General features: G+C 40.2%; 2 long non-coding RNA genes across 2 annotated transcripts; both read left to right on the top strand.

Moving 5' to 3' along the window:
• The first annotated feature begins 33,490 nt into the window (after positions 1–33,490).
• On the top strand, positions 33,491–35,261 carry LOC131231638 (uncharacterized). Its single transcript, XR_009164481.1, has 2 exons — positions 33,491–34,248; positions 34,384–35,261. It is a non-coding gene; the product is annotated as an uncharacterized LOC131231638 (long non-coding RNA).
• An 891-nt stretch (positions 35,262–36,152) lies between these two features.
• LOC131231281 (uncharacterized) lies at positions 36,153–37,459 on the top strand. The gene is made up of 3 exons (XR_009164273.1): positions 36,153–36,467; positions 36,647–36,845; positions 36,981–37,459. It is a non-coding gene; the product is annotated as an uncharacterized LOC131231281 (long non-coding RNA).
• The last annotated feature ends 34,630 nt before the right edge of the window (positions 37,460–72,089 follow it).

Here is a 72,089-nt window from a genome sequence, read left to right as displayed (position 1 = left end):
ATGATGTATGGGTTTTATCCACACCATTCATCCATTTTTTCAGATCATTTTAAAATTAGGCAGTCCAATGACCACACCACTAGAAGCAGTGGCCATAATGAAACTGACCATTGAAACCTTCCGTGATGCTAATTTCGCATCCGACCTGTTCATAAGGTCTACAGTTGCAAATTTCTTTTGGGGCAGTTCAGAATATGGAAACAAAAGACATTGGGTCAATTGGAACTTGGTTTGCACACCACTTTCTAAGGGGGGCCTCGGTATTAGGCGTTTGGACGATGTCATGCACGCTTTCCGTATCAAAATAGGCTAGCAATTGCTTCAAGGTACGTCCCTATGGGCCACGTTATTCTCAGCCAAATACTTCCATAGGCTGTTACACAACAGAGGATTGGATGGCTACGCCAGTTCGTCTGTTTGGAAGCCCATATTCAGAAATCTCCAATTCACTCTGCAGCACTCCAGATGGCTAGTTGGTGAAGGCTCCATTAACTTCTGGACTTCAAACTGGACAGGGAGAGGCTTACTCCTTGGAGCGTCAGCAACCTCCATTCCCCCGCCTTTGCTGAACCTCGCAGTAAGGGAGTACTTCCTTCCTCCTGACGACAATCTCACCACTGCTATTGTGAACATCCTCACCCTCGCTGCCTTGTGCATTGTCCAATCAGCTAACATTTCCATTACAAACAGGAAGGACAGACTGATTTGGGACCTGTCCACCAACGGGTCATTCTCCCTCAAATCGGCCTAGAATGCCACCCGCTCTCAGCATCCCAACCTCCCTTGGACTAAATGGATTTGGAATGAAGTGCTCCTTCCGAAACTGGGCATTTTCAGCTGGAAGATTATCCATGGTGCAGTCCCAGTCGACGCGACTGTTCGTAATATTGGTATTGCTCTGGCGTCCAAATGTGAATGCTGCGGGCCAGCAACTCCAGCCCCCCCTGATGCCCCTCCTCAAATGCGACACTTTGGTTAGACGCCATCTTCGATTCAGGGCTAGGACCGTTGGACGGTGGAGGACGTAGACCACCTTTCCAGCCGGGGTAGAGTTGCATCTGAAGTGTGGGGCCACTTTCAGTGACTCTTTGATGTTCCTGCAATGATAAATCCTTCTATTTTTCAGCGGTTTCTCTTGTGGTACAACAGAACCAACCGCAACAACAGGGTCCCCTTTCTCACAGGTCTTGCTCCTAGCCTCATTTCTTGGAAAATCTGGAAAAGTAGAAACTCTGCCCGTTTTGACGCCCGTGGAATGTCTGCTACTTAGATTATCTCCATCGTCCACCGGTGGCTAAGAGAGCTTGGCCCCTCTGTTCAAGCTCCTGACAGTCACTTGCTGGCTGATACGATACTTCTCCATTTTCTTTCAATTCCTTCTGTTGATCCCAAGCCCCCAGGTAAGCCCACCTTAGTCAAATGGTCGAGACCTCCCCCATGTTGGTTAAAGCTTAATGTTGATGGCTCTTCCAGAGGCAACTCGGGGGAGAGTGGAGGTGGTGGAATTTGCAGGGACCACCAAGGAAAAATTGTTTTTGCTTTCCATCGATCTTACGGCCGCTTCACCAACATGGCAGCGGAGGCCCAGGCCATGCTCGATGGTTTAACCTTATGCCACAATCTGGGTCTGCCAAATATTATGGTTGAAACTGACTCTGAAATCTTGGCGAAAGCGATTATCGATCCTCAAGCCAACTGCTCCTGGAACGTCTGGTACACCCTTGGTGCGATTCGGCTTCTGAGAGGGAGGCTCAACACCAAATTCAACCACATTCTAAGGGAAGGGAATTTGGCGGCTGATGCCTTGGCAAAACAGGCTAGCAACGGTAGCCCAAACAGAATTTTCGACTCTTGGTTGGCCCTCCCCAGACGGGTGAGGGTGCAACTGTCTTAGACAATACCGGAATCGGATGCATCAGACATCCATGACCTGGGCGCCAGTTTCGCTTTTAGTGTTTCTATTGCTGTCATGCTTTACACGAGGAGTGAGGCCCGGAATCTTTTTGTCGGGGCCCACTTGACATATTGTATAGCCTCCAGTTGACTCAATAAAAAAAAAAGTTCTCATTAAAAAAAAAAAAAAAAAAAAAAAAGGTCTACAAGACCTTGAAGTTGAAACAAAAATATCAAATTGATCCAAAACTTCTGCCGCTCACAAGAAGTTTCTAACGGTGAAAAATTAAGTAGTCCACTTGAGATTTAGATTTATATACTAAAATAATATATAGAAATGGATAGACAGCATAGATAAAACCCATGCATCATGGTGGGCCCCACAGCCATGGCCGTATGGATTATCACATTACTTTCTCTGCTTGTAAGAGTTTTTAATTTGAACTATGAATGATTTTATTAGTTGGTGAATGGCATGTAGACAATTATTGTCAATCAGCATGGTTTTGGTTATTTGAAGGTGGCCACTCGACAGTGCTCAATATGCCCCACCACAATGTATATGTTTTATTATAATGTAATTCGTAAGTGCAGCACACCACAGGAAAACGGTGATAATTGAATGCCCACCATTAAAAACTTGCTAGGGCTATATATTATAATGTTTATTTGCAATCTAACCGATTAATTAGGTTACACAACCAAAGCGGATTGCCTACTGAGTAAACTCTGTCAGGTCCACTGTGATTTATATAATTTATCCATTTTCTTAATCCATTTTACCAGATAATTTTAAGGGCTTAATCCAATAAATTAAGCATATCACCACAAAAAACAGTGTGAATTGAGCATCTACTGTTAAAAAATTTTTAGGGCCCTGAAAGTTTTGGATCAAACTTATATTTGTGTTTTCCCTTCGTTCATGTCTATGTTATCTTATGAACAGGTTAGATGAAAAATAAACAACATTGTGGAGCCTTACAAGGTTTCAACGATGGAAATTATTATCTCCGCTGTTTCCACTGGTATGATTCACTTGAGCTTTGGATACGTTTCAGTTTTGGGCTTATCTCCTAATATGAGGTAGAAAAATGGATGAACGGTGTGGACCACTGGTATGATTCACTTGAGCTTTGGATACGTTTCAGTTTTGGGCTTATCTCCTAATATGAGGTAGAAAAATGGATGAACGGTGTGGATATATCACATACATTCATGGTGGGCTCAACAAAGTTTAATCCGCATGATAATCCAATTTCTCCATTGTGACCCGCACTTTTCTCTTTATAACTTCTTTCTCTAACTTCTCCTTCAAAAATTTTTAATAAAAAAGTGAGAAATTTTGAAGGATTTTTGTTTTTTAAAATGTTATAAACCACCTATATTAGATTGATTAAACTTTTTATTTATCTGAAGATGATAATGGATGCATCTAGGTTGAGTATCTATACTTGGCCCATGATTTTCCACGTAACCACTTTCCAAGACACAGACACGTATCATATTGCATGAGTCGTGTAACCCACGCCAAAGAACTGGACATAGACACATGTCATGTTGCTTGCGTCTGTGTGGACTACAAACATTTCTTGCTCTCTTTCAGCCTTATCTGGTCAGATCGTATTGTGCGGCAAGCAACATGGGATGCTACGTGCTACTAGCTTTGTGGGCCCACCAAGAAGTTTTTAACTATAACGGTCAATTCACACTATTTCTTGTGAGGTGGTTTACTTTCTCTGTAGATAAGCTTTGGAGTAATATTAAAATGAGCTCGTAAAATGAACATAAGCATTATAGTCGGCCCTATGGAGTTTTACATCAATATGATATTTGTTTTTCCTCTTCATCCAGGTCAGGTTGTATGGAAAATAAACATTATGTAGGCCCTACGGCTGTTTTATTACTGAGAATCATTGTCCCCACTGCTATTTGTGGTGTGGTCCGCTTGAACTTTGGATATGACTCATTTTTGGGTTCATGCTCTAAATGATCTCGCCAAATGGAAAAACAGTGTGGATATAATAAATACATTATTTTGGGGCCCATGTAACTTTTATGTCCTTTGAACCGTTCATATAGATCAGAGCTCAAGGAGCTTGTCTTTGTGCACGACACGTACGTACATACACCAGCCAGGTCGGTAGTGTGTGGTATACCGGCCAATCCACTTCCAATAGTGGGAGGACACTACCTATAATGTTAATTCATAAATTTCGAATGGGTTCACCCATCGTGTTAAACCACACACACCATTGGCAAACCATATAGGAAGTAGCAGAGGCAATTCAAAAGGCTGGAGAAAAACACCCTCCAAACATAGACTAGAAGCCCCAACAAAACCTTTTAAAAAATGAAAATCAAGCTGCCTAAAACCAAAGTAAACATAACCACAATGAAGAAAGCCAGCATTGTAGCCTCACATTCCTCTGAATGTGGGATCCACGCAAGATTCACTGCCACACTCTCAGCCAAGCAAGCCCAGCAAACAAACAATCCACAACATATATACCTTCTTGCATGCCAGCAACACCTCCTATATACATCCTCACATAGCTCCCAACTCCAACAAATACCAGCCCAAGATGCACCCAAAGACAGGATAAAATTACCAACACGGGGGCCAAACAACAGGAGCTCCTCCTTTATATAAAAACTGCAATTTAACCAGCAGTTTTTAAACATAATATATTGTAATTTCATTTTATATATGGTTCAGCTACAACCAGCTGTATGCTTAGCATGCAAGTCCCATATTTTCCCTAACGAAACGGTTTTATGGGACCAATCCATGTAAATCATGCACCCCATTCTCAAGATCACCTGAGGTAGGCCACAGTTAAAATCAATGGATGGCCAATGCTTTTAAAGCCCGAGTGAGTCCTACCTAAAGGGGCAATCCCACAAACATGTTGGATTAGATGGGCTGGAAGGATTTTCGCAGCAGGTGCTTTGCATGGTGGGGCCCACTGTTAGGGGATTGGAAGAAAATCTCAAATTAGAATCAAACACGCGAAAGATAAACACAGTAAAGCATGCACAGAAAAACACATGATTTTTACGTAGAAAACATTCACGGAAAAATAAAAATAAATAAATAATGGGATAACACTCGCGGGAAAAAAAAAAGGGATAAAACGACAGAAAAATTTATTATGAATAATAAATTACAAGATATAGAATCACTTACGGGTGCAAAACCTTTTAGAAAACTCTAGCCTCCAATCGAAACTCTCTTAGATTAAATGTTTAAGACCTCTTAATCATATCATAAGCATGCATTATACCTACATTTATAGTGTTACACTTAAAATATGAAATAATTCGTGCAATTACATAAAACTATGTATGCCATCAATTAAACATTAATCGATTGACATTGATCAAGCAACCCTCGATCGATTGACAACCACATGTTCGATCACTCAAACATGTTCAGAAGTATTTAAAGAGTTTAGATGTATTTTTCAAATTTCCTCGATCAATCGACTCAACATGTCAATTGATCAAACAATGCAAAAGTTGTCTAGAGACTAATCAATATAATCTAGGACTCACTTGATTGATCAAACAATGAAGTCAATTGATCAAGACACCCCTGTTTCATGTACATATTAAAGACATCCAAACAACACCCACCGCTTGTGTAGATCTGGCTTCCTACATGCTTGACATCTTGCATGCAAGGTGAGGCAGGGTGCATGTTGAACTTAGTTATGGTGTGGAAATGACCAATTCCCATTCATCTTTCCCTTCTCACTTTTCCCATCTTAGTATATGGTGCTCGGCTCAAATCCACATAACTTATAACTTTCACCTAGTGAGCTTACAGTAGACGTGAACACCTGGGATGCAGATTGCCTACTAAAGCTGCCAATATCAAGTCACTACCGGTCAGTGCTTCATGGACCCCACCATGATGTATGTGTTTTATCCACATTGTCTGCCCATTTTTTCAGACGGTTTAAGGGCATGAGCCCAAAAATTGAGACAGATTGAAATCTCAAGTGTACACTATACGAAAATTTGTGATTATTGCATTCCCACCATTAAAAACTTCTTGGGGCCGCAAAAGTTTTGGATCAAGATGATATTTGTGTTTTCCCTTCATCAAGGTCTTTGTAGCCTAAACAATAGGTTGGATGGAAAATAAACATTACAAGGAGATCTAGGAAGTTTTTAATGGTGGACGTTCAATCACTATTGATTCATACGGTGCAGTTCATTTGATATTTAGATTTGCCTCATTTTCAGACTTATGCACTAAATGAGCTGTTTGAATGCATGCATTTGCTTGTAAATGCTTTACAGGTCGTAAACATATTACAACTTGCAGCTATAATATGAAACTTGTAAAGGGTCATGTTTCAAATTAGAGGTAAAGTTTTTATAGCTAAAAAGGCATTATCATGTTAGAATACAATGGTTAATATACACTCATGATATATGGAGCTCATCAAAGTTATATGGTACATCCAATCTACTCATCATGTGCTTCCCTTGATGCTCTCTCGTTGCCTTTAAAAAAACAGTTCATCCATTATCAAATGGACGACATGAAGAAAGGATGGGACGCCCACCACTAAAAACTTCTGAATTGCATTTTGGGGCCCACTGTGATGGGTGGAAGACATCCAATTCATTTAGTGTGTGCATGCTTTAATGTTCTCCCCAGGCCCTAAAGAAAAATCAAGTCCTTCAATTTAGTCCTACCTTGTACATATTTTACCAAAAAAATCAGTTCCAACTAGCATGTGGGCCCTGATATTGTCTTGGAAACCATAACACATCTAACAGGTGGATCAATGAGTGTTCACTCACATAGTCCGCTAATGTATATACAGTCATTGTAACTCTCTGCAGTGCACCACTTGGACAATCATGATAGTAATGAAACTTGCCAAACGATTCACACTTTATATTCTAGTGCTGCCTTTTGACAAGTGGAAATGCCTTATCTGAATCATGTTGATACTTTATGACTTGGCGTATTAGTACTTTCTTTTTTTCCGAAAAAGGATTATCTTCATGTGTAACTATCAGATGACGGAACTTTACAATTTTCCGAGTTGCCCGGAATGAAAAGAATCTGAGACAACCTACCTTGTTGGAGAAAAAACAAAAAAGGGGGTGGCGCCCTACCCCATGGGGCGGGGCCTCCAAACAAAGGGGACGGCGTATTAGTACTTTCGGTGGTTTTGGATTGCACCTTGACCCTGCCCCGACAACTTGATCCAGACGAAGGATCTGTGGGACCTACCATCTTTTATCCACACCGTCTAACCATTTTTTAAGATTATTTTACAGGATGAGCTCAAAAATGAGTTGGACCCAAAAGCTCAACTGGACCGCACAACAAGAAATAATAAGAATAATGATGCCCATAGTTGAAACTTACTTAGGGCCCACCACAATGTTTATTTTCCATCTAACCTATTGATAGGGCCATTCTAACCTGGATGAAGGGAAAACAAAATATTAGTTTAATCTAAAACTTCTCCAGCACCTAAGAAGATTTTAAAAGTGAAACCCACCATGATGTTTGTGAGAAATACTCCCTGTTCATCCATTTTGTGAACTCATTTCAAGAAGTGCAATAAAAAATGAGGCAGATTCAAAACTCAAATGGCCATACGAATTTTTCAACGACGGTCATCAAATCTCAACTAATTACTCTAATGCGGCCCACTTGAGTATTGGATCCACCTCATTTTTGGTCATATCTCCTAAAATGAGGTCCCAAACGGATGGACAGGGTGGATTTCTTGCAAACATCACGGTTGGCCCCACCTAGCATCCCAAAGGGGGAATTTAGCATGTCAAAAACTAGAGCTGGGCATCGGTCTGGATCGGACCAAATTCGGCCTAACCCGGTTAGATCTGAAATTCTAATAGATTGACCCAAAATCGATCCGATCTGAGACTGAGTCCAGGTCACTTGACTCGGACAGATCCGATGCTTAATTTATTTGACCAGATCTGAGTCTGACTCGGTGAGGGAAACCAAGTCGGATCGGATTGGACACTATTCAGATCATTTCATATGGTGTGGTCCACTTCAATCTTCAATGTATCATAATTTTTTGTTCAACGCCTAAATTGATATATCAAAATGGATGAACAGCTTAGATAACATATATACATCAAGGTGGGCCCCACATGACTATAAAAAATTTGTATCAACCCCTGCTACATGTGTTGTCCCATTGTGCAGGCTACTAAAGTAACGTCACCAAGTTCTGTGGGCCCCACTACGCTGTATGTGTTATATCCACATCATCCATCAATTTTGAGATATTGTTTTAGGGCATGAGCCAAATAATGATATAGATAAAAATCTGTAGTAGACCACATCACAGAAAAAAGTGGGGAGAATGATTCCTACCGTTGAAACTATCCTAAGGCCCACCGTAATGTTTATTTGAAATCCAACCTGTTCAGAAGTTGAAAAATAAAGAAATAAGGGAAAACACAAATACCAGGTTGATCTAAAACTTTTGTAGCCTTTAAAAGTTTTTGATGGTGGGTGTTACTGTCTATATAACTTTCTATGGTGGGGTCCACTGGAGCTTTGGATGTCATTCATTCTTTGGATATTGCCCTGAAATGATCTCTCCAAATGGATGGAAGGTTGGATACAAAACATACATCATGGTGGGGCCCAAGTAACTTGGTTAAGCCACTTTAATACATACTCTCACAATCTACCATGTTGACGTGCAAAGCAAGTAATACACAGAATAGAGCTCAGCTGTTGCTCGCCTGGTGACGTGCCGTGCAAGTAACTCATTCTCATATGTGAGTGAACTCTATTGGGGCCCACCGTGGATGCATGTGGTGTATCCACGCCGTCCATTTGTTTTTTCAGATTATTTTAGCCATTGAACCTAAAATTGATGAATATTCAAAGCTCAAGTGGACCACACCATAAGAAAAAGTAAAAACATTGATTTTTACTTCGGATTTGGCCGGATCGGAACGGTCCGGATTAACCACTATCCGATCTCGATCTGAAAACTAGTCGGATCTAAATGGTCTTACCCGATCCTACCCGATCCTACCCGTCGGTTCGGTTCGGAACGGGTCTGATCGGGTCGGATCCACCGGATCGGGTCAAAAATGCCCACCTCTATCAAAAACCCATAGTCAAACTTAGCAAAGCCTGAGAGCATATTAAGTGAGACCTGGACTCACCCAGGACTGTGGGGCCCAGCTTGATGTATGGATTATGTATCCACATTGTCCATCCATTTTTCCAGATCGATCAATTTAGACAATTATCCTAAAAATAAAACGGATCCAATTATCAGTTAGACACTAACACAAGATATAGGGGTGATTGATATCGTTAATGGGTCATAAAAGATTTGGATGAAGCTGAAATTTGTTTTTTTTTTCCCCTCCAGACAGGCTTATGTGACCTTATACGCAGATTGGATGTTAAATAAAAACTATGGTAATATTAGTGTGCACCCTGAAAATATTTTAATGGTAGGATGGTTAATAAGCACTATTTTCTATGGTGTGGTCCACCTAAATATTGGATCTGATTCATTTTTTGGGATAATGCTCTAAAATGGTATATAAAAATGGATGAACGGCATGGATACAGAATAAATACATCAAGGTGGGCTCCAAGGTAAGGGCCGCACCATCTTGAGTGCTCACCTTATCCGATCCGGTCTTTCTAATTTGAGAAATTTTCCATACTCTTGCATGGCGGGGCTTCGGAGTATGAGATCACTGACTGTTGGGCCCACCCTGATGTATGTTTCTTACATCCACACCGTCCAATCATTTTGACAGCTTATGATTGTAGGGAATGATCCAAAAAACTAAGTAGATCAAATTCTCATATTTCAGTGTGTGGCCTAGTCAAAGGGTTGGACGGTAAATAAATATTACAATGGACCTAAAAAAGTTTTTAATGGTGGGAATTCAATCACTAGTGTTTTCTTGTGGTGTGGTCCAATACAGATTTAAATGTCTTATTTTAGGGTTTATATCGTGAAATAATCTGAAAAAATAGATGGATGGTAAAGATTAAACACATACATTATAGTAGGTCCCACAGAGCATTGTCCCGCAGCTACCTCGATGCTGGCAGCGTTAGCAGGCGATCCGCGCCGAGATTGGGAGATTCACAAAAGCCGCATTCCGCGTGAGGACCAAGCTGGTCATGGACGGTCTGTCAGGGGCTCAGTGGGCCTTCCATGATATAAATGTTGAAATTTGTGGTTTCTGAAAATAATTCAAAATTTTAAAATTTTGGAAATTTGCATTTAAAATAAAATTTAGAAATTTCAAATTAAAAAGTGGTGTGTGCCCTTAGTCCCGCATCGGAAATGGTAGAAAAGATTTTAGGGTTTATATGTGGATATGTGAATAGTATTTTTACTTGATATTTTGGAGATTGTAATGCCCGGGTTGCACTGTTCTAGTGCTACACGGGCGCTCGAGCTCGAGCAATGTGGCTGTAGTGGTGCTAGTTGACACACTTTATGGTTTTTAAAAATGGCTAGCTGTGTTGAAAGCCACAACGGTCTGAAAACGGATGGGCCATGATGATTCGATGACCAGAAACGGCTGGAATTAATGATCAATGGTCAAAAATATTTTTCGAACATTACGAACCTTGTGAACATTTGCACTATCTGATTTTGCCAGAACAAATCTGCTGTGTCCAATTGTTCCTAAGTGGACCCGTCATGATTACTGTACGTCGGATCCAATTCGCCTATCACCCATCAACAATTGATAAGGAGGCAAATCATGCTTAAGGACAGCGTATCATTTTATGTGATTGAGCCTAGTGAAACGGAATTGATATTTATTTTATTTTCGGTATATCCAATACATTTTCTAACAATAAATGTTTTTCTACACCATCCATCCATTTTTCTATACCATTTTAAGTAATAAGATAAAAAATGAGGCAAATTTAAGCTCAAGTGGGCCACATTATAATAATTAGTGGAAATTAGATGCCTACCATTGAAAACTTTTTGGAGTCATAGAAGGCTTTGATCAAGCTAATATTTGTGTCTATGACTGTGGTACCTTATAAAGAGGTTAGATGACAAATAAACCTTGAAGTGAACCTTAGGAATGTTTTAACATCGTTCATCTTCCATTGCTTTATGTGTAGTCCACTTTATTTTTGGATGTTTCTCATTTTGGAGCTCAAGCCCTAAAATAATCTTTAAAAAAAGTTGATGGATGGTGTGGATCTAACACATAAATTATGGTGGAGTCAGAAAGTTCTATAGGTTAAAAATTCAGTTGAATATTACACAATTTATTTGAGATGACAAATCTCACGGGAGCAATTTTGGAAACGAAATCTTTTTATTAGAATTATTTACCATTAAGAAATACCTCCTTTATAAAAAATTAAAAATTAAAATTAAAATAATCATAAAGAACTTTACTCTGACGTGATTTTTATGTTCTACATTCATTGACTTTTTTTTTCTATTAATAAACAGGCGTTAAATATATTAACTTGGCACCACGTTAATTAGGTGTCATGGCTTGTGTAATATTAACGTTGTACACGAGTCGAACCGAGTCGAGCTGGGCTCGGCTCGGTCACCAAGCTGACCCAACTCGAACTCGGCTCGGTCACCGAGCTGAGCCAGCATGTATAGCTCGACTCGGCTCAATTAGGAATCGGATTAGTTTGAGCTCGAGCATTCGAGCCGTGTTCGAGTTCATTATTCGAGCCGAGTTTGAGCCAGATTTGAGCTTGGACAAACACTGGCCTAGCGCATTAAAAGCTTCAAAAAACTCAGCCCCACCTAGCTAACACCATAAGGCCTTAGCCCATTATGAGCCTTACACAACATGGAATGCAAAGTTTCTGCATTCAAATGCTACAAGCCTTCAACAAATATTGCATTCTAATACAGTAGGTCCTTACAGTAAAGAATGATAATACAAACATACAGTAGGGCCATGAGAATACCATGTTTATGAGATCCCTACCATCCAAAAAAAGGAAAAGAAAAAATGAAACAATCCAACCTCCCTTTAGAAACTATAAGTAAATCCACATTCCACATTCCACAAATCAATACACTGAGAGAGAGAGAGAGAGAGAGAGAGATCATACTGGTTGGACAGATGGACAAGCGAGCCTCTGCTGATCGGGCAGCGAGAGGCGGAGGGCCTTTACTAGACGTCGCTAGTCGGATGTGAGAGAGAGAGAGAGTGAGAGAGAGAGAGAGAGAGAGAGATTAGAGAGGTGAGAGCCGAGAGGGGCGTCGGACTGCTGGTCAGACGTCGCTGTTCGCTGGTCGGACGAGAGAGAGAGAGAGGGTTTGGTGGTGTCGGGCAGGGAGAGAGGGAGCAGGGGAGAGGGTTCGGAGGGGTTGGGCGAGTTCTTAAAAGGGAAAAGGGATTGAAAGGGATTGTGAATTTAGGGTTTTAAAAAATTTACACACACACACACACACACACACACACACACCATACGACCGAGTTAGGCTGAGTCGAGCCAAGTTTCGATCCGAGCCGAGTCAAGCTGGGGTCAGCTCGAACTCATTTTCGAGCTGTAAAAAACGGCCCGACTCGAATCAAAATCAGTTTCGAGTCGGGTAGAGTCGAGCGAGCTAACCGAGCTAGCTCAGTTCGTGTACACCCCTAGCAAGAAGTTCTTTCACAGAGATGTGATGTGCATCCCACTTTAATGTCGTTAAGAAATCAAAATTATTCATCTGTTTTATGAGATCATTTTATGACATCCTATGAAAAAAATGAAGCAAATCTAAAACTTAAGTGAGTTAGATATCAAGTAAAATTAAGATTAAAAAATAGGCACCCTTGAAACCCTTTTGAGCTCCAACTTAAGTTTTCGTTCATAGGGTCATTCTTAGTGAAATGAAGTGAAAACACAAAAGATGTATCCTATGATAAAACTTTTATATCCATAAGAATGTTTCGATGATGGTTATTGAAAACCCACTGTTTTCTCTCGTGAGGTCCACTTGAATTTTAAATAAGCATCATTTTTTGTCTCATGTCCTAAAATGAGCTAGCAAAATGGATAAACGGAATGGATTTCTAACAAACATTATGTACAGTGGAACCCACATAACATCCCTATTGAGTGGGGCGTTTGATTTTCCATTATACATGTAAATTTGATAAATAAGTAATTATTATCTTTTCACATTGTTTGAAAATGTGAGAGGAATTCCATCTCGAAAATTGATACAAAAGTTTTGACTTAAATCTGTGGACCCCACTGTAATGTATATGATATATCTTAACCATCCATTTATTTTGTTAGAACCTTTTGGGGCATGAGCCGAAAAATGAGGCAAATCCAACGCTCAAATGGCCCACACGAAAGGAAATAATGGCTTTAATTCGTGCACTATTGAAAGTTATTTCCTTCACTAGCCTCATATTGAGGTTTTTTCATCATCTAACTTGTTCATTGGGTCACACAGGCATGGATAAGAGGAAAGCACAAATATCAACTCAATCCAAAACGTTTAAGGTTCCTAGAAAGTTTTTAATGGTAGGAGTCTGATTCCCGCGGTTTCCTGTGGTGTGGTCTACTTGAGCTTTGGATTTGCCTCATTTTTAGTCTCATGCCCTAAATTCAGCTGACATAACAAATGAGCGGTGTGGATAATCCACATACATCAAGATGGACCCCACATTGATTTCATAAATTTCTTAATTTATATGTTAAAAAAAGTAAGTTGTCACATCTTAATTAGGAAAGATGGAGTAATTACCTAGGTAAATAATTATTACTCATTTATATGACAATTACAATTGAGCCCAAAAATGTCTACGTAATTACATAGGTAAATAATTATTACTCGTTTACATGGTTACCCCGCCTCCGAAAAGCAAGTGGGCGCGGATTTCCTGTGAAAGCCTTTCGCATGAAGTTCCTGCGCTGGGAACCTGGGTGGGGCCCACTGTGATGATTTTGAGAAATCCTCTCTGTCCATATATTTTGTGAGTTCATTTTATAACATGAGGATGAAAATGAACCGTACCCAATTCTCAAGTGGGCTGAAAATGTGAGAATTGAATTGCGACAGTTGAAATATTTGTGAGCCACATAAGTTTTGAATCATTCTAATATTTGTTTTTTAAGTTCATCCCAGTAGGAATGACGTTATTAACGGTATGTATGGCATGTAAACATCACTGTAGAACCTAGGCAGGTTTCAATGGTAAAAATTTCCCTAACCACCTTTTCCTTTAGTAGGCCCACTTGAGCCGTTGTTCCTACTCAATTTTTGTCTCATAGCCTAAAATGAGCTCACAAAAGGGATGGACAGGGTGGATTCCATACAAACATCACGGTGGGCCCCACCTGGTTCCCAGCGCAGGAACTTCCTGCAGAAGGCTTTGCAGGAAATCCGCGTCCAAAGCAATTGACGACTCCCCCAAGAAGTTCCTGCGATGGGAACTTAGGTGGGGCCCGAGGTGATGTTTTTGAGAAATCCACTACATTCATCCGTTTTGTGAGGTCATTTTAGGACATAATACCAAAAATGAACCGTATCAAATACCCAAGTGAGCCAAAAACGTGAGTATTGAACGTCAACAGTTGAAATATCCATGTGGCTACATAAGCTTTGAATCAGGATTATATTTGTGTTTTCATTTCATCCCAATATGAATGACGTTATAAACGGTATAGATGTCATATAAACATCACTGTCGGTGCCAGGAACATTTCAACGGCAATAATTTCCCTACACACATTTTCCTTTAGTGCGGCACACTTGAGTCTTGGGTACTGCTTAATTTTAGTCTTAAGTCCTAAAATAATCTCAAAAAACGGATGGACGGGGTGGATTTCTAACAAACATCTCAGTAGGCCCCACCTAAGTTTCCAGTGCAGGAATTTCCTGCCAAAAAAATCCGCGTGCTTTGCTTGTTGACCACGCTTTCGCAAAGACCGCCATACACGCCGAGCTCCAGCGTCTATAAAAGAAGGTGAAGCAGCAGTTACCTTATTATTATTTTTTCATGGCCAAACCAAGTGCCGGCGCATTCTCAATCCTATCCATAGTAGCCATCTGTTTCCTAACCATTAGCACTGCGAGCTCAGTCGTCCGATCACATGACGATCCATGGACCTTGGCCTTCGTGATCTCCGTCTATGTGCTGCTGATGCTGTTGTTCTGGTGCTTGCATGTATACGACGGAAATTCTGAGAAGAGGGAGAGAATGAAGATCCCTATATGGGTGTTGGCCATGGTCCTCAATCTGGTCTTTGCCTATCGCGTGGCAATGATCATGAATGTGGCTATGAAGTGCGTGGTGTGGGCCATGGCTATCTTCAGCAGTATTTTGGGGTTTTACTTGATTTTCATCTTCCCTATGAAGACCAACAACCATTATAGTGCAGGCAAGTCATGCAATGGCGTCTCAGCCCCGTCTCAGCCAGTCTCTGCTTATGCCAAAGTCATGTTATCCTCGTAACTGATAGCCGGTCATTGTTCCTATCAATAAATATAAGATTTTATTATTGTAATTTAGTTTTTTTTTTTTTCAATGATAGCCGATTCATAAGTTTTACATCTCTATTAATAAACTTTTTTTTGGACTAAATCAATACAAACAATTTAATGAGAATTCTCCAAAATATTTTCAATTTTCTGAGTTATCATGGTATCAGAGAGGTACATCTAACCATTGATCAATTTTCTACCGTTGAAACCTTGGGGTCGACCGTGATGTTTACATGCCATCCATACCATTGATAATGTCATTACCACTGAGATGAACTGAAAACACTAATATTAGCTTGATTCAAAGCTTTTGAGCCCCAAGAAAATTTCAGATGTGTGTGTTATTCCCTATGTTTTTGGCCCACTTGAGTATTGTATCCTGCTCATTTTTGACCTCATGTACTAAAATGATCTCATAAAACCGATGAATGGATGAATATCTCAAAAACATAACGGTGGGTCCTACTTAGGTTTCCAGTGTAGGAAAAATCCGCACTAGCCTTTCGCATGCTGGAAACTTAGGTGGGGCCCACCATGATGTTTTTGGGAAATTTACCCCATCCATCCATTTTTTGAGCTCATTTTAGGATCTGAAACCAAAAATTAGCACGATGCAAGATTCAAGTGGACCGAATTAAAGGAAAAGGTGGGTAGGGAATTTTCTACCGTTGAAACCTCCCTAGGGTCGACAGTACTGATGTTTACATGCCATCCATACCGTTCATAATGTCATTACCATGCTTCTGAGCCCTAGAAATATAATCTTGATCCCAAACTTCTCCCCCTCCTAAGAACTTTTTAATGGTGGAAGTTCAATCCCTACTTTGTGGTCCATTGGAGCCGTGGACCTGCCTAATTTTTTGGATAATTTGTTAAAATGATCTGAGAAAAGAGATGAACAGCCTGGATAAAATACTTACATCTTTGTAGGTCCCACAGCGCCCTGTCAGAACGGATTACTGTCCGGGCGGGGGTAGGACGCAATCTTCCAGTGTGCGTGGTGACCACCCTTTCTCGGAAGCGGATTGCGTACCGAGCATCTCAGTGCATACTGAGTAAACTCTGTGGGGCTCACCTTCATTCACGCATTTTATGCAACCCGTTTATTCATTTTATTAGATAATTTTAAGGCCTTAGCCCAAAAATGAAGCCTATAAAAAAGTCAAGTAGACCACACCACGTAAAAAGCGTGAATTGAACTTCTACCGTTGAAGAGTTCTTGGGGGCTACAAAAGTTTTTGGTCTTATTTTTTTCCCGTCATCCACTTCTGTTTGATATCATCACTGCATGCCTTAGAAAGGTTTCAATGGTGGAAATCAATACTTCCACTGTTTCATGTGGTATGGTCGAGTTGAGGTTTGGATATACTTCAATTTTGATCTCAACACTTAAAATGATCTTTAAAAACGGATGAATTGGCATGGATAAACCACGTACATTCATGATGGCCCCAATGGAGTTTATTCAGTAGATAAGAGCGCACTGAGTAACTCAGTACGCAATCCTATTTCTCTCTCTCCACCGTCTTAAACACGGACGCGGATTGGATACTGACAGGTTGAGTTCACCTTGTCCCATGGGTCCCATCATGATGTATGTTTCGTATCCACACCGTCCATAAATTTGGAGAGATCATTTTACGTTACGAGCCAAAGAACGAATTAGATCCAAAGCTCTATGGACCCCACCACAGAAAACAGTGGAGAGAGTGACATCCACCGTCAAAAACTTCTAAGGACCACGAAAGTTTCCGATCAAGCTGATATTTATGTTTTCCCTTCTTTAATGTATGTGGTAAGTTACAAACAGGTTGTATCTCAAATAGACATCACGGTGGACCTTAGTAAGGTTTCAATGGTGGGCGTCACTCTCCCCACTGTTTTCTTTGGTGGGGTCCACTACAGCTTTCAATCTGCCTCATTACTTATATCATCTCGAAATTGATCTCTCCAAATGAATGGACGGTGTGGATACAATACATACATCATGGTTGGGCCCACAGAACTTGGTGACGCCACTTCAGGAGCGAGTCTCGCAACTCAACCAGTCAGTAGCTAATCCGCGTCCCTTAAACACGAAGAAACCTCCAGCCTCTATAAATAGAAAGCATAAACCTTAAGCTAGGATTCATTTGAACTAACCACAATCTTGCTCTTTTCATTCATATCCATACTTGTCATCTGCTTCGTAATCATCAACACTGCGATCTCAGTCGTCCGATCACGTGACGATCCATGGACCATGGCGTTCGTGCTATTCGTCTATGTACTGCTGATGCTATTGTTTTGGTGTTTGCATGTGTATGACCGAAATTGTGATTGTTTTGGTGTTTGCATGTGTATGACCGAAATTCTGAGAAGAGGGAGAGATTGAAGATTCCTATATGGGTGGTGGTCACGTCCCTCAACATAGTCTTCGCCTATCGGGTTTCGATGATCATGAATGTGGCCATGAAGTGTTTGGTGTGGGCCATGGCTATCTTCAGCGGCAGTTTGGGGTTTTACTTGTTCTTCATCTTTCCAAGTCATGATGGTCCATCTCAGCCCATCTCTGCTTGATACTAAAGTCTGTTATTGTAATAGTTGATAGCTAGTTATAGTTTTTTTTTTTTTGTTTGTTTGTAATATTCATAAGTAATATATATCTGTAAAGAAACTTTTTTGGACTAAATCAATACAGACAATTCAATAAGATTTCTCCAAAATATTTTCAGTTTTCTGAGTTATCATGGTATCAGAGAGGTCATCTAGTCATTGATCATCGTGTCCTCTACCTGTATAGTACGAGCCTAGCAGTTCTCGGTTCTCCTAATAGTTATTAACTTATTATTAACATTACCACTGGTGTTACTCTGCACCTGATCTGTTGGAATATTTAGTTGAATTAAATAGACTATTAAAAATCGAGAACCAAAAAAGGAAAATAAATTTTGAGAAAGAAGAACTTATTGAATGAGTCGAGGCGTGACTGAGTCACTCGGCTTGAAATCGAATTTGCTCCCCTTGGACAGCGTCCCAAGTGCAACAGGTTTCCAGAGCAATCGACCTCCAGGATACAACGACTATGACCCGGTCCCAGCGGTGCACTCACTGTACACGGGCTCGAACCACTTGCAGTTTAATCCGAAAGTGCTGAGTTGACTCAGCGATGAACTCAGTAGAAAATGCTTAAAACCGAATATCAGAGAGCGTTTTATAAGAGAAGAATTTTTCGTATATTAAAACTGGAATCGGTAGTCTTTATATAGACTCCGAAGTGGTGCATAAGCACCCTTTACAAAAGGTTAGGTCCGTTGGGTTTAAACCCAACAGGTGCGACCAACCGGAAGGGACGCATCTCTCTGGTTTAAAACGAAAAGGCGCAAGTGCGAGTACACTCCCGCACATACAGTCCTGCGAGTACCCATACACACACCCACGCGAGTATACACACACCGCACCCGCACCCGCACCCGCACCCGCGCCCGCGCCCACGCCCACGCCCACGCCCACGCCCACGCCCAGCCCGTCCCGTCCCGTCCCGTCCCGTCGCGTCGCGTCGCGCACACGCACACGGACTCGGACTCGGACTCGGACTCGGCTCGGCACGGCACGGCTCGGCGCGCGCGCGTGTGTGGTTAATGGCATAGATTAGAGCTATTGGCATAGCCCCCCCACAGGACCAAATTCACATGCCCCCTGAAAGGGGCTCAAGCCCTAGGCAAAAAGACTATCTTATAAACAAGATAGTTTACCTTTTCAAATCCGATGTGGGACAAAACCCACAACACAAAAGTACTATAACTTTTCTAAATTGGAGGGAAATTACCAAAAATTTGAAAATTCAAATTTTAATGTTATTTTAAAACAAAATACAACAATCCCCCACATATTTTAAAATAAAACCCTTTCGGATTAAAGCGTAATAGTTGTGCAATGGTGCCGGTGTCACCATAGACTTGAACCGACATTAGAGTAAGCAAGACAGGTCTACAGGAATCAGGTGACACCATAGTCTTGAACCTGAATCCTTTTAATGTAGATCGCAAGTACATGCCACTCACACAACTCTTCCTCTGCAAGTGATTCTGCGGTTCGGTGCGTTTCGGCCATACACCATTACCTGGATTTCATGAGTGCTCTAGAGAGTTCGCCTAGATTCTCATAGGAAGCGGCCTCCACCTCCACACCCATATAGGTGAATTCCATCAAGTGTATGCAACAACTGTATACACCACTAAATATATGGCTATGGATTCATTAAGAGTTCTAACAACTCATCCTTCTGTGTTGTTGCTCGCACTGTACACCATAGAAGGGGCTCATACAACTCAGTGCAATCGTCTACCTCGTGTCTTGTTGTTTACTCATTGAACCTATCTCATGGGATCTCCACTTGTATAGGTTGGGTTGCCGACACTGGCAGCTCATATATTAGGCTCAGCCCCATTCCCTTCGATGTATCATTGACTAACCTTTTAGATAGTCCTTTAGTCAGAGGATCTGCTAGATTCTTTTCTGACCTCACAAAGTCAATAGATATGACTCCATCACGCAACATATGTTTCACTATATTGTGTCTGAGTCTAATATGCCTGCTCTTTCCATTATATATTTTACTCTTTGCTTTCGCTATAGCTGCTTGACAGTCACAATGAATAGATACGACCGAGATGCTTTAGCCACAATGGTATATCAGCTAAGAGATTTCTAAGCCACTCGGCTTCTGATCCAACCTTTTCTAAGGCAATAAACTCGGATTCCATAGCAAACCAATCGATACATGTCTGCTTGGTAGACTTCCAAGAGACTGCTCCTCCACCTAAAGTGAAGACATATCCACTCGTGGATTTTGTCTCATCTGAATCATTAATCCAGTTAGCATCACTGTATCCTTCTAATACAGCAGGAAAACCATTATAATGTAAACCATAGGCTATACTGCCTTTTAGGTATCTCAAAATCCTAGACAAAGCATTCCAATGTTCTTTTCCAGGGTTATGTGTATATCTACTTAGCCTTCCTACTGCAAAAGCTATGTCTGGTCTAGTACAGTTTGTTAGATACATAAGGCTACCAATTATTCTGGAATACTCCAATTGAGACACACTATTTTCTGTATTCTTCATGAGAGTCACACTATAATCATAAGGAGTATTGACAGGTAAACAGTCAAAATGGTTAAACTTTCTCAATATCTTCTCAATGTAATGAGATTGAGATAATATAATAACATCATTTTTCCTGATTACTTCAATACCCAAGATTACACTAGCCTCTCCTAAGTCTTTCATGTCAAACTTAGATGACAAGAATTTCTTAGTTGTATTAACTAATTTAATATTAGTTCCAAAAATAAGCATGTCATCAACATAAAGGCATATAATAACATAATCATTTCCAGAAATTTTACTATATACACATCTATCTACATCATTTATATGATAACCATTTGATTTTAAAACACCATCAAATTTTTCATGCCATTGTTTAGGAGCCTGTTTTAAACCATATAATGATTTAATTAGTCTACATACTTTATTTTCTTTTCCTGATATCTTATAACCCTCAGGTTGTTCCATATATATTTCTTCTTCTAAGTCTCCATTTAGGAAAGCTGTCTTTACGTCCATCTGGTGTACCACCAGTTTATATATGGAGGCTATCGCTATTAAGACCCTGATAGTTGTAATTCTAGTTACAGGAGAGTAAGTATCAAAGTAATCTATTCTTTCTTTTTGTTTAAAGCCTTTCGCTACCAACCTAGCCTTAAACTTATCAATAGTCCCATCTGGTTTTAGTTTCTTTCTAAACACCCATTTACAACCTATTGGTTTATTTCCAGGTGGTAGGTCTACAATTTTCCAAGTATTATTAGATATAATAGATTCTAACTCATCATTTATTGCTTCCTTCCAAAAGGTTGCATCTGGAGAGTTAATTGCTTCTATATAGGTTGTAGGATCATCTTCTACTAAGAAAGTGAAAAAACCATCTCCTAGGTTAGTTTCTCTTCTAACCCTAGTACTTTTTCTTGGTTGTATTTCTTCTACTACTTTCTCGTATGCATTTTTACTAGTAGATGCAATATCTGATTCATTGACTTCTTCTATTCTTATAGATTTAGATTTCATAGGGAATACGTTCTCAAAGAACTCTGCATCCCTAACTTCTATAATTGTATTAGGATCTAGAATATTATCCTTAGTTTTTAAAACTAAAAACCTATAGGCCGCACTATTTTGTGCGTAACCTATAAATACACAGTCGGTCGTTTTAGGACCTAACTTTCTTTTCTTAGTTTCAGGTAATCCTACTTTAGCAAGACACCCCCACACTTTAATATATTTGTAACTAGGAACATGATTCTTCCATAGTTCATATGGTGTTTGTTCAGAAGATTTAGAAGGAATCCTATTTAGAATATAACAAGCAGATAGAATTGCTTCTCCCCACATATTTGAGGGTAACCCTGAACTATTTAATATAGCATTCATCATCTCTTTTAGAGTTCTATTCTTACGTTCTGCTATTCCATTCTGTTCTGGTGTATAAGGAGCTGTAGTTTCGTGAACTATTCCATTCTTTTCACATAATTCTCTAAATTGAGAAGATTCATATTCACCTCCTCTATCTGTTCTAAGTCTTTTAATTTTTATATTTAACTGATTTTCAACTTCAATTTTGTATCTAGAAAAAGCATCTAAAGCTTCGTCTTTGTTCCTTAACAGATAGACTCTAGTGAACCTAGAGTAATCATCTACAAAGGTTATGTAATATTTTTTTCCACCTCTAAACATGTGATTTCTAAAATCACCTAAGTCACTGTGTATTAACTCTAATAGAACAGATGATCTTTCTATTTGTTTAAAGGGTTTTCTAATGAATTTTGATTCGACACATGTTTCACATTTGTCAAATTCTTCATTAGATATATTAGGTAATAAACCTAATCTTTTCATTTTCTTCAAAGATGTTATATTCACATGACCTAATCTACTATGCCATAGATAACAAGGTTCAACGGTATAAACAGAACTGAATGTCTTCTTATTATTATCATTGGATACATTTATAATGAATAAGCCATCGCTACAGTACCCCTTACCAACAAAAGTTCCATTCTTAGTCATTACAAGCTTATCTGAATCAAATACTAACTTAACACCAGCCTTATTGAGGAGTGAACCAGAGACCAAGTTTCTTCTAATGTCGGGCACATGTAGGACATCATTCAACATTAGAGTCTTTCCAGAAGTAAGTTTCAGAAGTACTTTCCCTTTTCCTACAACTGGAGACGTTCTAGCATTACCCATGAACACCTGTTCATCATCTCCTGATACTTGATAGGAGGTAAACATGCTACGATCCTTGCACACGTGCCTAGTTGCACCAGTGTCTAGTACCCACTCCAAGTTGTTTACAAGGAAGACTTCTGACACCACAGCTACTATCATGTCAGACTCATTGCCTGTTTCTGTAAGATTAGTTTGCGGCTTATCTTTGTTTTTCTTAAGTATGCAGGTTTTGACATGATGCCCAGGTTTTCCACAGTTGTAGCAGTTTCCATTTTTCTTGAATTGATTGTTTGCATTCTTCTTTTGAGCCTGCATTCATTTGCATAATGTCCAGGTTTGCCACAGTTATGACAGTTGCCATTTTTCTTATTATTTGCCCGACTTGATTCCACAAGATTCGCCTTTGAATCTATCTCATTTTTATTTTCTTTTTGGTCCCTGATTCTATTGGCCTCCTCTATTCGTATGTGTACGATAGTGGTTTCCAAAGAAATACCGTTCTTTTTATGTTTCATTCTATTCTTATATTCTTTCCAGGAGGGTGGTAACTTTTCTATTAGTGCTCTTGACAGAAACACTTCATCCAACTTAATTCCTTCTGTCGATAGTTCATGAACTAGACTTTGAAAATCATGAATCTGATTTGTGACAGGTATATCGTCTGTCATTTCATAATGAAGGAAATTAGCAATTGCATGTTTCTTAGCGCCTGCATCTTCTAATATGTATTTCTTTTCCAAAGCAGTCCATATGTCTTTGGCAGACACGTAAGAAGCATACACGTCATATAGTTCGTTGGATAAAGAGTTTAGAATATAATTTTTACAATTATTTTCATCTGTTACTTCAGTTTGATTTGCTGGATCTATAGTAAATGATTCAGATAAAATGTATGAAACTTTCAGGGTGGTCAGAGCGAACATCAGTTTCTGTTTCCACCGTTTAAATGATTGTCCAGCGAACGGTTCGATTTTGGCTAACTCAGTAGAAGCATTTACTGTTACTGTAGCCATAGTCTATGTAATTCAACAAATTCGATTTCAAGATTGTTGGAATATTTAGTTGAATTAAATAGACTATTAAAAATCGAGAACCAAAAAGGGAAAATAAATTTTGAGAAAGAAGAACTTATTGAATGAGTCGAGGCGTGACTGAGTCACTCGGCTTGAAATCGAATTTGCTCCCCTTGGACAGCGTCCCAAGTGCAACAGGTTTCCAGAGCAATCGACCTCCAGGATACAACGACTATGACCCGGTCCCAGCGGTGCACTCACTGTACACGGGCTCGAACCACTTGCAGTTTAATCCGAAAGTGCTGAGTTGACTCAGCGATGAACTCAGTAGAAAATGCTTAAAACCGAATATCAGAGAGCGTTTTATAAGAGAAGAATTTTTCGTATATTAAAACTGGAATCGGTAGTCTTTATATAGACTCCGAAGTGGTGCATAAGCACCCTTTACAAAAGGTTAGGTCCGTTGGGTTTAAACCCAACAGGTGCGACCAACCGGAAGGGACGCATCTCTTTGGTTTAAAACGAAAAGGTGCAAGTGCGAGTACACTCCCGCACATACAGTCCTGCGAGTACCCATACACACACCGCACCCGCACCCGCGCCCGCGCCCACGCCCAGCCCAGCCCGTCCCGTCGCGTCGCGCACGCGCACACGCACACGGACTCGGCTCGGCTCGGCGCGTGCGCACGCGTGTGTGGTTAATGGCATAGATTAGAGCTATTGGCATAGCCCCCCCACAGGACCAAATTCACATGCCCCCTGAAAGGGGCTCAAGCCCTAGGCAAAAAGACTATCTTATAAACAAGATAGTTTACCTTTTCAAATCCGATGTGGGACAAAACCCACAACACAAAAGTACTATAACTTTTCTAAATTGGAGGGAAATTACCGAAAATTTGAAAATTCAAATTTTAATGTTATTTTAAAATAAAATACAACATGATCAACCCAATCTAGAACCACCACCAACTTTCACCATGTGGAGTAAGATTTATAGGTTATACATCTTCTGATTATTATAACCACTTTTTATGTTGGACACAACTCCTAAAGTCCATCGGATAAAGAGTTACTATCAAATCAACAGCTTACAAAAAATAGTAAATTCGACCGTTGATATGATGGAATCTCACAAATTTGGCACAACCTGGTATAACCGGCTAGGTTGGCTAAAATAGCATATCCTATCCCAGAATCATATGTATATGGTATGTTGAGTAAATCATTATGGTCCGCGTGATATGCCTGTTTTAAGGTTATGATGGTTTTGATGACTTTCACCTCCGATCGGGTCTTCTCTGTTCCATCTTGGACATGAAAGTGTCCATGACTTGCTCTACATCAACTAGCCGCCGGTCTAGTGGCAGTGTCTCTGGCCAAACTGTGTCCCAATTTAGGATATGATCCATAAGAGTCCCACCGATGAAACCCTCTTAGGGGTCCCAATTTTAGGATATGATCCATAAGAGTCCCACCGATGAAACCCTCTTAGGGATGTGGATCAGGTGTTGCCAACACAACCCAAGCAGAGGTGGTGTTCATGAGTTGTGCGCTGTGGGGATTAATATGATCTATATCTTATAACTAAGCGGTCCATCTGTTTTGCTCCCTCCTTCTATGGCATGAACTAAAAAAATAGGCACATCCGAAGCTCAAGTGAACCCTACCACACGAAATAGTGGTGATGTATATCTTATCCAAGTCTAGTGCTCTTATCTATAGTCTTTTTAGATGACAAATAAACATTATGGTTGACCTTAGAAAGGTTTCAACGGTGTGTCTTTTCTCCCACTGTTTCCCGTGCTGTGGTCTACATAATCCGCGTCCATAATTCAGACAGTCTAGGCAGGCCCTGCTTGATGAAGGGGATTGCGTCTTGCCCACGAGCTCATGCCTGGACACAGGTTCTGTGGGGCCCACAATGATATATAGGTTTTACCTACATCATACATCTATTTTTTCAGATTATTTTAAAATTAGGCAGGTACAATGCTCAAGTAGACCACACCACAGGAAGCAGCAGCCATCATAAAATTCACCATTGAAACCTTCTTGGAGCCACCGTGATGCTTATTTCCCATCCGACCTGTCCATAAGGTCATGTAGACCTGGATGAAGTGAAAACACAAATATTAGATTGATACAAAACTTCTGCCACTCTTGAGAAGTTTCTAATGGTGAGAAATCAATTCCCACGGTGTAGTCCACTTGAGCTCGATTTGCCTCATTTTGGGTTTATATCCTAAAATAATATGGAGAAATGGATAGATGGCGTATATAAAACCATGCATCATGGTGGGCCCCACAGAGCCTTGCATGTATGGATTATCGTCCTGGCGGGGCAGGACGCACAAAAAGATTCCCACGCTGCCACCAAAATCCTGATCCTGACGTTACTTTTCTCTGCTTTCTTTGTAAGCATTTTAAAGTTGAACTTTGAGTGATTCTTATTCACTGGTGACTGGCATGTAGGCAATTATTGTCAAACAGTATGGTTTTGGTTCCTTGTAGGTGGCTATTAGAGAGTGCTCAACAAGCCCCACCACAGTGTATGTGTTTTATCATAATTTAAAACTTAAGCGGACCAGTACACCACAAGAAAACAGTAATGATTGAACGACCACCATTAAAAACTTACTAAGGCCCATTGTAATGATTATTTGCCATCTAACCTATTAATTAGGTCACAATGACGAAGCAGATTGCCTACTGAGTAAACTCTACATAGTTCACTATGATTTATGTAATTTATCCACTCCATCCATCCATTTTACTGGATAATTTTATGTCTTGATCCAAAAAATGAAGCATTTCCAAAGCTCAAGTGTTTCACACCACAGAAAACAGTGTGAAATGAGCATCTACCGTTGAAAATTCTTGCAGGCTACGAAAGTTTTGGACCAAGCTTATATTTGATTTTTCTCATTCATGTCTATGTTATATTATGAACAGGTTGGATGACAAATAAGCATAAGTGTGCAGCCTAGCAAGGTTTCAACAGTGGAAATCACTATTCCCATTGTTTCCTCTGGTATAGTCCACTTGAACGTTAGATATGCTTTATTTTTGGGCTCAACCCCTAAAAATAAACTGGAAAAATGGGTGGACGGTGTGGATAAATCACATACATACACAGTGGGCCTAATGAAGTTTATTCTCTACTATAAAAGCGTGCTAACTAACTTAGTAGGCAATCCAATTTCGCCTTTGTGACTCAGATCTGCCCTTTTCTCTTTATACTTTCTTTCTGTAAGTTTTTTCTCTTCAAAATTCTTGAAAATTAAAAAAGTGAGAAATTTTGAAGAACCCACAATGGTTTATTATTATTATTATTATTATTATTATTTTATTTAATGTTATGGACCAACTATATTAGATTAATTAAACTTATGATTTATCTAAAGAAGATGATGGATACATTTATTTGACAAGTTGAGTATCTATCCTTGGCCCCATGATTTTCCACGTTACCACTTTCCAAGATACGTGGCATATTGCAGGCATCGTGTAATCACTTGCCAAAGAACTGGACATAGACACATGTTGTGTTGCATGCGCATGTGGACTACAAATATTCCGTGCCCTCTCTTTCTACCTTTTCTCCTCGTCGGATTCAGATTGTGTTGTGCAGCAAGCAATACTGTCGCTATTATGTGCTATTAGCTTTGTGGGCCGGCCTACCATGATGTGTGTTTTATTTCACATCGTTTGTCGATTTTACTACCTCATTTTGGAACATGAGCTCAAGAATAAAACAGATCCAAATCTCAAGTAGACCACAGGAAACATTGGTCATGAAATGCCAACCATTAAAACCGTATGAGGTTACAAATTTTTTAGATCAAGTCAATATGTGTTTTCCACTCATTCAAGTCCGGGTGGCAAATAAATATTATATTGGGTCCTAGGATTGCATAGAGTAGAACTAAGCATCAACCTCAGTAATATGTAGATGTAAAAAAGCCCTATAAGCCCCCACAATTATGTACTTTCACATCATTTATCCATTTTCTCATATCCCTTTCAATGCTCACACATAATAATAATAATGAAGAAAAATATATTTGAAATATTCTAATATGCTTGGGGACACTATGTAACGTCTGGAATTTTTGCTAGCTTAGAAATTAATTATTTATAGGCGTTAGTTTTGATTTCTCGATTTGAGTGCATGTCTATATATGTATTCGCATTTGTGTGAGAATAAAATAAATGATTTTGGGTTCACAAAATCCGTCCGATCGAGTAGAAGTTGTGAATTTGGGGGAACATGGAGAGTAGCCCACGATGCCACTATGAAAATTGGAGTTTTTTCGACAATGGGGCATGGTTCCACTGTGAATAATAATTGGTAGTTTCAATGTGATGATGAAATTGATATTGTGACTTCACCATATTTGTATTTGGGTGACAACTCTTATTTCGATTAGAAACAAGTATAAAGGATTAAAATATCAATGTTCAATAATATCAAAGAAAAATTGAAGAACAAATATCATCATTTTATTTTATTAGTCTGAATTCTTATTTCATTCATCGCTTTGCCATTGATTCTAAAGTAAAATATATTTAATTGATTTAATGAAAAATGGTTTAATAATAATCTCGACTTGTATGCATGGTGTCCGTCGCAATGATAGAAGAGTCGTGCGAGCTTAAAAATCTTACTTTACACCGATATGCAAAGGACATATGGATAGGAGATTGAATACCGGATGAATGAATTTGTAAGATTGCATTATCATAAGACATGTTCGGACTCTGCATTTTCTTTACTCTCTTTGCTTCTTCTATGCTACACCGTGGGATACCTGAATGCCACAGCTCTGAACTCTTGAAAACTTTTAAAAATTCCTTTGATCTCTTTAGAGCTCCTCACTTGTGAATGTTTCAAATGAAAGAGGAGAATATTTATAGGCCTTCACATGTTTGAAGAACCAAATCCACTTAATGGAATTAATGCTATTGTAGGAACGTGCATCATACCCTGTTGCGTGGTCGTGCAACAGGTCTTCTAACCACCCTGGAGTAGTCTGCCCACAAGAAGTTTTTAATGGTCAGTCATCACTATTTCCTGTGGTATGGTCCAACTAGAATTTGTATGTACTTAATTTTTAAGATTATGCAGTAAAATGAATTAGATTATGCATTAAAATGAGCTATCAAAACGGTTGGATGGTGTGGATATAAGGAACATACATCAGTTGGGCCCCATAGTCAAATATCCTGCCCACCTCTATTGATTCCTAGATCCACCGAAGCCGCTCATCGTATTTCTCCATCCTTGAAAATAAGTATAGGTCTTTTCACTTTCGTTGGCTGGATTCGATGCATGCTTTTATAAATAAAAGATTTAAAAAACTCTGCTGAAATTTTGGGATAAAAATCCCTTAAAACTCATTGGGAGACAATGCCTTGGATCAAGCTAATATTTGTGTCTTCATGCATCCACGTTTGTGTGACCTAGTCAAGAGGTTGAATGGTAAATAAACATTACACTGCCCTAAGGAAAATTTTAATGATGGACATTCAATCACTACTGTTTTTTCCTTGTGGTGTGGTTGACTAGAGATTTGGATCTTCTCAATTTTGGGTTCATTTCATGAAATGATCCCACAAAATAGATAAATGGCATAAATACAACACATACATTATAGTGGGTCTCATAGAGCACTGCACCGTAGCCATCTTGATAATGGCAGCGTCAAGTAGGCAATCTGCTTTGAGGTCCGGATATCCACCGTAGCTTCAGTCGGTGTTAGGACCTAGCTGTAGATAGATGGTCGGTCAACGGCTCAGTGGGCCTACCTTGATGTAAATGCTTTTTTCACATCATCACACCATTTTTAAATGCCATTTCAAGTTATAAGACCAAAAAAAAGAAGAAGAAAGAGATACATTTAAGGCTCAAGTGGGCTACACTATAGGAACCAGTGAAAATTAAATGGACTACCTCTAAAAACTTTTTGAGACCACAGAAGGCATTGATTAAGAAGATATCCGTGTTTTCCTTTAGTTCAGGTCTATATTACCTTATAAAGAGGTTAGATTATAACAAATAAACCTCTCAGTAGAAATATTTCAACCGTAGTCGTCATCTCCCTCTGCTTTTTGTGGTGTGTTCTATATGAACTTTGGACGTGTCTGATTTTTTGGGCTCAGAATAATCTTTATGTGGCGGGGACCACTTGAGTACGTGTCTCATTTTTTAAGCTCAAATGCTAGAATAATCTAGAAATGTAGATGTACCGTGTGAATATAACACAAATCAGGGTGGAGTTAGAGAATTCTTATATTTAAATTGAGTATCATATAACGCAATTTGTTTGAAAGAGAGTCTCTTGAGTAATTTTAGAAGCAAAATCTTTCCAGTAGAATCTGTTTAATTCATACCTATTTACAATTAAGAAAGACCTCCTTCATGAAGCATTCTACATAATCTGTTTAAAAACAAATGACTTGTCGGTTTGATTGCTGGCCACGCTCTCTCTCCACCGTCTTAAAACACCCAAGAAAACTCCAGAAAGTATAAACCATAAGCCGGGTTTGATTTGAACAAACCATCGATCTTCCCCTTCCCATGGAAACAGGACTGTCAATTGAGCAACTGACCATGCCCGGTGCGAGCGCATTCTCATTCATATCGATATTAGTCATCTGCTTCCTAACCATCAGCACAGCGATCTCAGTCGTCCGATCAAGTGACGATCCATGGACCTTGGTCTTCGTGCTCTCCGTCTATGTACTTCTGATGCTGTTGTTTTGGTGCTTGCATGTGTATGACCGAAATTCCGAGAAGAGGGAGAGATTGAAGATCCCTATATGGGTGTTGGCGATGGTTCTCAACGTAGTTTTCGCCTATCGAGTGGCGATGATCATGAATGTGGCCATGAAGTGTTTGGTGTGGGCCATGGCAATCTTCAGCAGCAGTTTGGGGTTTTACTTGTTCTTCGTCTTTCCTAAGAAGACCAACAACCGTACAAGCAAGTCATGATGGCCTGTCTGAGCCTTTTCTCTCTGCTTGATGCTGAAGTCTGTTATTGTAATAGCTGATAGCTAGTTATTATTCCTTCCCATAAATATAAGATTGTTATATCATAATTTAGTTTTTTTTTTTTTTTTTTTTTTGTCATATATTTAAAGATTTGTAAGTTATACATCGATCTCCGTAAAAAAAACTTTTTTGTACTAACTCAATACAGACAATTCAATGAGAATTCACCAAAATATTTTGATTTTTTTTGAGTTATCATGGTATCATAGAGGTACATCTGGCCATTGATCATTGAGTCCTCCACCTGCATACGAACGTAGCGGTTCTCCCCTTTTCATAAATATAGATAATAATATTGTAATTTTTTTTTTTATGTTGAGTAATATTTATATGTTGTACATCTCTATAAATAAATTCTTTTGAAGCTAGATCAATACCGACAACTCAGAATTCTCCCAACCATCTCAAGGAGTTATAAATAGCACCACCAGCTCTGCGTTCTCTGTTTTTTTTTCCGTCTTCAAGTTGTTATTGCCAATATTACCCTACATAAGTAGCGTACAGTACGATGCCCATCTAGCCATTTTAAACTTTCATTTAAAGTTTGATTATTTTTATTTTTATTTTATTTCATTTTGTTCTCTCAATCATCCTTCCGGAAACTTCCATAAATGTCCATCTGTTTCCCAGCTAATTTTAGGGAGTGCGCGGCCCTGGCCTCACCCAAGAGGGTGTGGGAAGTAGATCTAACTCTAAGGTGCGTCGTACCATAGAAAATAATGATGATTGGAAGTTTTTAAGTGTAGGGTGTTCATCAACACTGTTTCCTATTATATGGTCCACCTAAAATTTAGATACCATTCTTTTTATTTTTAACGTACATCCATACCCACGCACAGTTATGGCTGTACTCGATCCCAGCTAGCTTGGAAAGTTTGCTTGACTCGACTTGATCTAGCTCGACTTGACTTGGCTAGCTTGAGTGAAGATTCAAGGCGAGCCAAGCTTCATGTGACCCAACTCATTTCAAAAAAGGCCGAGTTCGTTCATAGTGGATCTTGACTCGACTCGACTTGAACTCGGCTCGGATCAACTCGAATATATATTATATTATATTACACACACACACATGGGGAAAAGGTTCGATAAGGTCGAGCTCATGGGAACTCCCCATGAGGTTGAGCCGTGTGGGCCCCACCATGATGTGTTCTAAACATCTACCCCATCAGTCAGATGCACCATTCCATGGTGGGCTCAGGGCTTAAAAATCAAGTCAATTAGTGACTTGTGTGGGCCACACCACATACAAAAGTTGAGAGGGGTTACCCTCCATTAAAACATTCATAATCATTTTTTGGGCCCACCAAGATGTGGTTCACAAATCCAGCCCATCCATTATGTGTGTCCCACTTGGATGAGGGGTCATACAAGTTTCAGATGCACCCAAATTTCAGGTGGGTCCCACCAAGTGCTTTTATATGTTTTAGGTATGTCTTCACATGATTTTAGATGGTATGGCCCACCAGAGTTCTGTATATAGGTGATTTTTGGCATATCCCGCAATTTAAAGGGGACCCATCAAATGCACGGTGTTGATGTTCGACACACATCATGGTGGGGCCCATAGCTCGACCTCATGGGGAGTTCCTATGAGCTCGACTGTATAAAACCCTTTCCCATACATATATATTATATTTAAAAATTTAAAAAAAAAGTTAAAACTTAAACACTACTCTACCGTTCATCCCTTTCTTACCATTTTCCTTTTTTAACCCAACTCGTCGCGAGCTCTCTCTCTCTCTCTCTCACCTAAGCTCTCTCTCTCTTAGCACCAACAACAATGTACCTATATGGCTTTATATATATATATATGTGTGTGTGTGTGTGTGTGTGTGTGTGTGTGTGTGTGGGAAAAGGTACTATGCGCTCGAGCTGATGGGATCATCTCATGAGGTCAAGCTGTGTGGGCCCCACCGTGATGCGTTTCAAACATCTACCCCATCAGTTAGATGCACCATTCCATCGTGGGCTAGGTCTCAAAAATCAAGTCAATCAGTGACTTTTGTGGGCCACACCACATACAGAAGTGGGGAGGGGCCGTGCACCATTAAAACATTCATAATCATTTTTTGGGCCCACCGAGATGTGGTTTGTAAATCCAGCCCATCCATTATGTGTGTCCCACTTGGATGGGGTTTAGACCAAGTTTCAGCAGCATTCAAAACTCAGGTGGGTCCCACCAAGTGCTTTTATATGTTTTTGGCATGTCTTCACATGATTTTAGATGGTCTGACCCACCTGAGCTCCGTATACACCTGATTTTTGGGATATCCTATAATTTAGAGGGGACCCATCAAATGCACAGTGTTGATGGTTGACACGCATCATGGTAGGGCCCACACAGCTCGACCTCACGGGTGTTTATCGTGAGGTCAAGCGCATAGTACCTTTTCTATATATATATATATATATTACTACCAAAAAACTAGGCGAAGCCGATGGACTTGGGGTAGTTTTAGTTAAAGCTAAAATCCATCGGTATCGCCGACGGCTAAAACTCGTCGGCGAAACCCAGTCCGCAAAAATAAGCAGCCTTTTAATGGTGGACGTTCAATCGCTACTATTTTCTTATGGTGTGGTCCACCTGAGATTTAGATTTGGCTAATTTTTTTGATAACATACTAAAACGATCTTGGGAAATGGATGGATGGTGTGGATAGAACACAAACATTATGGTGGGGCCTACAGGCACCGACCGCTAGCCACAGCCATTGGCAACGTCATAAGCCAAACCGTGCGCGCGTCACCCTCCCTCCGAAGCCAAACCGCATCCCTCTCCCCCCAAAATCAGGAAACCGTAGGCCCCCAAAATTGAAGAAGCCCTCATCCGCGCCTGATCTCTCTGCTCCCAAAATCCATCCCTCTCCAACATTTCTTAGGGTTTCCCCCCAAAACCAAACCGCGTCCCTCTCTCCCGAAAATCCGAGAAATCCTAATGCCCCAAGAATCGGAAAAACCCTCTTTCGTGCCCAATCTCTCTGCTCCTGAAATCCAGATATTTCTCTCTAATATCTTTTAGGGTTTCTTCTAAAAAACCCTAGATCTGATTTCCACATACTGAATTGATCGTCGGCTGCTTGGATCAATCCTTTTCTCTTCTTTTGTCATGTAATGGATCGATCAGATTTCGGATCTTTCTTAGATTCATTGCCGGCCGCAAGCCCAAGATGTCCTCAACAGATTCTGTCGCTCTTCTGAGAAATAGAATCGTCGGACGGATAGATCTCAGTCCTCCAGATCGTCCAATCCCCGATCTAACGGATCAGATCCACCAGCTCCCTTGCTGCATCAGGCTCAATGGCCCTTGTCCCATCTCCGACTACTTCAAGCCCAAAAAGACTGGCATCGTTGTTGATTCCATGGGTTTTTTGGATTTGGATTTGCCTCATATCCATGGGTTTATGGATGTATGAATTTGGCAAATCCCCAACAAAAAACAAACATGGGAGATTTTAAATCCATGGATTCACAAATCCTTGCTCCTAATCCCTCACCTCAAATGGCTCCTATTTTTTGCGGCAAAGGTATGTCAATGCAGACCTCTTGTCCTGGGTATTTTTTATATATATATTTTTAATTCAGTTATAGTGTAGGAAGCAGAGGCTTTATTGCTAAGTTAATTTACTCACTACTCTTCTATTTTGTGCTTCTGCAACTAGAGCAGAGCTTTCTGTTTTGGTTCTATATTCAATTTGGGTTTGTTTGGATTCCACCATTTTTATGGTTTTGCAGTCTGCCTTAGGTGAGTTACTGACCCCTGTTTCAATTCCTCTCTATTTTGATATTTTCAATTACTATTTTCTATACTTATAAATTCCAATTCATGAAATTGATGAATGCTCGAGCTGGAAGAATCTTTTGCTTTATTTCCCTTTCTGCTATCTATATTAAGCATCAGGGGGCTGACTTATTATAATTGGAAAATTGGGAGGATTCTGAAAGCTAATCGTCGTCTAGTTCAATGTCCGGTGGGTTTTTGTTGTTTTGATTTGGGGGAATGACTCTTTTATTTGGATCATATTTTAGATGCACTTTGGCTTCGGTATGAAACTTCGGATACCATTTTGGGTCATCATTTGGATTTTTTTTGATGCAGAAGTTTCTTTGATGCAGAAAACAATTGTAAGCTTTTGTTTGTTGCTAGTAAGTTTTGAATTCCAATTTCCTTTGGTTAGTAAAGGTTCAATTTCAGGAATTTATGCAATACGCATGATTGATATCCTTGATATATCAGAGGCGTATAGCTCACATAGTAGAGCAGTTTGCATGGGAGCAATACGGGGTCCATTCCCCTGCATCTGTACTCTGAAGCCTATTCTAGAAGACAATGTACACCAGTTCTTAAATGCTGGTGATACTCTATCTAGATGATACCCAGGATTTGGAGGGCTCGGCTTACCTTAATGTATGCCACATGTACTTTGGATTTGTCACTACCGTTTTCTTCTTTGGTGGGAATAAAAAGGGATGGGTACAATAAGGGGTCCAATGTGTGGAAAACTATAAACAAGGTTGTTACCATCCGATTGTACAGTAATGTTCTGGCTCTAGGGATGGGTATTACATTACTCTTCAATGGCCATCTTGAAAACTCCATTAATCTTAAATGGTTTTTACCATCCGATTCGGAGCATAAAAAATGGATGGCCATGTTCATTTATAATAAAAAGCAGATTAAGCAATCCATACAGATGATGACTGACAATCAAAGAAACAGTAGCTCGCATGTTCAATGAAATTACTCAAAGAAGCTTTTACCTGTAATCTCTTTACAGATAACAGCTATAAATTTGTACAATTGGTGTATTTTTCTTCTTAACCATTTATTTACAAGACCACAATCAAATTGTTTGGATTTTATATTGCTTAACAATAGCAAATATCTACTTAATCTCTAAATTTTTAAATTTAAAATTATTAAGTATCAAGTCCAATCTGGTCAAGTATTCATTTAACCCAACCCAGTTGAACATCGAGTGGAGTCAAGAGTTCTCAGGTTTTCAAAATATGTGATAGTAGCTAAGAGCAAAAGAGAAGGCAGACTATGAGAATGATACAAGTGTCTACCTGTGAGAGCTCGATCTAAGAGTATGAGATAGTAGCTAAGAGCAAAAGTCAAATGATTGGCTGCCCAACCAAACATCAGCTTTCCTCCTTACCCTGATGGCAAGTTTACTTTTTTTCCTATCTTGTTTTGTGACAAAGACATTGATCTTCAAATGGCATCTAACACTACTCTGTGAACTGCCCCAAGCCCGCCAATTGCCTTATGGCCATTCAGGCTATTGCAAACTAACAGGCTTTTTATTCATCTACTTTGATTAAACCTTATATATCATGTGCATATAGATGTTCCTAGTTTTCTAAGATGTTTGTTGCCCTACATTCTGAACTTTCTGAGTTGGGCATATAAAAATTTTTTAATTTTTCCTAGCCTATTGGCAGGCCTACAAGTAAGGTATTATAAGGTAAGATAACCAGGGATCTAACCTGGATCACTCATACTTGTAGTGGTCTTACTTTTGTTTACTTGGACAGTTTAATAGATTGATGAGGATTGTCATTCATTTTTTTTCTAAGAAAAAGTTACTCTCTTGTTATTTATCCAGGACTAATCAACATGCAGTTGGATGAAAAAATTGGCAATCTGATTACAATTTGGTAGAGGTTCATTATCCAATGGAAGCCTTTCAAAGTGTTCCAATAGCTGATTCCAAAGTGCAGCTTCTAGAAATACATGCAGGTTAGCTTTTTCTCCAAAATGTTTCCTGGCTTTGGTATTTCAATTTTCAGGGAATATTATGCGTATAGCCTAATACTTGGTTTTTACGATTCTGATAAGTGAGAAATGGTTGGAATTAGCTCTCTCCTCAGAAGTAATTTGTTTTTTGTAATATTAATGGATCTGAATCAATCTTACAGAAGGTTGAAATGAGGTGTCTCTTGCCAAGAAGTCTGCTGGATCATGGATTTTTTTCTGGATCACCTCTGCATGAAGAAGACAGGAATAAGAAATCAAATGGCCTATTTCGCAATGTCCTTTTTTGTGTTACAGGCTCGTGAGAAGTTTCTATCATTAAGGAAAGGTACAAAGTCGGATGTTGCTGCTGTCTTAGAAGAGGTAGTCCTATTTTCAATTGAGAGGCCTTTTTCTAATCGTGACTCATAAAAAATCTGACATTTTGTTTTTGGTATTTCATTTGTCAGCTTAATTCCTTAAGATAGAAATATTGATTTATGTATAGGCATATTTGAGGACCTACACATTGCAAGGTCTTCATTCGAGTAGGCTCGCTTCAATCTGGTATTTACAGCCCTACAATGTCTGAACTGTAAACTACTGGTGGTTCACAGAGTTCCACAAAGATTAACAATGTGGCTCCCAAAAAGGTAGGCCTGCCTGTATGGTTGCTGGACGCTTTTGATACCTGTTCATCAAGAAAACCTACTATTTTATGCTAAGAAATAAAAAGCACTTTAATTTTATGCATCAATTGCATATTGAAACATTGCTGGAAGTAGCTTCATGTAAGTTGGCTGTTTTGTTTCTCAGTCTTGGATTCACAAGTCAAAATGATATTAGGATTTTGCTGATGCTATGTTTTCTTTTATTTGCTTTAAGTTGCAATAACAGCTTCCTTCTGCTAATTTTTTGTGTTGGTTATTAGGTCTCACAGGTTGTCATTCACATACAAGGCTTGTATATTATGGATATAGTCGTCAATTTCTGCAGGTTGGGTTGTTTTTGCATTTCCCTTTTTATTTCATCAATTTCATTACTATATTTGTCTTATCTTTTTGCATCGTCTCTGTTCTAATGTGCTTAATCATGTGATTGTTTGTCTTCAACATAATCACGTGCAAATGCAACCTAGATCTAAATAATTGAATGTGGACTGCATTTCTAGATTTAAAGCCACGGACTTCAAGAAAACCCCCACAGGTCAAGCAGCAAAATAAACAAAGACTTAATGATATGTGGTCTCTTTTTTTTTTAAAGCATATATCCAATCCAAATATTTGGAATTTGGATGATATATTTGATTTTGATTTCTTTTTTTTTCTATTGTGTAGACTTTCCTTCTCAAATAGGTTGGTTCGTTCAGAGCTTTGGAGAAATGGGTATATCTAATTTTGGATGTGTTGATTAATATACATCCATAACTAGATATACCAATTTCTCCAATGCCCTAATGAACTAACTTATTTGAGATGGAAAAGTCTACACGAAAAGCAAGAAATCAAAATCAAATATATCATCCAAATTCTTATTATTATTTTTTAATTAATGAGAATCGTCGATAGATTAACCGCTGAGAACGTTAGTGGATTTTAGCCACCAACAACACCGACGGTTTTAGCTACCGCAAATGATGACGGATTTTAGCCGCCGACAACGCCGACGGTTGTTAGCCGCTAGAAACGCCAACGCACCTTTTATTGACGGACCTTGCAATGGCTAAAAGCCGTCGGGGAAGGTCATTGCCAATGGTTTTTAGCTGTCGGCGTTGCCTTGTTTTTTGGTTGTGTGTGTGTGTGTGTGTGTGTGTGTGTATTAATTGAATATTTGACTTGGGAATTGGGTTGGTTGCGGGTTAAGTTAGTTGGGTTGGGTGCATGGGTCGAAATGGGTTGTTGGGTTGAGTCGGGTACAGGTTGGGTCGGGTTGGGAGTAGACTCGACTCAACTTGAGGTAAGCTCGCCTTGACTCGATCCACCAGCTCGACTCGAAAGATTTGGCAAATAAGCCAAGCTCCAATGGTAAACTTAAAGCCGAGCTCAAGCTCAAGGAAATTATAGACGAGTCAAGCCAAGCTTGGCCCATCTCGACTCGAGTATGCTTGATGTACAACCCTACGCATAGTTAGACACTCAAACTATAATGAGATTTCACCACAATGGGTACTCGAAACCATGATCTCATGTTTAAACTTTTGTGAGTCTACTATTGAGGCATGAGTAAGGGGGATCTTCTTTGTCTATGGGTTCATGCCATAAATTGATCTAGCAAAATGGATGAACAATGAAGATATATAATAAATACTTTAAAGTGGGCCCCATGATAAGGGTTGCACCGTCTTAGGTGAGGCATAGGCCGCACCTAATCTGCTCCCCACAATTTTAGGGCATGATCCACAAGAGTTCCACCGATGGAACCCTCTTAGGGATGTGGATTAGGTGTAGCCAATACCACCCTAGTGGTGGTGTCCTTGAGTTGGGCGCAATGGGGCTCAATATAATGTATATCTTATATTGAAGCTGTCCATTTGATTTCCTCCCTCCTTCTAGGGCATGAACCCAAAAATGAAGCCGATCCATAGCTCAAGTGGACCCCACCACATGAAATAGTGGTGATTAAACCCACCATTAAAAACTCCCTAGGGAAACAAAACTTTTGGATCAGGATGATATTTGTGTTATCCCTTCATCCAAGTCTAAGTGCCCTTATCAATAGCTTAGATAACAAATAAACATTATGGTTGGCTCGAGATAAGTTTCAGTGATAGGTGTTTTTGTTCCCCCACTGTTTCTTATGTTATGGTTTACTTGAGCTTCAAATTTGCTTTATTTTTTAGTTCATGCCCTCATATGAGCTTGGAAAAAAAATGAATAAACAGGATGCATATAAAAGCCATACATCATGTCAGACTCTACAGTGCCCTACACATAAGCACACCACAGCTGGATTGGCAACCTCACCTAATCGGGGTCCATAATTTAGACAGGTTAGGCAGGTCCTACTTTGTAACACCCCGAACTTTTCAATACTGAGTATTGAAAGTCCTCGAGTGTTACCGTAAATTTAACCTACTAGCTAACCTAACCCTACATCCATCCTCCAACATGAATCTGACCGATTAAGAATGATCTTCATCCATAAATCAGGTCATTTGACCGCTGATCATGTGGTCTGATATACATACCTTCCCTTAACTAAATCGGTGAATAACTCTTTATCCGTAATGATTTGAATGTAAGTTCTTTTGTAAGGATTGTTTAGAAATGGGCATAGAACCATATAGAGCCATTAGATTTCATAAAAATCCTAGATAAATAATAATTAAGAAAATGCCATCAACCTATACCCTGAATTCCAACTCACAAGGTTCTCATGATCTGTTTCATGTGAAACTTTATACCAGGCCTAATTATCATAAATTAACCGTACACATCAAATTTCAGCCCTTAGATCACATTAATTTAGCTACTTAATCCCTACATCCGTCCGTACACTTATCAGACCAAGATTCTGATTCGTTCATCTTGTTCACACCATATGAATATGCTTAACCCACCATTAGAATTATAATTTGAGAAACCTACACGTGTGAATAAGACACTCTAATCCGACGATACACATACTTTACCCCTAATCCTCCTAAAACCCACTTTACATATTATCCGTTTACGAAACTGACCGTATACCCACCTACATACATAGTAAGAGTGTTAATCATCAAGTTTCCTTATTTTTAGCTAGTCATCTGGCCCCCAGTCATATTCGGATCTGCCAAACAGGCCACAAGAACATCATGGTAAACCAATCATCATGAAGATCTTAGGTTCTAAGTTCAAACTGCCCGGTAACTTGTTGATTAAAGGTGTATAAATATTATTTTGAAATTTTGAAGTATATTAGCTATTAAAAGAACATCTTATTCATCCTCGGAAGATCGGGACCCAAACTGGATCACAGGAAAAAGCACGAAAAATGATGCATGTTCGCCAAATTTCAAGACATTCGAATGACACATTTCGACATAACGAGCGTCAGATGCCGGTTGAGAAATGGATGGCGAGTTCGTAAATAGTAAATGCCACTGCATGTCACCATTGATGCTTGATCGGATAGTATGGCCCACCCGATCCACAGATCTGCTCCATTTTTGGACCTTAATCCTAGGAGGGCATGTTAAATACAATGAACAGAGCGGATCGTACAACTACAAGTAGTAAAGTGGACTTCACACAAAACAACTCAATTCATTCAAATTTTCAAAGCAAGCTACGTCTCTTGTGCATGTCTCTCGTGTATGGGGTTTAACAGGGAGTGTTGGTTGCTATTGGACACACCGTATGACTTACTCGACTAACCAAATCGTCTCATATTTGACCCCGTGTCCTAACATAGTGATACAAAAGTGGTGAATGGCATGGATTCTCTGAAAGAACATCACGAGGGACCCCACTTGATGTCATAGCCAATACACATCTATGTTACGTGTTTGAACAGAGATTAATGAGCATTTGTATGGTGAACTGATCAAATGTGTTGTTGCCCACCTAGAACTTAGAATTTCTCTATAGTTAGGTCCTTAGAACTCTTTTTCAACCGTCGGTGTTTAACTTCGAGGTGATCTGACTAGCAGGCTAACTAGAATATACAATTAGAGCTAAAAATAACTAAAAATTTGGTGTATGGCCCACATAGACCTTGGATCTGCCCCACCTTTGGTAAAAGACTCTGATTGGGCCCTCCAAGTGGGGTAGACGGGGTGGATTTATCACAAACATCATGGCGAACCCCACATAGTGGTGCACATGTGCACAACTGGTGTACACGCGAGGTGCACCAGACTGCCTGCACGGTCAGAAGAGCTCTGACTCGCGTTTTTCCCCCCAAAAAAGGAGAAAACTCTCCTTCTCTCCTCATTTGCAGCAGCCGACGGATGACCGTCTGTTTCCCTTGATCAGTGGCCCACCTACACGGTCCATCTGGACAATCCAAACCATCCATTGTGTTAGCACCGTGGGCTCAACCAAAACCCACAAACTTCACGTGTTTCGGCACGTGTTCAAGCACACGATTCCCAGCGCAAACCGACCCTATAAGCACAACATTTTGAAAACGGAAATGTTTTGGCAAGCCAGCTAGCACGATCCACGTGAGAGGATTCCTCCAATCCTAGCCCTCTGTCCAAGCCTATCTCAGCCATCCATTCTAGTAGTGGTTTAGGGCTTTCTTAGGAAACCAAACCATGACCGGTTTTGGTTTTGTTAGCTGTATTTTGGAGGCTATTGCCATCCGGTTTTAATCCAAGCCATCCAGCCCTGATTCGACAACTCTAAGGGAATGTAGGGCTTGATATAAGGCAGCTGGATGGAATAGCAACGAGCCTTTCTCCTCTCCTCGCGGCCGCCCAAGAGAAACCATCCGTTTTCTTCTCCATTTGAAACCCACCACCTAAACCTCCTTCAACCTTCAAAACCTTCATCCCACAAGCACCCTTGCATCTATCCTAGCCGTCCATAACCACCAGATCGAAGGAAAACCATTCGAGCCGCCTCCTTCTTCATTTGAGCCGCTTAGTCGCACTAGTTCGGGGAGATTTCTAGTTAGATTTGGAGCTCCCTCTGGCCGGAGATGGAAGAAGAAAATAAAGGAAGAAAAGAGAGAAAGAAGATGAAGCGGACAGCCATGGCCGCTGTCATGAAGGAAGAAGAAGAAGAAGGAAGGAACATGGAGGGAGAGCTGCAGCCGCTGCAGCTACATCACGTAGCCGCGTTGCTGAAGCGGGTCACTCGTTTTACTTAGTCTAGGTGATGGACGTGAGTTGCAGGAAAAATGAGGAGGAAAGTGGCAGATAGAGGTGAGAAGGGAGGTGGTGTGACGCACCACATTGACTTGTTGAGTAACGGCTCGATTGGCGAGTTTGGCCTGAGTCCAGAATCCCGTCTAGTCACCCTAACAGAGGATGAGAGAAGAAAGAAGTAGAAGAAAGAAAGGGAGAAGAGAAGAAGGAGAACGGAAGATGAGAGAGGGAAATCGGATTAACTTGGTTCCAAACGAAGTCAACTCACCGAGTCAGCCAGGTGAGGGTTTCCATCTCTTTTCATTAATCAGATTTGTCATCATTATTAGTATTGTTATTATTTTCTATCTATTATTTCAATAATAGTAACTAGAAATTTCAAATAAATATTATATTGTATTAGTTAGTGCTGTTGGTTATACTTCTATTATTAACCATCATCAGGATGATTACTATTAATATGTTACGCTGATATTAATTATTAGGGACAAAACTACTATTGATGACATTAGTTTGGTGTCCATCACTTGAAAATGCCATCTCTAATATAGGTTATACTATTTATTACAATTGTAATACTTACCATGGTCAAGTATTAGTTATATTATTAATATTAAAGTATAACTAGCCATGTTACTGTTATATTATTTAAGTTGCTCATACATCCTAGTTTTACCCCTAGAATTAAACCCTAAGATGAAGACCGTAAATCTACATCAAGGTCCTAAGTAATCTAAACCCTAGGTTGTATTAGTCTTGACCATAGGTACTTGGTAGAACATTGATCTCACATAAAACTTCACCATTCATGGTAGGATTCAGTTCTAAGGGTGTACGTGCTCACTAGCAACATTAGTTGGCGATTCAAAGTGTAAGGTAATGATTTTTCCCCTTGAGCTTTCCATTTTCCCATTAGCTTAAGTTATAGTTTTTATTTTAACTTATAATTAATATATCCATTTCATGGTCACATGTGTTAATTGTTGGAATTAAATTGCTATATTACATGCTTAATGTTTATCCTGCATATTTATTTATGCTTGTGGATTATTTGTGGATTGCTTATGGAACTTGAATTGGTACACCAGTGGGGAACCCCCACCTATATGTGTACACCCATACTTGGGATGTAACCCGATTGGTTGTGATAGTAATGGACCTTCGGCTTACTGGTTATTGAATGGTGGTTTAAATTAACCAGTGATGTGGGCCTACCATCTAAGGTTGTTGTGTCCAAAGGTTTTCAAGGATAGTCTTTTATCACATGATTTTGATACTCGCCCTATGTGGCTTATTTTGATATTTTTCTTATGTGTCTTGCTTTGATATCGTCGTATGTGTCCTTATCCTGGTATTTTCCCTATATGGGCTCGATGTTTTTATACTGTGCCACCATGCGATGGCAAGCCCCATATGTTGTAATATGATTGACCACTAGTTGACAGTTTTCCATTAAACATCCTAAGGTGGGAGCCTCATGAGCTGGAGATGGTTGTAATGAGACACTATGCCTGAGCTGTCAGCCCACGCTGGACTCTGAGCTCCCCGTAGTGACCTTGTACTCACCTAAATTGGCTGATTGTAACTGGACTAATAACGGTTTGGCTAATCATGCATCTATAGCATGTTGGCGATGACGGGTGGCTAATCTGGATGCTGCAGCACGTGCCCTTAGGATCTTCGGGGTATCGTTTCACTAGCTCCCAGACCACCGACTGTCGACTCCTGTCCGACTGGATGATTTTCCCAGGTCGATGATTTGCATAGGTGACGAGCCCAAGTCCGACTGGATGTGCATCCCTAGGCCGATGTGCATTCATGTATTCATGCATTTAAAAAGATTGTATCATGTATTATTTTGATTGCTTTGTTGTTTTATAACTATGCTTACCTAATGTGGCAGTGTGTAATCTTGAGGAGAATTCACACTGAGCTGGCCACTCATCCATCAAATATACAACCGTACAGGTAGAACAGGTGGCCCAGATGATGTATATGATCAGACTTGATGAGGAGTTTGCAGGTGCCATGGAAGCATGGCCGTATTGCTAAGAGGAGCTACGGGGTCATGCAGCTTATATTTATATGCTTTCTGTTATTTCTTACATACACAAACCTTGTAATCGTTAATGTTGAGACATTGGTTTGTATAAGTCATTATGGGCTGCTTGTATGTTTGAATGATAATGAAATTTCTCTTATGTTGATTCTCTACTTTATGCTCATCTGCTTACTCTGATAGTTGAAAAAAAAATACTCGAATTTGACCATCCTTTAAGTTAACACTCGTGTTTTTGGGAAACGAGTCATATACTCAGGTCCTGAAAACACGAGGCGTTACATACTTGATGGAAGTGTACTGCGTCTTGTCTTGCCCACGCGCCCATGGCTGGACGCAGCTTCTATGGGGCCCACATTGATGTATGGGTTTTTCCACGCCATTCATCCATTTTTTTCAGATCATTTTAAAATTAGTCAGTCCAATTACTGCACCACAAGAAACAACGGCCATAGTGAAACTCACCATTGAAACCTTCCTAGGAGCCACCGTGATGCTTATTTGACATTTGACCTTTTAGTGAAAACACAAATATCAGATTCATCCAAAACTTCTGCCACTCACATGAAGTTTCTAATGGTGATATTTGTATTTTCCCTTCGTCAAGGTTTGTGTGGCTTAATCAACAACTTCAATGGAAAATAAACACTACAAGGGGACCTACGAAGTTTTTAATGGTGGGCGTTCAATCACCACTGATTCCTATGGTGCAATCCACTGGATATTTAAATTTGCTTCATTTTTGGGCCTATGTACCAGATGAATTGTTTGAATGCATGTATTTGTCTGTAAAGCCTTTACGGGCTATAAATAAATTACAACTTTTAACTTTAATATGAAAATTGATAAAAAAAAAAGAAGTCATGTTTCATACTACAGGTATAACCTTTACGGCTATAAAGTCATTATACATGTTAGAACATAATGGTTAATATATACTCATGATATGTGGGGCCCACCACAATGTGTATGGTACATCTAGTTTTTCCATCATATACTTCCCTTGATGCTCTCTTGTTACTCTGAAAAAAGTGGCTCATCTATTATCAAATGGACCACACAAGGGAAAGATGGGACATCCACCATTAAAAACTTTTAGATTGCATTTGGGGCACACTATGATGGGTGGAAGACATTGAATAATGTGTGCATGCTTTAATGCTCTCTTAGGGCCCTAAAAACCATAATGTCCTTCTTATGTGATTTGTGTATTTTGGAAGGTTCATCACCCAATTCTATGAAATGAATACCCTGCTTTATTCATTGTAAACACTTTAAGAGCTAGCCAAACACAATCTTTTTACCAGTAAATAGATTATCACTTAAAATCAAACGGAATAGCATATAAACTGATTCACCTCAAACTCTTTTAAGGTGTAATGTGTTTACAACTAAATATATTACAGGCATCCAAAAACCTAGTAACAAGAATAAATTGACCAATTTACCCTTCCTTTCAGAATACCAATGACAAAACGAAGTTACGAGTACGAAGCTGCCTATGCAATAATGCTCGCATACATACCACACATGCTCCATTAAATCTAATCCATAAATCAATTTAATCCCACCTCGTATATGTTAAAAAAAAAAAAATCTAATTCAACTAGTGTCACGCCTCAAACATAGAAATTGGATTCACAGGAATCCCGATCGTCGAATCCGGTGTCGACAGCCTCCATAATACCCCATTCTCAGCTCCCAACGCTCATACACAAAGTTCCGATCCTGGGATCCTATAATGAGAATTTTTCAACGTACAATTGTCTCATAAGAAGTATAACCACAAGTTTATCCAAATCACAAAGGCAACATCATCGTCTCATATCCACTAATATAAACAGTTGAGTACAGTGCTGAAAGGGAAATATACATATATCAAAAATCAAAGCTCTAAGTCCGCTGCACGCTCCAAGCTCAACGCTGTTGCGACCTAACGCCACCTGCACGCATCTATCGTTCATAAGCTTAGAGAAAGCTTAGAGGGTGGTGAAAGTGTGTGCACAAGGTAAGTGCCAAATATGCAATACAATACCATAAATCATACAATATCGGAATAAACAGAAATACTGGCAAGATCATGAATCATACAATATCAGAATATGTAATGTAGATCGGTGATGCAAACGCGGAATCATAGAGAGTCAAATATCAGATACCGAGGATGCAATGTAATATACAATTCCTGACGAGTTCATAAATATCGTTAGTCGTATCTAGGCCATATAAATGCAGAAACATGATAACCCAAAATGCTAAATGTTGCGGATGCAATACAATATGCGGTGCGGATGAAATGACCAAGTTAGAGTGAAGTCAGGATGATAGTACGTAGTATCGTAGGCTAGGGGAGGTCCATCACAAGGGACTTCTATCCAAACCAGTCTCATGCCTAAATTTGGATAGCCAGACTCAACGTAGTAGACTCCTGATCTTAGGTTAGTTACGTGCCCCAACCGAAATCCTTACCATTACGAAGGTACACAACAATTGGTTGCGCACCATAGCCCGAGTGGATAGTGAATGAATGAGTATGCAACTCCTACTCAATAAGTCCACATATCAATACGGTTTCTCTTTGAAAAATCACCGGGGTATAGTACACTCCAAAATAGATTACCGCCATATCGCGTGCAACAAGGTGAGTAGAAGAGACCTCACTATCCACCTGTCAATATCGGGCCTGGCTTATAGATAGCGGACCCATTTCTCGAGCTGGTCAAACTTAGCTTAGCTTTGCTCCCTCCTCTTTGACAGGTAAGGCCGCACCCCCTTTCAACTAACCACGACATAGTGGGAGACATGGCCTAACAGTATATGACCATCATGCGCTCATACATCCACTCGGTCTAGACGTCGGAGCAACCTTTAGGACCAAGACAGTTTAGAAAATTTCACATAGGGATATCTATAGCACCTTATATAGAACAGATTTTCGGTGTCTCATCTGGCCATCCACGATATGCCTGTGGAGGTTACGACCCTGATGTCATTAGGGCGTACGGTGGTCATATCACACAAATGCGAGATGTATGAGTCATATCATTCAGTCATGCATTAAACCTGTGTGTACCGCATGCTCATGTGGGGCAAATCCGCCTATCAAGGAGTCTCATAAATATCTTAGCCCTATGGCATATGCAATGATCAACTATATCTCATAACAAACATGCAGATGATGCGTACGGGCAAGTATCATGATGCTATGCTATCACATACTCATAATCGGTATCGATGACTGACACTGATTTGGCCTCGATAATCGGCCTCGGCATTCGGCCCCGATAATTGGTCTCGACAATTAGTCTTAATAAATTGGTCTCAATAATCGGAATCAGCCTCAATAATCGAAATCGGCCTCAACAATTAGAATCGGCCTCAACAATCAGAATCGGCGTCGATAATTATAATTAGCCTCGATAATCAGAATCAGCCTCGACAATCGGAATTGGCCTCGACAATAGAAATCAGTCTCAAAAATCAGAATCGGCCTTGACAATCGGAATCAGCCTCGACAATCGGAATCAGCCCCAACAATCGGCCTTGACAATCGGAATCGGTCTCGAAAATCGGAATCGACCTCGACAATCGAAATCAGCCTCGATAATTAGAATCGACCTCAATAATCGAAATCGATAATCGGCTTAACAAAGGACCTTAGGGAAGGTCACAATGTGGACATTTAACCATCATCACTTATCAATGTGGACATTTAACCAACATTACTCTCAAAGAGTGGCCCTTATAGAGCCAAACGTATCGTGGGCTCATGGCCTTACACAATGACCTAATACACATCACTATGGGCCTCACTCACGGGCTACATATACATCATATTGGCCTCAGCACATGGGCCACAATTACATCACATCAGGCCTCACTCGTGGGCCGCATCAATGGGCCGCACCAATGGACCTCATAAACGTCAAGTGGGCCACACCAACGGGCAGCACCAATGGGCCTCATATACGTCAAGTGGGCCGCATCACATGGGCCGCACCAATGGTCGGCAAATATATACAAAACATACATCACGGCGGGTCACATAAATGGGCGCATAGATATACAATATATACATCACGGATGGCGTCTCACCGCTGTGGATATAAAATAAATACTTCAAGGTGGGTCCCACCTGAAATTTAGTTCTATCACATCCTCTCTGTAATGCCATAAACGATCTCTTCCGATGGTTGGACGATATAGATAAAACACATATATCATGTGGGACCCACGTCCTTGGACAGTGAGGATGAAACCCATACATCAGGGCCCCACGACATCTGGACGGTGCTGATCAAACACAAACATCAAGGTGGGGCCCCACATCCAAGATCAGGACGAATAGATGGATAGTGTGGAATAACACATGCATCATGGTGAAGTCGATGATCTGGACGGTCCATCAAGGCCGGTCCCACTTGACACACTACCCAGAAATGAACGGTGTGGAATATACAACACATGAATTAATGTGGGTCCACCCCCACACGTGCAACACGTGTGGGGTGGCCCCACGTCATCCCCAAAATGGATGGGCAGCGTGGAGAATACATACATCAAGGTGGTCCCACACTTCCCGTCCAGATAGACGGTGTGGGATGAAAACATACATCATGGTGGGCATCCACGTCCCTCACTAAGGACAGTGTGGATATGAAATACATAAATCAAGGTGGGTCCCACCTACACACACGTGTCACACGTGTGGGGTGGGTCCACCCTCTTAAACAGATGGACGGCATGAATAATACAAATGCAGCAACGTGGCCCACCGTCCAACCATCTGGACGATGAGGATGGAGCACATACTTCATGGTGGGTCCCACCGTCCACGTACTGGATGGTGCTGGACACCACAGATACATCTCATGTGGCCCATCAGGACGTCCATGATATGGACGGTGTGGGTATGAACACGTACATCATGCGTGTGGCCAACATAGATGGATTGACGGTGTGGATGTGACCCACATATATCATGTGGGGCCCACCAAAATTGTTGTGTACAGCAGCTATGTAGCTGGCTGCTGACCAGCGCACGCCAGCCAATCAACTTCCATGCTAGGTGGGTCCCACGTGGGGTCCACCAGCTATACATATGTATGTATTACATATATAGTATGTTATATAATATTATATTTTATTGATACAGCCCAGCATCCAGTGTCCTGGACGGACAACCTGGATGAAAGGCACATACATCGAAGTGGTTCACATCGTCCAGGAGGCTGGACGGTGTGGATGAAATCACATCCATCATGGTGGCGCCACTTGGGTGGGCCACTAGATTTAAATCAAGCTGATATTTATTTTTTCCCTTTCATCTAGGCTTGTGTGACTGTCAGGTCATGTAGGCCCCAAAACGGGATCAAGGTGGCCCACTTGTTAAACGACATGGATAGAATACACACACCATAGGTGGGCCATCATTCATAGGGAAAGAGAGAGAGAGAGCAAAAGAGAGATCGGCAATGATGGAGGGGCTCCGCTACTACGGGCCCCTCTTTGATACAAAGCATATATTAAAGTGGGTCTCACCATATGTGGGCCCTTAAATCACAAAAAAATACATAAATATATAAATAAAAATAACAAAAATGTAGATCCAAGATCACCCACTATTCGATCTTCTTGGTCCGATGGAATCCCTAGCTCCTCGGCTTCGACTTTGACGAAGGATGATGAAATATGGAGGGTTATGATGAAAGATGTGGGCGTAAGAAGATGGGCCACACCAAGCTCTTCTCATGGAGAGCTTGGACGGTTAGGTTGCTTGGAGAATGAGAGAGAGAGGTTGTAAGAGAGGGAGAGATGGGTGAGTGATGTGGTGTGATGTGTACTTGACATGCAAGGGATGGGTTGCTTTGGTAAGGGAGTAATGGGATATGTACTTGACCTTTGATGTGTACTTGATTGATGTGATTGATTTGACATATTCTCCTAGGTTTTGTAAAGTGCGGTATTTTCTCGAACTGAACGCGGGCCCACATCTCTTGGCTTAGGTATTGCCTCGGCGCGTAATACGTGGCGACGGCGCGATCGTTAGGGTATAAGTGTCAGGTCGAGCCGACTCTAAAATACGGGATATGACTCAGGGTCGTGCGCAACTGCTGATTAGAGATCGCAAGTTGCTGGAATTCGACCGAGTGGACCGCGGAAACCTACGGAATAGTACAGGTTAGGATATGGGCATTACAACTAGCATGAGGGCCCTGATATTATTTTACAATCTATAGCACATCTAACAAGTGTGGATCAATGAGTGTGTACTCACATAGCGTAGATTTGCTAATGCATATATATACTGTCCTTGTAACTCTCTCCAGTGCGCACCACTCACCCAATCATGATAATCATAAAACTTGCCAAAAGGTTCACATTTTATATTCTAGTGCTGCCTTTTGAAAAGAGTCATGTTAAAAGTTAATTCCTGCTGATGTATGGCTGAGATCATCATTGGGTTGGCGTATTACTATTTTGGTAGTTTTGGAGCCTTGCCCCTGCCTAGGGAAACGAGAACTTGATCCAGAACAAGGAAAAGGACCTGTGGGACCCACCATAAAGTATATCTTTTATCCACTCCATCTAGCTAATCTTTTAAGATCATTTTACAAAGCTCAACCGTACCACAACACAATAATGACGTCCATTGTTGAAACTTTATTAGGGCCCACCATAATATTTATTTTCCACAGGTTCATTCTAACTTGGACGAAGGGAAAACAAAATATTAGTTTAATCTAGAACTTCACTCATGTCCATGAAATTTTTAGCTTTGGGTGTTCAATCTGTACTATGTGGTTCACTTGGAACATAGATATGTCTGATTTTTGGGATCATGCACTAAAATGATCTATTAACATGTATAGACAGTGTTGATAAAACACACACATCAAGGTGGGCCTAATAGTGGGCCTAATAGTGTTCTTAACTGAACTGACTTCGTCTTGGACAAAACCCACCTCAACATTTGGTCGCGGATTGCGTGGGAAAGCCTGGCCGGAAGTTCTTGCGTTGGAATGCTAGTCGAGGCCTACCATGATATGTTTGTGAGAAACTCATTCCATTCATTCATTTTGCAAGCTCATTTTTAAGACGAGAACGACCAACTAAAATTGAGGGAGATTCAAAACTTAAGAGGAAAATTTAGAAAATAAAAAAAAACATACTGTTGAAACCTTCTAGGAATACACTTTCATGTTTATATGCCATCCAAAAACATTTATAAGGTCATTCACACTGCGATGATGAAGTGAAAGCACATAAGGTATAGGCCTACGAATGTTTTTATTTTTTTTTAACGATGGTCATTGAATCTCCATTAATTACTTTAATGTGGCCCACTTGAATTTTTGATCTGCCTCATTTTTGGTCGCATGACCTAAAATGAGCTCCCAAGCGGATGTACAAAGTAGATTTCTCACAAAACATCAAGATTGGCCCCACCTAGCATCCCAAATCATGAACTTGGTCTATCAGGAAACCAATTGTCAAACTTAGCAAAGACCGGGAGTGGATTAGGTGAGACGTCAGACTCACCCAAGAAGCTCACCCAAGAAGCTATTCCCTTACTGTGGAGCCCACCTTGATGGATGGAGTATATATCCACATTGTTCATATCCCTTAATTTTTCCCATATCACTTTAGTGCATTATCCTAAAAATAAAACCTATCCAATTATCAGGTGGACAATAACATAGAAAATAATGGTGATTGATCCTAAATGGGTTACATAAATTTGGATGAAGTTGAAATTTGTTTTTTCCCTTCATACAGGCTTATGTGATCTTATAGACAGATTGGATGAAAAATAAACATTACATGCATGTGCAGAAACATTAAGTTACAACCTAAAAGTTTTTAATAGTAGGATGTTCAATAACCACTGTTTCTATGGTATGGCCCACCTAATTGTAGGATCTGCTTCATTTTTTGAGATAATTCCCTGAAATGGTATGTAAAAATGGATGAACGTCATGGATACATAATAAATACATTAAGGTAGGCTCCATGGTAATGGCCGCACCGTCTTTAGTGCTCAACTAATCCATTCACAGTCGAAAATCTTTGATACTCTTGCATGGCTCGGCTTCGGTGGATGAGATCACTGACTATGGGGCCCAACCTGGTGTATATTCCTTACATCCACGCAGTCCAACCATTTAACAGCTCATGATTTTAGGGCATGGTCCAAAAAATTAAGTAGATCTAATTTTCAGATTTCCGTGTGACCTAGTCAACAGTTTGGATGGTAAATAAACATTACAGTGGGCCCAAGGAAGTTTTTAACTATGGGCATTCAATCGCTACTGTTTTCTTATGGTGTGGTCCATTAAAGATTTTGATCTATCTTATTTTTCTGTTCATATCATGAAATGATATGGAAAAATAGATGAATGGCAAGGATAAAACGCATATATTATAGAGGGTCAGTAGGCAATCTGCGTCCAGATCGGGAGATCCACGAGGCCAGGGGCTCAGTGGGCCTACTGTGATACATATGTTTTTTTCCACACCATCCATCTATTTTTCTGTACCATTTTAAGTCACAGATCTAAGGCTCAAGTGGGCCACACTATAGGATACAAACTGTTGAAATTTTTTTAAGGCTACAGAAAGCTTTGATCAAACTGATATTTATGTTTTACTTTCATCCAGGTAGTGTGACTTTACGAAGAGGTTAGATGAAAATAAACCTTGAAGTAGACCTTAGGAATGTTTCAACAGTAGTCATCCATCTCCTATTACTTTCTGTGGTGTGGTCCACTTGAGCTTTGGAGGCACCTTATGTTTTAGAATAATCTGAAAAAGTTGATAAACGGTGTGGATCTAACACACAAAATTATGGTGGAGTCCGACCGTTCTACAATTTAAAAGTTAGTAGTATATTAAGCAATTTATTTGAAAGAGAAAATCTGTCAAACCATTAACAAAGACTTCGAAAAATAATAATAATAATTATTATTATTATTATTATGGAGCACTTTCCTCAGCGTGGATTATACGTTATACGTTCGGTATTATTATTATTTTTATAATAATGAAGCACTGAATGTATGGACACGGATTTTCTGCGCCAAGGGTGTTGGGTGGTGCACAATGCGGTATTTTTCAAAAATCCACTCCTTCCGTCCGTTTTGAGGGCTCATTTTAGTATATTAAACCAAAACTTAGGTCAATCTAGAACTTCATTGGATCGCACGAGAGGGAAAATTGGGAAAAGAAATGGTTACCGTTGAAATATTCCTAAGCCCCACATTGATGTTTATATACCATCCAAACCGTTTATAAGGTCATTACCACTGGGAGAAAGTGAAAATACACAAAAATTAGCCTCAAACAAGACTTTTATGTACAGAAGAATGTTTCAATGGTTCTCACTAAATCCCCACAGCTTCCTCTCATGTGGCCCAGCTAAGTTTTGGATACACTTTATTTTTGGTCAAATATTCCAAACTGATCTCTAAAAACGGAGGGATGAATTAGATTTCTCAAAAACATGTTGGTGGGCCCCATCGATTATCCTCACGCCCAAGAAATCCGCATACTAAATATATCAATGTCGGCATCACGGCAAGGTGTCATGTCACGGCTTACGTGGGTACTTTGTATTTTGTGCACAAACCTTCGACTAGAAGTCAATATTTAAATGGTTTTAAGAAATCTACCACGTCCATATGTTTCATGATATCATTTTATAATATGCAGTAAAAAGAAAATAATAATAATAAAAAAGACAAGATCTGAACGGAGTGAATTTCTCAAAAATATCACAGTAGGACCCTAATTCAATAATTACCTGAATTAACCGCCTTTCTTTTAAAAATCAAATAAGTTGTTGGTTTGATTGTACACCACTCTTTCTCTCCACCATCTTAAACCCAAGTAATCCCCAGCCTTTATAAATAGAAAGTATAAACCATAAGCTAGGTTGGATTTGAACGAACCATCAATTTTCCCCTTCCCATGGAAACAGGACGGTCAATTGAGCCATTGACCATGCCCGGTGCGAGACCATTCTCATTTATTTGCGAGCCCATTTTCATTTATATCCATGCTAGTCATCTGTGATGGGGTTTTTCTCCTTAGTTCAGAGGAGAGACAGTGCAGTGGGTTGAAAATTTAGAGTATTTTACCGCGTTGCTCGATCGGTCGAGTGGGTTGCTCGACCGGTCGTGGGAGGCGTTCGACCGGTCGAGTGGGGCTCGACTTAAAGTCCAGCGACCATCTGATGAATTTTCTCCAGGGTGCTCGACCAGTTGAGGGAGGTGATCAACCGGTCGAGTGGGCCGCTCGACCGGTCGAGGACTCTGCTCGACCAGTCGAGGTTACGCAGATTTGAGTCCGGATCTTGCGTGGACTGTAGAAATCTGATCCCTTTTCGCAGGGGGTGCGAAAGGGAGTTTCCTAAACTATAAATAGGGGTGCCTAGGGCCTTTCTAGGTAATGCGAGAGGGTTTCCTAAAGCTTTAAAACTATCAAAGGTGTGAGAGAGAAAAAGAGAGAGATGAAGCTTGTAGAAGGGAAGTTATGCTCGTAAAGGTGATCTACTGTGCACTCGACATCTCAGTGCTTCTATGCCTCGTGATCGATGAGATCTCTCCATTTTTCTTTTATTCTCTTATTGTTTATCTACTCCTACGTGAGTGAAGAAGGTTGTAACGTTCTATTTCATTGTGGATTGTTGATCTGGACGAGGTCCCGTGGTTTTTACCTCTTTGAGGGTTTTTCACGTAAAAATCTCTTGTGTAGTGTGATTTATGCTTTGATTTATTTCATTGCTTTATTATCCCATAATTCTGATTTGTTTTGGGAGGCTAGATCCTAAGGTTTTGTGCAAGGCCCCCAACAATCTGCTTCATAAATCATCAATGTAATCTCAGTCATCCGATCACATGACAATCCACGGACCTTGGCCTTCGTGCTCTTCCTCTATGTACTGCTGATGTTATTATTTTGGTGCTTGCATGTGTATGACCGAAGTTTTGAGAAGAGGGAGAGATTGAAGATCCCTATATGGGTGTTCACTACAAGAAAAGGGGGCTTTAGCCTCGGTTCAAAACCTGGCTAAAAAGGTTAAAAACTGAGGCTAAAGCCTTCAGCCTTAGTTTTGCCTTAGTTATCTAAACCGAGGTTAGAACCACCGTGACTAAAGGCTTTAGCCTCAGTTTTAGCATCCGAGGCTAAAATGACTTTTATAGCCTCGGTTCTTCAAGAATCTTTTTAGCTTCAATTGTCTCGAAATGAGGCTAAATCAAAATTTTAGCCTCTGTTGTTTCCAACCGATACTAAATCTAAATTTAGATCAGCCATAAATCGACCATGCTCCCAACTGATTTACATATAGTGAGGGCTGATTCATTGATCAAGTCAAGGCCTGCCTCGGGTCCTGACTTAAGGCCGACCTAAAGATTCGAGAAATTAATCCTCTAATGTCCTAAAAGATCTCTCTTAAGATCTTCAAAGGATATATAATATTGGATCCCGACAATCTCGTGGACATCCCGAATGACAGCCAAGATATCAGGCAAGAGTCCTCCCAAAATGGTATTTTGGTTCTCCTATAGATATGGAGGTACCTCCCACCATCCAAGGTACGTTCATTGAAAAACCCTAAATATTCGACTGATATCTCTTTTCTGGAGATCCTACCCTACTCTATAAAACTTCGATCCTGACTTAAGCATAGGAAAGTCTCCTGTATTAGCCAGGCCTCCTTTGTCTTTCTTTGTACTTGTGCAGGTCCAGGAAAGGTCTATATAAAGGGTCTGCTAGAAAACTGCACTAATAGTACTTTCGGTGGTTTTGGATTGCACCTTGACCCTGCCTGGACAACTTGATCCAGACAAAGGATCTGTGGGACCCACCATAATGTATATCTTTTATCCACCCCATCTAACCATTTTGTTAGATTATTTTACAGGAAGAGCTCAAAAATGAGTTGGACCTGAAAGCTCAACTAGACCACACCATGAGAAACAATGAGAATATTGATGCCCATCGTTGAAACTTTCTTAGGGCCCACCAAGAAGTTTATTTTCCATCTAACCTATTGATAAGGTCATTCTAACCTAGATGAAAGGAAAACACAATATTAGTTTGATCTAAGACTTCTTTGGCGTCCAAAAAGTTTTTAATGGTGGAGCCCACCATGATGTTTGTGAGAAATACATTGTTCATCCATTTTGTGAACTCATTTCAGGAAGTGCAGCAAAAAATGAGGCAGATCCAAAACTCAAATGGCCATATGAATTTTTCAACGATGGTCATTGAATCTCAACTAATTACTCTGATGTGGCCCACTTAAGTATTGGATCCACCTCATTTTTGGTTGTGTCTCCTAAAATGAGGTCGCAAACGGATGGGCATGGTGGATTTCTTACAAACATCATGGTTGGCCCCACCTAGCATCCCAAAGGGAGAATTTAATAGGTCAAAAACCCATAGTCAAACTTAGCAAAGCCTGAGAGCGGATTAGGTGAGACTTGGACTCACCTAAGATTGTGGGGCCTAGAGCTGGGCAGGACCTAACTCAGTGGATCCGACTCGACTGACTCAGTCGGATCTGACTTGACCCAAACCGAATGCTAGTTTCGGATTAAATTGAGTAGACCCACGCGGATCCGAATTCCAACCGAGTTGAAACCCAACCCGACTCGAACCAAAATCTAATTCGGTCAGACCCGATCCAATCTGAAACCTGACTCGGACTGGTAATCGGGTAGTATATATTCAAAAGAAAGAAAATCCTAAACCTACTTGTCCCTAACCTTAGCAGTCGGCCACCGTACCCAACCCGATCTCGGCATCCCATACTCCGACACCCTTCCATCCGACTCCTCTCTCTCTCTCTCTCTCTCTCTCTCTCTCTCTCTCTCTCCTCCACCCGTTTACACAGGCAATAACCCAGGTCCAACCACCCGTCCGCACAGGCAACAGCCCAGGTCTGGTCACCCGTCCACATAGGCAGTAGCCTAGGTCTGGTCACCCGTCAGCATAGGCAGTAGCTCAGGTCTGGTCACCCGTCCACACAGGCAGTAGCCCCAGTCCGGCCACATGTCCGCACAGCAACATTAACATACATGTAATTTATTTTTATTTTTATTGAATGGCCTGGCCCGCTGTGGTTCATCTGGACCGACTCAGGATCGGCCTGGGTTTGCTCTGTGGTGCGACTGGCCTTGACCCGATCTAGTTGAGCTTTTGACCCGATCCGAACCATAGCTAACTCGATCCAACTCAGTATATTTGACCAAGTCAGACTCGATTTGGATCAGCCTAACCAAGATCTTGTTTGGATCGAGTCAGGCCCACTGGACTCGGTCCTGAGTCAGATCGAGTTCGCATCAGGGGTTTCACACTACCGGATCGAGTCAAGTTGGACCTAACTCGGTCCGACTCGACTCGATGCCCACCTCTAGTGGGGCCCACCTTGATGTATGGATTATTTATCCACATTGTCCATCCATTTTTCCAGCCGATCACTTTAGACAATTATCCTAAAAACAAAACCAATCCAATTATCAGGTGGACAGTAACATAGGAAATAGTGGTGATTGATAGTTAATGGGTCATTAAAGATTTGGATGAAGCTAAAAATTATTTTTTTTCCCTCCAGACAGGCTTACGTGACCTTATAGGCAGATTGGATGGAAAATAAAAACTATGGAAATATCAGGGTGCACCCTAAAAAAATTTTAATGGTATGATGGTCAATAACCAGTGTTTCCTCTGGTATGGTCCACCTAATTATTGGATCTGCTTCATTTTTGAGGATAATGCCCTAAAACAATATATAAAAATGGATGAACGACATGGATAGTGAATAAATACATCAAGGTGGGCTCCATGGAAAGGGCCGCACCATCTTGAGTGCTCACGTTATCTGTTCAGTCTTTCTAGAAAATTTTGATGCTCTTGCATGGGGGCTTCGGAGGATGAAATCAGTGACTGTTGGGCCCACCCTGATGTATGTTTCTTACATCCACACCGTCAAATCATTTTGACAGCATATGATTCTAGGGAATGATCCAAAAAATTAAGTAGATCAAATTCTCATATTTCCGTGTGTGACCTAGTCAAAGGTTTGGACGGTAATAAATATTACAATGGACCCAAAAAAGTTTTTAATGGTGGGCATTCAATCACTACTGTTTTCTTGTGGTGTGGTCCATTAGAGATTTAAATGTCTTATTTTAGGGTTTATATCATGAAATAATCTGAAAAAAATAGATAGATTGTATAGATAAAACACATACATTACAGGAGGTCCCATACGGCACTGTCCCGTAGCTACTAATCCGATTTCGATCCCGAGAAGCCGTAGCCGGCGTGAGGACCAAGCTGGATATGGACGGTCGGGATAAGTGGCCTTCGTGATATAAATGTTTTTTTACACCATCCATCCATTTTTCTATACCATTTTAAGTTAAAAGACAAAAAACGAGGCAGATTTAAGCTCAAGTGGGCCACACTATAATAATTAGTGGAAATTAGACGCTTGCCGTTGAAAACTTTTTGAGCCCACGGAAGGCTTTCATCAAGCCGATATTTGTGTTTTCCTTTCATCCAAGTTTGTAGAACCTTATGAAGAGGTTAGATGACAAATAAACCTTGAAGTGAACCTTAGGAATGTTTTAACATCATTCATCTTCCATTGCTTCATGTGGGGTGGTCCATTTTATTTTTGGATGTTTCTTTTTTAGGAGCTTAAGCTCTAGAATAATCTTAAAAAAATTTGATGGACGGTGTGGATCTAACACATAAATTATGTGGAGTTGGAAAGTTCTACAGGTTAAAAATTGAGTTGAATATTACACAATTTATTTGAGATGGAAAATCTCACGGGAGCAATTTTGGAAACAAAATCTTTTTAGTAGAATCATTTACCATTAAGAAATACCTCCTTTATGAAAAAAATAAATAAATTTTAATTAATCATAAAGCACTCTACTCGAGGTGATTTTTAAGTTCTACATTGATTTTTTTTAAAAAAAATTACCATTGATTTTTTTTTTTCTATTAATAAGCAGGCCCGAAATATGTTAACGTTGGCACCACGTTAACTAGGTGTCACGGCTTGCGTAATATTAACGTATGCAGTTTTCGTCTTAAGTCCTTTGCAGGAAGTTCTTTCACAGAGATGTGATGTGCGTCCCACTTTAATGTCATTAAGAAATCCAATTTATTCGCCTGTTTTATGAGACCATTTTATGACATGCTATAAGAAAAATGAAGCAGATCTAAAACTTAAGTGAGTAAGATCAGAAGTAAAATTAGGATAAAAAATACTTGCCCTTGAAACCCTTTTGAGCTCCAACTTAAGTTTTCTTTCACTAAGGTCATTCTTAATTAGTGAAATGAAGTGAAAACACAAAAGATGTAACCTATTATAAAACTTTTATAATCCATAAGAATGATGGTGATTGAAAACCCACTGTTTCTCTTGTGAGGTCCACTTGAATTTTAGATGAGCATCATTTTTTGTCTCGTGTCCTAAAATGAGCTAGGAAAACAGATAAATAGAATGGATTTCTAACAAACATCACGTACAATGGAGCCCACGTAACATCCCAATTGAGTGGGGCGTTTGATTTTCCATAACACATGTAAATCCTGATAAATAACTAATTATTATCTTTTCACTTTGTTTGAAAATGTAAGAATAATTCCATCTCAAAAATTAATACAAAAGCATTGACTTAAATCCGTGGACTCCACCATAATGTATATGATATATCTATATATCTTAACAATTCATTTATTTCGTTAGAACCTTTCGGGCCATGAGCCGAAAAATGAGGCAAATCCAATGCTCAAATAGCCAACATGAAAGGAAATAGTGGCTTATAATTCATCCGCTATTAAAAGTTATTTCCTTCACTAGCCTTATATCGAGGTTTTTTCATCATCTAACCCGCTCATAGGGTCACATAGACATGGATAAGAGGAAAGCACAAATATTAGCTTGATCCAAAACTTTTAAGGTCTCTAAGAAGTTTTTAATAGTAAGAGTCCGATTCCCTGTTTCCTGTGGTTTGGTCTACCTGAGCTTTGGATGTGCCTCATTTTTGGTCTTATGCCTTAAATTCAACTGACATAACAAATGAGCGGGGTAGATAATCCACATACAGACCCCACATTAATTGATTTCATAAATTTCTCGATTTAAGTGTTAAAAAAAAATAACTTGTCACATCTGCATTAGGAAAGATGGGGTAATTACCTTGGTAAATAATTATTATTCATTTACATGCTAATTACAGTTGATCTGAAAAATCAAACAGCTAAATAATTATCGACATAGATTTCCTTCCAAAGCCTTTGGCAGGAAGTTCCTGCGCTGGGAACCCAAGTGGGGCCCACTGTGATGTTTGTGAAAAGTCTTCCCCGTCCATCCCTTTTGCGAGTTCATTTTAGGAACATGTTGCCAAAAATGAAAAGTATCCAAAGCTCAAGTAAGCCGAAAAGGTCATAATAAAACATCCACAGTTGAAATATTCGTCGGGCCATAAAAGTTTTGATTCATGCTAATATTTTTGTTTACAGTTCATCCCAATAGGAATGACGTTATTAACAGTATGGATGGCATCTAAACATCACTGTTGAACCCATGAAGGTTTCAACTGTATCCCTAACCATATTTTCCTTTGGCATGGCTCACTTGAGCTTTGAATACGGATCATTTTTTGGTAAAATGTCCTAAAATGAACTCACAAAACGGATGGACTGGGAGGATTTCTCACAAACGTTACAGTGGGCCCCACCTAAGTTCCCAGCGCGGGAACTTCCTGCGAAAGGCTTTCGCAGGAGATTATTTACACATGACGACTCCCTTTTGCTTGATGACCACTCTTTCTCTCGACTGTCGTGGGCGCCAAGCTCCAGCGTCTATATAGAAGGTGGTGCAGCAGCCACCTTATTATTATTATTTTCATGGCCAAACTAACTGCCTCAATCATATCCATAGTAGCCATCTGTTTCCTAACCATCAGCACTGCGATCTCAGTCATCCGATCACATGACGATCCATGGACCTTGGCCTTCGTGATCTCCGTCTATGTGCTGCTAATGCTGTTGTTTTGGTGCTTGCATGTATACGACCGAAATTCTGAGAAGAGGGAGAGATTGAAGATCCCTATATGGGTGTTGGCCATGGCCCTCAATCTGGTCTTTGCCTATCGCGTGGCAATGATCATGAATGTGGCTATGAAGTGCGTGGTGTGGGCCATGGCTATCTTCAGCAGTATTTTGGGGTTTTACTTGTTCTTCATCTTCCCTAAGATTACCAACAACCATTATAGTGCAGGCAAGTCATGCAATGGCCCGTCTCAGCCCGTCTCTGCTTGATGCCAAAGTCATGTTATCGTCGTAACTGATAGCTGGTTATTATTCCTATCAATAAATATAAGATTTTATTATTGTAATTTAGTTTTTTATCCTGCTTGTTTTTAGCCTCATGTTCTAAAATAATCTCACGAAACAGATGGACGGGTTGGATTTCTCAAAAACATCACAGTGAGTCCCACTTAGGTTTCTGGCACAGGATCTTCCTATGAAAGGCTTTCGCAGAAAATCAGCGGCGCAGTTTTTTAGGACACTAATTTCCTACTAAAGCCTTTTGTGCGCTGAAAACCTAGGTGGGCCACCATGATATTTTTGAGGAATCTACGCCGTCCATCCATTTTTTGAACTCATTTTAGTTTCTACTGTTGAAACCTCCCTGGGGTCGACAATGATGTTTACATGCCATTCATACCATTCGTAATGTCATTACCACTGAGATGAACTGAAAACACAAATATTAGCTTGATTCAAAGCTTCTTAGCGTCAAGAATATTTCAACTGTGTTTATTCCCTATGTTTTCGGCCCACTTGGGTATTATATTCTGCTCATTTTTGGCCTCCTGTCCTAAAATGATCTCACAAAACAGATGGATGGATTGGATTTCTCAAAAACATCACGGTAGGTCCCTCATAAGTTTCCAGTGTAGGAAGGCTTTCGCACATAATCCGCGGTGCAGTTTTGTCGAATTTCCTACGAAAGCCTTTCGGGCACTGAAAACGTAGGTGGGGCCACCATGATTTTTTAAAGAAATCTACCCCGTCCATCTATTTTTTAAGCTCATTTTAGGATCTGAGTCTAAAAATTAGCAGGATGCAAGACTCAAGTGTGCCGAACTAAAGGAAAATGTGGGTAGGAAATTTTTTATAGTTGATACCTCCCTAAGGTCGACAGTGATACTTACATGCCATCCATACCGTTCACAATATCATTACCACTGAGATGAACTAAAAACACAAATATTAGCCTGATTCAAAGCTTATGAGCCCTAAGAATATTTCAATTGTGTGTATTTATTCCTTACGCTTTCGGCCCACTTGAGTATTATATCCTGCTTATTTTTGGCCTCATGTCCTAAAATGATCTCATAAAAGGGATGGACAGATTCGATTTCTCAAAAACAGAACGGTGGGTCCCACTTAGGTTTCCAGCAAAAGAATTTCATGTGAAAGGCTTCTGCCGCATTCTTGAGAGAGTTAGAGAATAAGGTGAAGAGGCATGCCGGAGAAGGAAACTCGTGCTAAGAGCGCCTTCATCCAGACCGTTTGCCTTATCCAACGATTGATAGCAAGGCTCGTGATTGATAGCAAGGTTCGAACCGGTGCGTAGCTGAGCGTTTCTATATATATATATATATAGAGAGAGAGAGAGAGAGAGAGAGAGAGAGTAAAATTCATAGGTTGTATATTTCTATAAATAAATCCTTTTAGAGTTCGATCAATACTGATAACTCACTAAAATATATCCAGGAGTTATCATTAACACCACCAGCTCTGTGTTCTTTTTTCTTTCTTTCTTTTTTCCAGTTGTTATTGCCAATATTACCCTATATTGGTAGTGTACAATACCATGCCCATCTAACTATTTTAAAGTTTGATTTTTTGTTTTTTATTTATTTTTTTTCCATTTCATTTTGCTCTCTCAGCAAGCCTTCCGAAAACTTCCATACATGCCTATAAAGATTAACGATAGCCTACAATGCCCAGCTACATAGATTTACATAGATGCACGTCCGTCTCTTTCCCGGCTAATTTTAGAGAGAGGATTAGGTGCGGCCCTGGCCTCACCCAATATGGTACCTACTGCGCCCTACACCCAATATGAACTGAAAAAGAAATGAATAAAGTCATGTATAATGTCAGACTCTACTGCGCCCTACACGTAAGCACACCACTGCTGGTTCGGCAACACAACCTATAATTCTGACAGTCTAGGCAGGCCTTGCTTGATGGAAGTTGATTGCATCTTGCCCACGCACTTGAGAATTAGGGTATATTTCATGATTTATTTCATGATTAGGGTGGATATCACACTGACACCACCTATAATTTTTTATTTCATGATTTAAAATGATATCTCTAAAAATATACCTTACTTTAGTTTTTCTAACAAAAACTGAGCCGGATCCAAGTCTCCAGTGGGCCATACAATAGGAAACAACGGGGATTGAACAGTCACAGTTGAAATATTCATATGTCCACAAAAATTTGTTATCAGGCTCAGTTCTTTGTGTTTTCAGTTCATCCCAATGGAAATGACCTCATAAACGGTTTGGATGTCATGTAAACATCAAGTTCGAACCTTGGAAGGTCTCAATGGCAGGTATTTCCCCAGGTTTTCCCTCTTGTGTGGTCCACTAGAGTGTTGGATCAGGATCAATTTTGTTTTTATGTCTTGGAATGAGCTCGTAAAACGGATGAACGGGTGGATTTCTCACAAGCATCACGATGGCCCCACCTAAGTTCACAAGAACTTCCTGCCCTTTCGCGCGAAATTCACGCCCTGGCACACGACGTTTTTTGCTTCGACATGGTGGGAGCATATTATATGGAACCCCGGCCTCACCATTGATAGTGTGGCCCTAGCTGTTGGGCCAACTTAATCCATTTATTTTATATCCATGACGTTCATTTGTTTTTCACGATCATTTTATGGCATGAGTCCAAAAATGAAGAAGACTTAAATCTCAGATGGACCATATTATCAGAAACAATGGTGATTGAACGCCTACCTTTAAAACTTCCTAATGTCTATAGTAATGTCCATTGTAACATTTTGTTTCCATCAAACCTGTTGATAAGGTCAAGCAGACCTGGATGAAGGGAAAATGTAAAGATAAGATTAATCCAAAACTTTTGTTGCCCATAAAAAGCTTTTAATAGTCATTCACCATTGTTTCTAGTGGTGTTGTCCACCTGACATTTGAATCTGCTTAAGTTTTAGGATTACATCCTAAGAATATATAATAAAAATGATGGAGGGAATAGATATATAAAAAAACCATCAAAGTAGGCCCCACACAGCAAGTGTAACAAAGGTGTTACTCGACAACACTTAATCCGCTCCCCTACTTTCTGTAAGCGGCTTGCGCGGTGTGCAACGCACCACCAACTTAGTTGCTGCGACAACGTCACCAATTCTGTGGGCTCCACCATAATGTATATGCTATATCCACACCATCCATTTATTTGGCGAGGTCAATTTAGATCATGAGCCTGAAAATTATGAAGATCTAAAGCTCAAGTGGATCTCACCACCGTGACACCCACCTTTAAAACCTTCCTAAGGCCTACCATGATGTTTATTTGCAATCCTACCTGTCTATAGGGTCACCCAAACGTAGATGAAGAGAAAAAAACAAATATCAGCGTGATCCGAAACTTCAATAGGCCTAGTAGTTTTCAATGATAAGCATTCAATCCCCAATGCTTCCTGTGATGTGGTCTGCTTGAGCTTTCGATCTGCCTCATTTTCATGAATGTGCCCTAAAATAAACTTGGCAAATGGATGGACGATTTGGATATAACACATTCATCATGGTGGCTCTAATGGCAACACACCACTAAGGTCGCACCACGCAATCCAATGCTTGATCTCTTTCCTCGTGGGCAACTAAAATGCTCCACTGGTTTCGCCAGTTTCCTTTTCATTAGAAGTTGTTATCTAGGCAGTATCTTTTTCAAATTTATCATCCAACTATGAAAAATGGGACACGACTCGACCGTATGTTAGGGTTTCATATGCTCGACCATATGTTAGGGTTTCATACGCTCGACCGTATAGTACCATTTTCCTATATATAAATATATATATGGAAAAGGTACTATGCGCTCGACCTCACGAGTCTATCCCATGAGGTCGAGCTGTGTGGACCCCACCGTGATGCGTTTCGAACATCTACCCCATCAGTCAGATGCACCATTCCATCGTGGGCCTAGGTCTCAAAAATCAAGTCAATCCGTGACTTGTGTGGGCCACACCACATATAGAAGTAAGGAGGGGCCATGCACCATTAAAACATTCATAATCATTTTTTAGGCCCACTGAGATGTGGTTTGCAAATCCAGCCCATCCATTATGTGTGTCCCACTTGGATGAGGGTTCAGACCAAGTTTCAGCAGCATTCAAAACTCAGGTGGGCACCACCAAGTGCTTTTATATGTTTTAACGGTGTCTTCACATGATTTTAGATGGTATGGCCCACCTGAGTTCCGTATACGGCTGATTTTTGGGATATCCCATAATTTAAAGGGGACCCATCAAATGCACGGTGTTGATGGTCGACATGCATCACGGTGGGGCCCACACAGCTCGACCTCACGGGAGCTTATCGTGAGGTCGAGCGCATAGTACCTTTTCCCATATATATATATATATATATATATATATATATATATATATATATATATATATATATATATATATATATATGTGGGAAAAGGTACTATGCGCTCGACCTCACGGGTTCGTCCCATGAGGTTGTACTATGCGCTCGACCTCACGGGTTCGTCCCATGAGGTTGTACTATGCGCTCGACCTCACGGGTTCGTCCCATGAGGTTGAGCTGTGTGGGCCCCACCGTGATGCGTTTCGAACATCTACCCCATCAGTCAGATGCACCATTCCATCGTGGGCCTAGGTCTCAAAAATCAAGTCAATCCATGACTTGTGTGGGCCACACCACATACAAAAGTGGGGAGGGGCTGTGCACCATTAAAACATTCATAATCATATTTTGGGCCCACCGAGATGGGGTTTGCAAATCCAACCCATCCATTATGTGTGTCCCACTTGGATGAGGGTTCAGACCAAGTTTCAGCAGCATTCAAAACTCAAGTGAGCCCCACCAAGTGCTTTTATATGTTTTAACGGTGTCTTCACATGATTTTAGATGGTATGGCCCACCTGAGTTCCGTATACGGCTGATTTTTGGGATATCCCATAATTTAGAGGGCACCCATCAAATGCATGATGTTGATGGTCGACACGCATCACAGTGGGGCCCACACAGCTCGACCTCACGGTACCTTATCGTGAGGTCGAGCGCATAGTACCTTTTCCTTATATATATATCGAGATCATTTCAGGGACTGAGCCCAAAAATCAAATAAAGTTTAAATTTTAAGTGAACCATACCATTAAAATAAATAGTGGTGACTGTACGCCCACCATTAAAAATTGCTAGGGCCCACTGTAATATTTATTTGTCATACAAGTTATTGATTAGGCCATATTGATAGAAGCAATCTTGCATACCAAGTAAATTCTGTGGGGTACACTGTGATTTATAAAATCTATCCATTCCGTCCATTCATTTTACCAAATAATTTTAGGGTTTGATAATAATAATTAAGCATATCCAAAGCACAAGTGGACCACACCACAAAAAATAATGTGGATTGAGCGTCTACCATTGAAAAATTCTTGGGAGCCATATAAGTTTTTAATCAAGCTTATATTTGTGCTTTTCGTTCATCCATGTCTATGTTATCTTATAAACAGGTTGATGACAAATAAACATCACTGTGGAGCCTATCAAGGTTTCAACAGTAGAAATCATTATTCCTGTTGTTTCCTCTGGTATGATCTACTTGAGCTTTGGATGTGTGCATCAATTTTGAGCTTAACTTCTAAAATTATCTGGAAAATGGATGCACAGCGTGGATAAATCACATACATTCACGGTGGGCCAACAGAGTTTACTCGGTATGATAACGTAGCTCACACCCAATCTGATTTTTCTAAGATCATATAGGCGGGCCCACCATGATGTATCCGTTTATTCAAGCTGTTCAACCCTTTTCTAAAATCATTCTAATGCATTAACAAAAAATGAGGCAGATCCGACGCTCAAATGGACCCCATCACATAAGACTCTTGCATTTAATGCAACTAGCCTTTAATGTTTTGTGCATTTAATGCAACCAAGCTTATTATTTGGTGTGGTCCACTTGAGCGTTGGATCTACCTCATTTTTGTGTTAATGCATTAATATGATCTTAGAAAAGAGCTGAACGGCTTGGATAAACAGATACATCACGGTGGGCCCGCCTACAGAACTACCTGTTCAAAGCTAGAGACGGGCGGGGGTAGGACGCAATCCGCATCCACCTCTCAGTATCTAATCCACCTATATCCACTTCCTTGAACGCGCATCCTACTCCGTCCGGGCAGGGTTCCGTGGGGCCCAACGTGATGTAAGTGTTTTATTTACTCCATTCAGAGATTTTCTTAGATCATTTTAATATATGAATCAAAAAATTGAAGCAGGTCCAAGGCTTAAGTGGACTACAAGGTGGGGATTGAGCGTCCACAATTAAAAACTTCTTGTGAGATGGAGAAGTTTCGGATCAAGTTGATATTAATGTTTTCAATTCATCCATGTCTACATGACCTTATGAATAGGTTGGATGGTAAAACAACATAATATTGGCACTTAGAAAGGTTTCAACAGTGAGTGTCATTATCAGTACAACCTCCTTTATTATGGTCCACTGGAGCTATGGACCTGCCTCATTTTTAGGATAATATCGCTATGGACTTGCCTCATTTCTAGGATAATAACTTAAAACGATATGAGAAAAACTTTTAATGGCGTGGATAAAACACTTACATCATGGTGGGCCCCATAGAACCCTGCCCGTTTGACGACACCATCAGACCCACCATGATATATGTGTTGTATGCATACTGTTCATTCACTCAGAGATATCAATTTAAGGCATGAGACAAAGAATGAGTCAGATCCAAAGCTAGAATGTACCCACCACAGAAAACAGTGGATAAAGTGATGCCTACCATTAAAATTTTCTAAGGGGTGCAAAAGTTTTTGATCAAGCTGAAATTTGTGTTTTCCATTCTTTCATGCATGTCTTAACTTATGAATAAGTTGGATCTCGGATAAACATCATAGTGGGCCTTAGGAAGGTTTTAACGGTGGGCGCAAGGCTTTCGTAGAAAATACGCATGAGAGAGGTGGATAAATATTTTAATAACCTGCTTCACTGGTTTTGTTTCTCCAGTTTCCCTATAAAATCTCCTCATTTGTTTAAAATTTTCACCATCTGAACCAATAACGTGCCTCTCAGATTTATCTTGCAAGACAAACATGCATAAAATATACCTTTATTTATTTATTTTTTGTTACACACACACACCCCCACACACTCACGCTAGTGGAATTTCACCACCTATGGGTACTCGAACCCTTTACTAGGCGTTGAAACTCCTTAGAGTCTAAGACTAGAGCAAGAGTAAGGACCCTATTCCATTCCGCATTTGGAGAGGATGTGAAAGGTTAAGATTAGGTGAGATGGAATTATATTTAGTTCTATGGAATTACATTAGGTCCCATAAGGGCGTGTTTGGGGCATGGTATTGGGAAGGATGAGGTGGGTTAGGATTCAAAAAATGCAATTATTACATATGACAGGGGTTGTCCTCTATTACCATGCGATAGGCCTAATTCTTACATATGATAGGGGTTACTACTGCGGTAGGATTCACTCTTTGGTTTGCTATACATTGAATAAATATACCCACCTTCATTTGAAACTATTGAGAATAAAACGTGTTATATCCAAATTGTTTAGCTGTTTTGTAACCTCATTTTATGGCATGGGCCTAAAAATGAGACAGATCCAAAACTTATGTGGCCCCAAAGAAGTTTTTAACTGTAGGTGTTCAATCCCCGTTGTTTTCTATGGTGGGGTCCACTTGAGCTTTAGATATATCTAATTTTTTGGCCCATGCTCTAAAATAATCTCGAAAAAAAGATGGACGATGTGGATATAGCCTACACATCATGGTGGGACCTACACAACTTGCTAACATTGGGTGGAATTGGGATGGTACCAAATGCAATTCCAACTAATCTAATTCCAAACTTTTCCATTATTCCCCAACATTGAGTGGAATTTGCACGAGATCTCATCTAATACCATTAGAGGTGGGCATTTCTGACCCAATCAGACCTGTTTCGAACAGAACTGACGGCCTAGTTCGGGCCTAATCGAGTGTGGAAATCCAGATCCGGTCATTTTTCGGGTCGGGTTCAGATAGAGGTCTATCCAAACAAATCCGGACCGAAAACCCGAACCGATTGGAACCGCACCGAACCAACCAGACCCGACCCGCTCCAGCCTCTCCTTCCCGATCTTCTTCCCCTCCAGTCTCTCATCTCTCTCCTCATTTCTTCGAGGATCTTCGCTCTCTCCATCTCAGTTTTCTGCAATCTCTTTCCCTCTCTCAGCTTTCTGCAATCCCTCTGTCTCTCTCAATTTCCTGTCATCTCATCTATCATCTTTCATCTCATCTGGCAATATCTCATCTTCCTCATCTCTATCTCTCCTAGGGCTGTACATCGAGCCGAGTCGAGTCAAGGTGGGCCAAGCTCGGCTTGACTTGTCCATGCTATACTCGAGTTCGAGCTCAACCTCAAGCTCACCCTCGAGCTCAACATTGAAGCTTGGCTTGTTTGCCAAAGCTTTTGAGTCGAGCTAGTGGTTCGAGTTGAGTCGAGTTTACCTCGAGTCGAGTCAAGTTTACCTCGGTAGGGTAAGGGAAAGAAAAAGAGAATGGGGATGGGTAGAGTCTGGTAGGATTTTTTAGTAAAAATTTTCAAGTTTTAACTTTTTTTTAAAATAAAACTTAAATATATATTATATACTTAATATTAATATAATATATATTATATATATTATTAAAATATATTACTCGAACTTCAAGTCAAGTCGAGTTCGAGTCGAGTCAAGTTGAAATACACCATGGTCAAACTCGGCTTGAACTCAACTCGAGCTTTAGTAAACAAGCTTGACTCGCCTCGAGTTGGCCTTTCAAGCCGAGCTGACTCAAGCCGAGTCAAGCTAGCTTGACTCGTGTACAGCCCTAACGGACTTTTAGAACTCATCGTATCTGAGAAACCACCAAATCTCTCTCTCTCTCTCTCTCTCTCTCTCTCTCTCTCTCTCTCTCTCTCTCTCTCTCTCTCTCTCTCTCTCTGTTCTGGAACAATGGCCTATGCGCTTGTTTCAATGGTTGTGAACAAACTTCGAGAAGAAGTTGAAAAGATAAAACCCCAAATGTAAAACCAAAACCATTTGATACTCTGAAAGAACGTGGAAGTTGATACGCGGGCACTTATAAATTGTATGCGTCAAATACAACTCATACCAAAACCGTCCAAATTTTAGGTCCTAGTATAGATAAACTATAGACCAAAAATTACACTCACGTGATAATATATCTACCCGATTAGTGGACATTTATTGTACGGTCAAAATATTCCTACGGCCCAAAATTCTCCTTGAATCGGATGTTAGAATTGATCAACTAATCTAATTTTCAACTTAAGACCTACCTACAATGGATCACATGATCTGGAAATTTTAATTTGAGTATATATCTGCCAGGTCTAAAAGTTTGAGTGTTGGTGTATCAAGCATTATACTTTGCCAGAGTATTAAATAACTTCGTTGTATTAAATAACTTTTCTATAAAGGGTTTTCTATCACGGTAGACATCACCTTTCTATCACTTATTTTACCAAAATACCATTACTTTTTAGACTTTTCAACTGCCTTTTGCTGAAAAGCAGGGGCACTTTCATCCTAAAGTATATTTTGGTAATGTAAGTTTCTGGGATCTCACTTCTTCTTCTTCTTCAATGAAGAAAGAAGACCTTGATTTGGAGGACGTGTTGGATGAGATGATTCCATTCTTAGAATCTGAATCACTGACTGACAATCGAATCAGGCTAGCAGGAGTTTTCCTAATCCGAACCTTGCCCAATCCGATCCGACTCGGTTTTCCTGACCAAGTCGGACTCGGATCGATTCAGGCCAACAGAAGTTCGGGTCGGTCCGAGTCAGATGACCCAGACTCGGCCCCGGATCGATCCGAGTTCAGATTGGGCCATGCAGAATCCGGACCGAGTCGAGTTGGACCCAATTCGATCCGACTCGGTCCGATGCCCAACTCTAATTATACCATGCGGATTTTGAAATCCATCACACATGTAGGCCCTACATTAAGGCATGTGTTTATCCATGCCATCCATCCATATACATCGCTTACAGGTGAAACTCTGGTTATGTGTGTACAAGTGAATGCTATCCGTTGTAAATTTGGTCTAATGATTACAATTCTATGGTTCACCGAACAGGATTTAGCTTAATCTAGTGATTTCCCAGTGGTAAATTTTATTCCAAACATGGGAGTGGAGGGCTAAAATACGACCGCATTTCCAAACATGTAATCATCGTTGCGTAATGGTGTTAATCACATCTAATGGAATTCAATATCGTTCAATTCCCCGGACCAAACACGCCATAAGTGAATTCCCCGCTTTTCTCCGGAAAATCTATTGACGACTTCCGTTCGTTTGCATGTTGACCACTCTTTCTACACCGTCGTAAACGCCAACGA

Source organism: Magnolia sinica, chromosome 17 (genome assembly GCF_029962835.1).
Source record: "Magnolia sinica isolate HGM2019 chromosome 17, MsV1, whole genome shotgun sequence".
Taxonomy (NCBI): Eukaryota; Viridiplantae; Streptophyta; class Magnoliopsida; order Magnoliales; family Magnoliaceae; genus Magnolia; species Magnolia sinica.
The sequence above is the reverse complement of the archived record's forward strand: the minus strand, read 5'-3'. Positions and strand labels throughout refer to the sequence as shown.